Source organism: Lycium barbarum, chromosome 6, assembly GCF_019175385.1.
Source record: "Lycium barbarum isolate Lr01 chromosome 6, ASM1917538v2, whole genome shotgun sequence".
In the NCBI taxonomy this organism is placed as follows: domain Eukaryota; kingdom Viridiplantae; phylum Streptophyta; class Magnoliopsida; order Solanales; family Solanaceae; genus Lycium; species Lycium barbarum.
This window is the reverse complement of record NC_083342.1, coordinates 117,554,597-117,626,685: the sequence shown is the minus strand read 5'-3', so window position 1 is coordinate 117,626,685 and position 72,089 is coordinate 117,554,597. Positions and strand designations below refer to the sequence as shown.

At 35.5% G+C, this 72,089-nt stretch overlaps 6 protein-coding genes and 1 pseudogene across 6 annotated transcripts; 2 read left to right on the top strand and 5 right to left on the bottom strand.

Annotated features, from left to right (window-relative positions):
- Window positions 1-1,663: 1,663 nt before the first annotated feature.
- Window positions 1,664-2,430, bottom strand: LOC132600062 (ethylene-responsive transcription factor 13-like). Its single transcript, XM_060313194.1, has one exon. It carries the CDS (start codon window positions 2,388-2,390, stop codon window positions 1,755-1,757), a length of 636 nt encoding a protein of 211 aa, XP_060169177.1. The 5' UTR covers window positions 2,391-2,430; the 3' UTR covers window positions 1,664-1,754.
- A 12,817-nt stretch (window positions 2,431-15,247) lies between these two features.
- Window positions 15,248-28,735, top strand: LOC132644483 (uncharacterized). Its single transcript, XM_060361076.1, has 4 exons — window positions 15,248-15,338; window positions 25,873-27,847; window positions 27,972-28,146; window positions 28,634-28,735. The coding sequence occupies exons 1-4, from the start codon at window positions 15,248-15,250 to the stop codon at window positions 28,733-28,735; spliced, it is 2,343 nt and encodes a 780-aa protein (XP_060217059.1).
- Window positions 28,736-31,987: 3,252 nt separating this feature from the next.
- LOC132600061 (ethylene-responsive transcription factor 2-like) lies at window positions 31,988-33,245 on the bottom strand. The gene has a single exon (XM_060313193.1). The coding sequence runs from the start codon at window positions 33,022-33,024 to the stop codon at window positions 32,404-32,406; it is 621 nt and encodes a 206-aa protein (XP_060169176.1). The 5' UTR covers window positions 33,025-33,245; the 3' UTR covers window positions 31,988-32,403.
- A 12,904-nt stretch (window positions 33,246-46,149) lies between these two features.
- On the bottom strand, window positions 46,150-47,220 carry LOC132644481 (uncharacterized). Its single transcript, XM_060361074.1, has 3 exons — window positions 46,967-47,220; window positions 46,768-46,858; window positions 46,150-46,689 (listed from the first exon to the last, which is right to left on the bottom strand). Exons 1-3 carry the CDS (start codon window positions 47,218-47,220, stop codon window positions 46,150-46,152), a joined length of 885 nt encoding a protein of 294 aa, XP_060217057.1.
- Window positions 47,221-55,935: 8,715 nt separating this feature from the next.
- On the top strand, window positions 55,936-56,892 carry LOC132645789 (ethylene-responsive transcription factor 2-like; annotated as a pseudogene).
- A 159-nt stretch (window positions 56,893-57,051) lies between these two features.
- Window positions 57,052-58,823, bottom strand: LOC132645790 (non-specific lipid-transfer protein 1-like). Its single transcript, XM_060362988.1, has 3 exons — window positions 58,416-58,823; window positions 57,656-57,943; window positions 57,052-57,293 (listed from the first exon to the last, which is right to left on the bottom strand). Exons 1-3 carry the CDS (start codon window positions 58,754-58,756, stop codon window positions 57,284-57,286), a joined length of 639 nt encoding a protein of 212 aa, XP_060218971.1. The 5' UTR covers window positions 58,757-58,823; the 3' UTR covers window positions 57,052-57,283.
- A 10,333-nt stretch (window positions 58,824-69,156) lies between these two features.
- Window positions 69,157-70,349, bottom strand: LOC132600060 (ethylene-responsive transcription factor 13-like). The gene has a single exon (XM_060313192.1). It carries the CDS (start codon window positions 70,087-70,089, stop codon window positions 69,409-69,411), a length of 681 nt encoding a protein of 226 aa, XP_060169175.1. The 5' UTR covers window positions 70,090-70,349; the 3' UTR covers window positions 69,157-69,408.
- Window positions 70,350-72,089: the final 1,740 nt, after the last annotated feature.

Below are 72,089 nucleotides of genomic sequence, written 5' to 3'. Positions count from 1 at the left end.
AAATAGTTGTTTCAAATTTGTAAATGTTCTCTTAGTTATATAATTTTTTGGCAAAATATTAGTAAAAAATGATACATCAAATTGGGTTTACATATAAAACACATAAGATTGATCGTTATAGAATTACTTTCTCATATTCAAATTTTAACCAGTCATAAGGATCATTTCGTCAAACTGTGGTAATATAAGTTCCGCAGGTGGAAAGGCCGAAACTTCCGAATCCTCGATTATAGGTTTAAAAGAGTAACACATAACTAGAATATTATAACATATTTAAAAATTCAAAACTTTTAATGGTCGCTAGTGCAATTAGGACTTTCTGAATACATTAAAAATGTCCCCTATGAAAGGAAAAATAAAAAGTATTAGCATGTGCGGTTTAAGTACCAGAATAGAATTGGATTGACATCTATGACTTTCAATTTACCCTTCAACACATGCCTTGAAAATATTGAATGTGAACACTTCATTAATTATTAAAATTGTTCCCCATGTCTATGGAGTATAAAATTTCATGCTGACTGTTGCAGGAATAAATTAAAGAAATCATTTACCTTTAACGATTTTCCTCGAAGAGGACAAAAAAGAAGAAGTAAGCACATCTGTGAAAAGAGACGGGGCTGATAAAAACTGATCGAGAATTTGAAATTTATGAGTTTTACAATCAGGGGCGGATGCAAAGTACTAGTATTGGGTTCATCTGAAACGAGTATTTTTGACACGGAATATAAATTTATATAAAAGATCCACAGAAATTGTAGCAAATAGTAAATATGCATAATTTTAAAAATGCAATGCGTTATATGCTAAGAACCTTAAAGATTGAAATCATAAAGCTTAAATCCTGAATCCGCCTGTCTACAACTTCAAATAAATACTACAATAATAATTGAGTTCACAGTTAAATATTTATAGATATATTTAATAAATTTCTTAATATTATAATGGGATTTAGGCAAAAATTACTTAATTTCTGTGAACCCATAACGGGCCTCTGGATCCGCCCTTGAGACTGATTTATGAGGCTTTGGTATGAGTTCTGTGAAATTAAAAAGCAATAGCATGTTACACTGTGTAGAGGTTACTTTCACTACCATACAGTTAAATTTCAATTAAATTTGAAAAATCAAAGTCCCTAATAAAATTATTGTTTTTATTAGAATGAGAGGAATCCCTAATAGAACAAATATTCTACACAGAATTATTAGATTTAGAAATGAGCAAAAAGAAAATATTTGAAGATCTCATAATCTTAATACTAATTTTTTCTGTGTTTGTCGGTGATGCAATAAAGAACCATGTTTGTAAAAAAACGAAGGATATTACTAGGAATGTAATTGAATCTCCTAACAAATACATTCTGATCAGCAATATCCCAGTTATTATAATGCTTAGCCATTTATAATATCATGTCCCTTTTAGTGCAATGGCTTTCTCTGATAGAGGCTAACTTCTTCAAGTTCTGCCGGTTGCTTTGTCATTTTAACAAGAGTGGGTGCTTGTTAATTGACCAAAAAAACAATTCACCTTTTTTTCTAGGAAGTATAAGGGGAAAAAAGCTGCCGCATTGTTAGCAGATCTTTAGCTCTTGGCCGATTCAATTAAAGTATTTGTTCTATTAATTATATACACAACAAATATCTCATTAATAAATTCACTTGAAAAAAGAACATAATGAGAAGACGAAGAGACTATTTACAAGTTCTGTTCTCCGGGTTTTTTTTGGGAACGACCAGTACTCTAGTGTTTGAACACTAAATAATTAATTCTCGTCCTTTGAAATAGCTATGACACAAAGACTTGGCTCTAGCTATGGAGTTTATCACATCTATTTTCCTTTTCCTCATCCCATCTTCCGATGACGTGGATGAAGAAGCCGATGGCTCGGGCGAGCATATACGACGCCTAGCTTTTAATCTAGCCGGCTTAGGCATGTCTGAGCCAATTAAGTGAGGAAAGTTTAGCCGAGCTTTCGAGCCCCGGATTTTAAAAGCGGCTTGGTCATAAGCCAATGCTGCATCCTCAGGAGTCTCATATGTTCCTAACCACAGCCTCGCGCCTCTCCTATTCGGGTCTCTTATCTCCGCTGCGAACGTCCCCCATTGCCTCCGTCTCACTCCTATGTACCGCCTCCATTCTCTCGGCGCATTCCCCTCACGCGCCACCGGCGTTTGCTCTTCGAGTGAAGAAGGATCATGAGTAGTGTTGTCGAAGCTATTTTCTGCTGAAGCTGAGTTGACAAAACTTGAGTTAGGACTATTAGGTAATGCGTTACTTGAACTTGTTGGCGAAATTTTTTCAGACAAATCGGAATCATTTAGAAGATGTTGCTTTACTGATTCAAGAATATCAAAATCAGAGAAATAGAAGGTTACATCAACTGGATTCATTTTTGTTTGCTGTAGATACTTTTGGATAATGGAAGGATTCATAACTATGTCTATTTATACTCTTGCACTAAACATGTAGCGCTAGAGTCGTTTTTTTTTTCTTTTTCCATGAATTTCTTTGAAGATTCCCTTTTTAAGCACATGTATGTTATGCTTTTTAATTTTGTTATTCTAATGTTTGAAGATAAATTAAATTATGCACTGCGGGATGTTTGCGCATCACTACAATGCGACGTTCGTTTCTGAAAATTTCAGAGTCATGATTTGAGATCAGTTCAGAAGATTAATATATTTATTTGATGAACAAGCCTAGTATATGCAGTAGTATACTTTTTTGTTAAAAAATTAATAACTTATAACATGAGCTGTCAAATTTAATAAAGAACTATATCCATAATCCATGTGTTTGGTACATCACAATTCTTTTTCTAGAAATGTCATCTTAGTGAAATCATTTTAGTGTTGGTTAGATACTTGCATGAATATAATTGTATACGGTAAAAACCAAGTATATGCAAGACCGGTGAGACCGGGGGTCGAGAGTAGGACCAAATAAGCGCGAGTATGTTCGGTCTTTTTTTCAGACCGGGGGGTTTGCACCGAAGGCGGCTGACCCAAGATGAGAGAAGTGTATCCGTTGATCCGGCGTCACCGAACCAAACTCAACGTGGTCGTTAGTCTGATTTCTCCAAGTCAAGTTTACGTGGCCGTTAGTCCGGTTTCTCCATGTTCGAACTTATCGTGGCCGTTGGTCCGATTTACCAGTTGCGGTACTGCCACGCGTCAAGACCGTTTTGTCATCTAGTACTGACAACCGTACGGGTGTCAGACCGTACGGTACTACCTTATCCTTTTAGGGTTTCTTTATTTTAAAAGACTTTGTATTGTATTCAAGGCCCATGAGGCAAACCAATAAATAGAGGACATTTCCCTACTTTTAGGGGTTGGCTTTTGAGTTCTAGAACATTGTAATAGAAAAAATATATTGAAGCTCTCTCTCTCTCTCTCTCTCATTTTAGTCCGGATTTGAAGTATACTTTGGCTCGTTCATCCACTCAATACAATATATTGCTATATATATATATATATATACTTAGCTCAATCACCAATATCAATATATTTTTCCTAGACGGAAACTTACATATCTATATATATTATTACTAATAAGTCCATATCAATTTCATATCAACCGAATAGTAGATTAAAATTCATCCACATATCCTATACCTTCACTTACAAATTCAATTGTTACCGAAATTCGGGGTAAACAATTTGGCGCCCACCGTGGGGCTAGGATAATAGTGGTTTTTTAATCTTTGCTTCTACCTCCTTTTACCCGTTTGACTAAGGAATCGTCTGCTAATTTCTACAAAAAAACGGACAAATGACAAGCAGCGAACAGTTTGGTCATGTTAATAACAACGAGATTGTGGCCGAAAACGAGAACAATGGGTTACAAAACCCAGATCCAGTTGACCCAAACTCTGTTGATTCGAGGGAAGGCCTCAACCGGCAGAACACTGTGAACCAAGAGAATGCCACCTTACCGGCCACTGATCCCTTGACTACTCATAACTCAATTACTTTATCCCGGGCCCAAGGTCGGAAAGCACCGGATACTCCGGATGAGATTAACTTATGTTTAATTTTTGAAATGTTGCAGGAACAGGGAACCGCCATAGCCGAACAGGGAGTTGCAATAGCTCAGCTGCAAAGCAAAAATGATAAGGCAAGCCCCGGAAAGGTCAAAGGGCGCCACCGAACCAAGAAGAGATGAAACACAAGTAGTCGAGAGTAATCAGGAGCCGGTTCATCCACCGAAGTTCTGAAGATGCTCGAGACCTTGGCAAAAGCGGGTAGATTCAACAGAGAAGAGGGTGGAAATTGTATAACTCTCGGGTGGATCAGATACGAGGAGCTCCGTCTATTCTAAAAGGGCCGGATTCAAAGAGGTACATTCAAAGACCTTTCCCTTCAAGTGCGGCTCCAAAGCTGATCCCGAAGAGGTTCAAAATGCCGGATATCCAGAAGAGGTTCAAAATGCCGGACCCACAGGAGCACGTGACTTCGTACACCTGTGCCATAAAAGGAAATGACGTCGAAGAGGATGAAATTGAGTCCGTGTTATTGAAAAAGTTTGGGGAAACCCTATCGAAAGGAGCATTGACCTGGTACGACCATCTGCCGGAGCATTCAATTACTTCATTTGAAATGCTCGCGGATGCGTTCATAATAGCCCATGCCGGAGCTAAAAAGGTGCATACCCGGAAGGCGGACATCTTCCGTATATCCTAAAGGGATGATGAGTTGCTATGAGAATTTGTGAACCCCTTCCAAAGAGAACGGATGGAGCTCCCTCCGGTTCTGGAACAATGGGCTGCACAAGCTTTCACCAAAAGGCTCAATCCTCGGAGTTCAATGGCCTCATTCAAACTGAAAGAATTTTTTTTGGAATATGAGGCTGTAACCTGGGCAGATGTTCATAACAGGTACGAACCAAATATTCGGGTAGAAGATGACCAACTTCGAGCTCCCTCGGGACCCAGTAAATATGAGTAAAAGCTCTGAAAGGTCGAGAAAAGCTTACGAGCCTGAGATGCTATCATCGAGGTAAAGATACTGGCCATACTCTCATTCGGAGAAACCAGGCTTAAGGGCGGAGAAATCAAGGGTTGGCCCGAGTCACTTCTCTGGTCATGGTGATAAATGAGCTGAGCGCCCGTCGAACAGTCGAAGGTCTATCTTTTAGAAGCGATGCCAGGAAGTTCGGCTAGCAACAAAGACTTGCCAAGGATATCGGAGTACAACTTCAACATCAATACCTCGGATCTCAGTCTCGACTATTGGCCGTAATCACAGAAGCAAGATGGCCGAGACCACTGAGGTCAGACCCGGGTCAACGGGATCCGAGCGTGGTGTGTGAGTATCATGGAACCCATGGGCACAGAACTGAGGATTGTCGCCAACTAAGGGAGGAGGTGGCTCGCTTATTGAAGAATGGCCAGCTTAGAGAATTCCTGAGTGAACGAGCTTAAAGCCATTACAAGGAAAGGGAATCTCACAAACGGGCTAAACTGGTGGAACCTCAGCATATAATCAATATGATAATCGGGGGAACATATGCTCCTCGAGGACCGGTGATGAAACGAATCGAAGGTTTCCATTGTACGGAAGAAGTGCAGCCGGGATTACGTACTCGAGAGTTCCATCTCCTTCAGCAATGAGGATGCAGAAGGCATCATTCAACCGCACAATGATGCATTGGTAATTTCTATTCTTATTTTTAAATCACAGGTTAAACATATTTTGATTGACCCAGGTAGCTCGGCCAACATCATCCGGTGGAGAGTGGTTGAACAGTTAAGGTTACTCAACCAGATTGTGCCCGTAGCCCGAGTACTCAGTGGGTTCAATATGGCAAGTTAAACCATGAAGGGGGAGATTTCTTTGCCGGTCCAACATTGACGGCACCATTCAACAGACGGTGTTCTATGTCATCGAAGGAGAGATGAAGTATAATGCTTTGCTTGGTAGACCGTGGATTCATAGCATGAGAGCATTGCCATCGACACTACATCAGTTACTGAAGTTCCCGACCCCGGAGGGGGTAAAAACCATCCGAGGTGAACAGCCTGCTGCAAGGGAGATGTTCGCCGTCGAGGAAACACCACTCTTTGCTAAAAAGACGGATCTAAGAGATGATGAATCAGTCGGAGGCAAGGACACCAAACATCAACTAAAGGGTACGAGTTCGATACCGGAGCATAAAAGGTCAGACCCTGTGGATGAAGAGGATGATTTCGGCGTACCCAGATCGTTCGTATTACCAGGATGACTCGGATGCAACCAAATCTACCATGGAGGAGCTGGAACAAGTCATCTTGTTCGAACACTTACCAGAAACAAAGGTATACCTGGGAACGGGGTTAACCTCGGAGCTCAGGAACAAGCTAATTAAATTTCTTCAAGCTAATGTCGATTGTTTTGCATGGTCCCATATAGACATGACAGGTGTGCCACCGGGGGTGACTGACTCATAAGCTCAACCTCGATGGGAGATTCCCCCCGGTGAAACAGAAAAGGAGGCCCATGGCAGAGCTGAAGCATGCCTTCGTAAAAGATGAGGTAACAAAGCTTTTAAAAATAGGCTCTATCCGAGAGGTAAAATACCTGGACTGGCTAGCGAATGTAGTGGTTGTGCCGAAGAAAGGTAATAAATTTAGAATGTGTGTTGATTATAAGGATTTGAGCAAAAGCATGCCCGAAGGATTCATTTCTGATGCCTCACATCGATCGAATGATCGATGCAATGGCCGGGCATGAGATGTTAAGTTTTCTCGATGCTTACTCTAGGTACAACTAAATTAGGATGCACCCGGAGGATCAAGAGAAAACATCCTTCATTACCCGATACAGGGACTTACTGTTACAATGTCATTCCTTTCGGATTAAAAAATGCCGGTGCAACTTAACAACGCCTAGTTAATGGAATGTTCGAAGAACAAATAGGGAAAACAATAGAAGTTTATATTGATGACATGGTGGTCAAGTCCCTGGAAACAGAGGACGATTTAAAACATTTGTAGGAAACCTTTGATGTACTCCGCAAATACAACATGAAGCTTAACCCAGAGAAATGTGCCTTCGGTGTCCGATTTGAATTTTTTTTGGGTTTCATAGTGTCGAACCGGGCGATTGAAATTAACCCGGACAAGATCAAAACCATCTGTCACACCCCAACCTTAGTAAGGCGTGACTGGCACTCGGCACCCTACGGCAACTGAGCGAACCAACTGTAACTCATGTTTTCTGTATCTTGAAAGGAAACATAAGACCAAGGTACTATAAGCCATAGGGGCACAAGCCCAAAAGATAACATACTTACGACTTCAAACTAATCTCGAGTGCATGTGCCGGTAAGGCTATCCATAATAATGATACAACATAGTACAAGTCGAGATAATTTTAAGATATCAAACTGTGCATATCTGTTTACGAGCCTCTACAGGAGTACATGACATAAAGTGGCCGGAACAGGGCCCCGCTATACCCATGCAAATGCATATGCAGCCATGCTGACTCACAGGCAACTCCGAAGTAAGTGGAGCGCCACGACTCTGACTGCTGAGCTGGTATCCTTACTGAAAGATCCGTCGAACTGTATCTCAAGACCTGCAGGCATGAATCGCAGCGCCCCCAGCAAAGGGACATCAGTACGAGCAATGTACTGAGTATGCAAAGCGGAAAGTGAAACAAAATAGCCATATATTAAAGATGAGAAGAATAAGAATCAACCTGGCATTTCTGAACTACCGGTGGAAATCTAGCATATGTATACATACCTCTTTATCTTTTTGCAATCTTTACTAGGTCTGTATACCCTACCATAGTCCTGGTTACCTTATCATCAAACTTTATCTGAATATGTGTTGCGGCGTGCAACCCGATCCATATATGATACACGTCTCTCTCTATACTCTCGCATGCTTAACCATATCTATGTACAGTACTATGCCTTTATCTTACTAATCATCCTATACTAATTGCCCAACTGATCAGTGGTAACTGCCCGACCGGCTGCAGTCCGGTGGTAATCGCATGTCCGACTGATCAACGGTAATTTCCTGACCGGCCGTAGCACGATGGTAACTGCCCGACTGGCTGCAGTCCAGTGGTAAATATATACATCTGCCCAACCGGCCGTAGCACGGTGGTAATAACTGCCCAACCAGCCGTAGCATGGTGGTAAATACATAACTGCCCAACCGACCGTAGCATGGTGGTAAATATATAACTGCCCAACCAGCCGTAGCATGGTGGTAAATACATAACTTCCCAACTGGTCGTAGACCAGTGGTAAATACATAACTGCCCAACTGGTCGTAGACCAGTGATAATTATAACCAACATCATGATCAAACCTCTACGAGTAACCTCTATGCACTTCTCATAGCCGCCATTTATTCGCTAAGGTCCACATAACCACATAAGACTTATAACACATCTCTGGGACACAACATATAGATATATGTGCTACAGAATATGCAGCCCGATCCAGTCTCTCATATAGAATCCCTTTATATAATTCTAGTACTCATTCCTTATCTATTCACTTCTAAGCTCTTCTCGTGACCATCAATTATCCGTCAACGCTTATATTGTCATATAAAACTCATAAGCATTTTTCTAGGCCCTTAAGACTTCTTCCCGCTTAACTAAACATTAGCCAAATCCTGAGATACATCATAAGTCTCTCTTCTTGTATCAAATACCTCATTAGGGATCCTTCGCTAGCACTCTATTCATGTCCCACAAAACATTCCTTAAGACAAATTCCTAAACTCGTTGGATTATTGGAACTATCATCATCGCTATATCTCACCTTGAAGGAACAAGTATCATAAGGTGAGATCAATCACAATGAATAATTTCAAAGGTCATGAATGAGCTCAATAATATCATAAGGATCATGAGATTCATAGGCTTCTAGCATTTGTGGAAGCAACGATATTATGAATATAGTACAAAGGTTTACAACAAGAAATCATGCCTTTAGAAAGAAAGGTTTAGCCTTAACATACCTGGAAGCTCGCTTCTCGACTTTCCAACCTACCTCCTGTCTTGAAATCTACATATAAAATCGTTCATACTATTATTAGGCTCACCATCATACACTTGTCTTAAGCCTTTAATTAAAATCCCTGTAGAATCTGCCGAAATTCGGACAGCATCTCCCCTGTTTATATGCCTAACCCGAAATCTCAATTCAGCAACCAATAACAACAACAACAATACCAATATCAACAACAATATTATCAACACCAAAATATTTCATAAACATCTCACACGATGTTTTATCCAATTTCTCAACCCACAAATCCACTATACGATTATTCTACAACTCTATTTCCGTAAATAAACTTATATCCATATCAATAAGGAGAGATTCATACCTTATTCCCGCTAGTACCGCGATATCTACAATATTTGCCTTGAATTCCAACCAAGATTCACCACAATACGATAGTATAATTGCAACTACGCACTGTCCAAACTTAAATCCGGAGATTATACTTAATTCGCGTTAAAATCTAGTGGATAGAAGTTAGGAGAATTTTCTAGAAGATTCGGGAAATATTTGGAGCATTCTTGGCTGAAAAAAATGAAGTTTTGGATCAGGTTTGGTCCTTAAATAGTGGGTCAAATTCGGGCCGGGTCACTGTAGCAGTTACTGTAGCAGCCCTGTTACTGTAGTAGCGTTTCTGCTCTGCCAGCCTAACTTGTAACGTCCATAATTATCTACTCCGATGTCCTATCGACGAGCGGTTTGTTGCGCTGGAAACTAGACACGACGAACTTTATTTTAGGATTTTACTTTCCTTCAAAACTCCTCATATACTAAAAAATATTCTTTTTCCAAGTTGGGCTAAAATTGCCCCTCATATTTTCTTCCAAGTTCCAACAAATTTAATTTCCTTGACTCACTTGCCCTTCAATCCTTTCATAACTTACTACATGAACTTGAATCCTTATAACCATAAGTTAAACACCTATAAGCCCACACACCTCCTGAAAGGTAGCTCGAATCTCAATATACGAAACTACAGGGTGTAACACCATCGAGGATATTGAGGTGGTGAATAATGTCAAAGGAGTGAAGAGGCTCACCGGAAGGATAGCGACACTGAGCCATTTCATTTCGAGGTCTTCGGATAAAATTCACCACTTCTTCTCATTATTGAGGAAGAAGAATGACTTCGCCTGGACACCGGAATGCCAAAAAGCTTTGCATCAATTAAAAAGATACTTGTCATGTCCGCCTCTGCTGTACACACCGAAGGCAGACGAACAGTTGTTCCTATACCTTGCCGTATCCGCGGTAGCGGTAAGCAGTGTTTTGGTCTGAGAAGAAGCCGGTACGCAATTTTTGCAATATATTATGTGAGTAGAACTCTAGGGGATGCGAAGACTCGTTATCCCTACCTCGAAAAGTTGGCTTTGGCATTGGTAAGTGCTTCAAGAAATATGAAACCTTACTTTCAATGCCATCCGATATGTGTAGTAAGTACTTACCCGCTAAAGAATGTCATGCATAAACCGGAATTATCGGGTAGACTGACCAAATGGGCCGTAGAGATTAGCGGATATGACATCGAATATAGGCTTAGGACAACTATTAAGTCTCAAATCATGGCTGATTTTGTGGCAGATTTTACCCCAGCCATGATTCCCGAGGTCGAAAAAGAATTATTGCTAACCTCGGGAAAGGCTTTGGGTATCTGGTCTCTACACACGGATGGGGCCTCGAACCTAAAGGGTTTCGGGCTGGGCATCGTCCTTAAAATCCCCGCCGGGGATGCCATTAGGCAGTCGATTAGAAATTTTACATTGACTAACAATGAAGCCGAGTATGAGGCTATGATTGCAGGTTTAGAGTTATCTCGGAGTCTGGGGGCCGAGATAATCGAAGCAAAATGCGACTCTCTCTTGGTCGTTAACAAAGTGAATGACGCCTTCGAGGTTAAGGATGAACGAATGCAAAGATATTTGGAGAAAACTCAGGTGATACTGCACCGGTTTAAAGAGTGGACCATGCAGCATGTACCCAGGGAGCAGAATAATGAAGCCGACGCACTGGCCAACTTGAGATCTTCAGTCGAAGGGGAAGAAATCAACCCAGGTACCATAGTGCAGTTGATGAATTCGGCGGTTGAGAACGGGCATGCTGAGATAAACACGATGGGTCTAACTTGGGATTGGCGCAACAAATACATCGACTACTTGCAAGACGGAAAGCTCCCGAGTGACCCAAAAGAATCACGGTCACTGAGTACTAAAGCAACACGGTTCTGTTTAATAGACGGTCAATTATATCGACTATCTTTCTTCGGACTCCTGGTCAAGTGTTTGGGTCCTGGAGAAACCGATTATGTGATAAGAGAAGTCCACGAGGGTACCTGCGGTAATCACTCCGGTGCAGAAGCCTTGGTTCAAAAAATTTTCAGAGCCGGTTATTACTGGAACCGGATGGAGGAGGACTCGAAGAATTTTGTCCGAAAATGCGATGGGTGTCAAAGGCATGCCCCGATGATCCATCAGCCCGGAGAGTTGCTACACCCGGTGATAGCAACTTAGCTTTTCATGAAGTGGGGAATGGACATCGTTGGCCCTCTGTCATGAGCACCAGGTAAGGCCTATTTCATTTTGTTTATGACTGACTATTTCTCAAAATGGGTTGAAGCGCAGGCCTTCGAAAAGATCAGAGAAAAGGAGGTCATTAACTTCATATGGGACCATATTATCTGTCGTTTCGGCATCCCGGCCGAAATAACTTGTGATAATGACCCTCAGTTCGTTGGCAGCAAGGTCAATAATTTCCTCGAAGGGTTAAAGATCAAGAAAATTGTATCAACTCAGTATCACCCAAACGCAAACAGACAAGCAGAATCCACAAACAAAATAATAATTCAAAATCTAAGGAAAAGACTTGAAACATCAAAGCATCATTGGAGGGAAGTGCTACATGAGGTATTGTAGGATTATAGAACTACATCAAAATCAAGCACGGGAGAAACCCCCTTCTCGTTGGTTTACAGGGTTGAAGCTCTCATCCCAGTAGAAGTCGGCGAACCGAGCCTCCGATTCAAATACGCCACCGATGGATCAAACGAGGAGGCCATGGCCATAAAACTTGACCTCGCAGATGAACTACACGAAAATGCGTTGGTCCATATTGCAGCTCAGAAACAGAGAATGGAGAGGTACTACAACCGGAGGGCCTATTTTCGACATTTTCAAGTTGGGGACTTGGTGCTTCGAAAAGTTACTTTGAACACCAAGAACCCCAATGACGGGAAATTGGGTCCGAACTGGGATGGGCAGTACAAGATAACGGGAATAACGGGCAAAGGGTCATACTAGCTGGAATCCATGGACGGACAGCGGTTGCGCAATAACTGGAATATGGCTCATTTGAAGAGATACTATTGCTAAGGTATGGATGCCAACCCTTGTGATCATTTTTTATTGTTAACCCGTCTTTTTTTTTTTTGCAGAAAGTCGAGTGGCGGATGAAGTTAGGTTTGAAAACACGTGTTCACTCTTTTCCTTAGTACGGTTTTGTCTCGAAGTGAGTTTTCTGACAAGGTTTTTAATGAGCCAACAAGTACAACGTGTTACTTGATGAAAACGAGGCAAAGTATCCAGGAACTCGGGGTACACTCCTCGAGTGGGGACTTGATAGTACTTACCCGATCATGCTGCTCGGATAAACACTAGGGGACCATCATACCCACATCGAGGCTTACACCGAGAAGTTAAAATGAGTTCAGCTCCATAAAGCAGATGAAGGAACACTTTTAAGTGCTACCCCGTAGAAGTCCCCGAAATTTTATATTTCCCATCATTGTCTGATCCCGGACCTTCTGTGTTAGGCTTCGATGTAAGGACCAAACGATAAAAAATGAATCGTGTCCACTTAGTATTTGCTACGGCAAGAACAGAAGGAAACGGATGAAGCCTTCATATTATGTACGTGCAAATACTTGCAATATAAAGTTATGAAAATTCCATTTTGGATGTGTCTTCTTATTAAAGACACTACATCGGGGACTACCGTCGAAATTCAACAAAAGCAACAAGGTCGCGTTGAACCAAGCCAATTTTTTTTAACACCCTCGAATGGGGACTGCCATATCAAAATTTGACAAGGCAAGGATTCAGGTGTCCGAACCTAATCTATGACAAGTAAGCAGTCGGAAAACCTCGACCCTAAAATGCCTAACGTGATTCTGAGACGTCTGACTTCACAAAGCATAAATATGTCTCGCGGGCAAATCACTCAATCAAATCCTCAGACCAAAATGTACCGAACGAACAGAAAATCCAACACTTAGGCACAGTCCGAACAATTGACTATTCCTAAACGGGATAAGTGATTAAGGCAAATATCATAACAAGTATGCGGATAAAACAGTGAAAGACAATCAAAAGGGGAATGCTCATTTCATATAAGAAGGGTTTGTACACTTGAACTTTTCACAAGTTAAAATACAAAAACAAAATAAAGGCTAGTACAGACCCTGATCTACTGGTGCGACTGGAGTCGGAGTCCTCAGAGACTGTTCGCTCGGAATCTTCAGACTCAGAATCGGGGGCTTTCTTACACTCCTCCTCGACTGCTTTGGCTTCAAGTATCTGAGCCTGGAAATCCCCTAATCCTTGTTGAGCCTGTTCGAGGGTAACCCTCCGGGATTTCCACCGCTCATACTCAACCACAATCGTAGTACGAGCCTCGGCAGCCGAAACATCCTTAAGAGACTCTTCCAAGTCGGCCTCGGCTTTTGCCAATTTAGCCGCCAGTTCTGATCTCTCTTCTTCGAGAATTCTTTGAATTTGGGTATCCGATTCGAGCTCGGCCTTAAGCACGTCATTAGCCTCGGCTGCCTCCTCGAATTTTCTCTTGAGCTCGTCACTAATATTAGCTCGAGCCTCGGCCTTCTGCTCGACCACCTTTAACTTCTCTTTGTCTTTCGCATTTTTGGATTCAAGCAGCCGATGCCTCTCTACCATCTTTACAGTATCGGCCTTGACCGAATCAAGTTCACTTCGAAGTTGGGAGATAGTGGCCTCGAGTTCCCCGAGCCTCGAAGAAAAACGGGCATTGTCCTGGCTAAGGCCGACCTTATCCGCTTCCAGGAGCCGGTTCTTTTCAACCATTCCGGCCAACTCGGCCTTCAAACGAAGGTTTTCGGCTTTCGCCACTTGGAGCTCTGGTTGAAGGTTGGAAAGGGCAGCGGCCTGGCTCAGTTGATCTTCTTTTTCTTGTAGAAGGTGCTGGAACTTCTCCGTTTCATGACCCTAGGCATCCAGCTGGCCCTTTAAGTCGTCAACCTCGTGCTGTGCACGGATAAAGGCCTCATTGACGAGCACAACACTATGCAGAAGAAACAAATAAAAACTTGGATAGAGTTAGAGCTGAGGATCACATTAAATTATGGAAAGATTGGATGATAAGCTTACCTGGTTTCCTCCGTGCATGCCCTTATTAATGAGGCACTGCCAAGGAATTCCAGCCATCTTTGTCTTATCCGAGTCCGAAATGAGAGGCCTCAGATAGCTTGCTACTCCCACAGGACGGGACAAAAAGTTGCAATCCTCGGGGACATTGACCAAGGCCGACCTTGTCCTTCTCGGTTCCACGCTAGGGGCCGAAAATACACCTATTAAGATATCCCTTGCACCAGTTTTGGTGGCCCGGTTAGCTGCCCTCGTGGCCCGAGGGATAGGGAGATGTCCGAAATCGGCAACTTCCCCGGTTGCAGGTAGGGTATCCGAGAACATGTCATTGAGGCAATCAGACCTCGGCACAGTAGGAGAAGTTAAAGCAGCCCCAACGGTCTCGGTAGAAGCAGGTGCCACGGATGTTACAGCAGGGTCACCACCGAGCAGTGGGCTGGTATCCATTGGAGCCTTGGTATCAGGGGCCGACTCTGCTCTTTGTTTGGATTCAACAGTGGAAGCTAGCCCAAATTTTTAAGCTTTGTAGGGGAGTCTCTTCAGATGAAGCGTCACCTGAAATGTCAACGAATTCAATTGACCTTAGAGGAGTTGGAAAAAGAACTTCTTCCCCACCTGTGTGCAGAGCCGGAGCGGAAGGTCCTTCCTCGGCAGTAGGAAAGGGAGGAATGATGGCTTCCTCCTCCGGAACGGAAGCGACGGAGGGGCCCTCACCGACCCTTCGAATAAGAAAGTTGGGCTCTAATTCATCCCTCAGAGTCCGAACAATTCTACTTGCCCTTTTCTTTGGTTTCTGCCCTTTGTCCGAGGGCTTTCTTCGTGTCTTACCGACAGCAGCAATGAGCCGAGATGACCCTGCCGTATCAAATTCAGGAACCGGTGCAGCAGGCTCGGCTGCTGGTTCCGGTCTTGGCTCTACCAAGCCTTTGGGTAAACCTGAATACTGATGTGCCGTGAAATTACGGGATATTCGATGCTAATTTCTTAAGATTTTGTAACTCTTCAAGCACTTTTGTTGTTACTTTTTGTGTATTTATGTCGTTTTGTAGGATAAGATGCCCGGAGAGAATAACGGAGCAAAACGGAGCAAAAACCAGCTGAAATGAACCAGAACATCACCTGCGAATCGCAGGTGTTGCAGCATCTATTGACAGAGATGTCAAAAGAAAGCAAGACAGTGGTGCAACAAATGCGACACCACATGCGAGTCGCATGTGGTATATGCGAGTCGCATCTTATGCCGCAGATGCTGCACCACAGCTGATTGAAGATGCAGCACTTGCGATTATTTGGTGCAACCTGTGACTCCCAGGTTGCACATGCGACACCAAGTGTGATTCGCACCAGATGCGCAGGGGTATTTTTGTCCTGATTTTGCTCCCGTTTTGGCACTTCTATAAATAGAATGCTAGGGTTTGTAAAACTCATCTTTGGCCATTTCATACAAGTTTTTGAGACTAGGTTTCTACACCACACTTTGGGAATGAAGATTTGAAGATTTGGTTGAGCATTTCTTAAACCTTTAATTCATTTCTTCAATTCCTTGCTTTGTATTGTATATCTAAGTGTGTAGTATTTATTTTCTTCACTTGAATCTTGTTTATGGAAATATTCTATGATTAAAGTGTTGGATGAAACTCTTGTTTTACTTATGTATTGAATGACTTTTATTGCTTTGAAGTGGGTCTTTGTCGATTTAATTAATCTTGTTCTTTAATGTTTCTTAAGGGATTAGCTAACCCTAAGACTCGCCCATTTACTTTGATTGAGCTCGGAAGAGGAAATCTAGGTTGGAAAAGATAAATTAACAAGAATTTGGGTCATTAAACCCATCTAATAACTTGAGCTAGGAATAGGAAAGTTACTTGAGATTAAACTGGTTGTGCTTGATATCACACTCTAAGGCTTGGAAAGCTTAGAGTGAAATTCATTGATTTGGTTGGAAGACTTTCAATGAGATTTTAGAAACCATTATCTATTAACATAAACCTGCTCTTAGTTGTAAAATCATAAACTACATTGGATCGTTACTTGAGAGTTTCTTGTATCCATGCTTGTGGCCATTGATTATTTTATTCGCTTTCTAGATTAGTTTACATTTTTGCATTAGTTATAATTTTCTTAAAATCAAAATATTATCAAGTGTTTGGCTTAGCGTAGAAAGTAATAATTCCTTACTTGTTCAAATCGCCTAGTATATTGTTCCCTGTGGGATCGACCCCGACTCATAGTTGGGTAAATTATATTGCATATGATCGTGTACACTTTCTCTTTGAGGAGTGGATTTGGATGTTATCAATTTTGGCGCCGTTGCCGAGAACAATTTGGCGTATTTGAGTTAGTTTGGGATTTAAGCTTGCTTGCTTTGGTCCAAACTTGTGAATATTTGTGTTGTTGTTTCGTTGCTTTATTTGATTTTTATATATAAAAAAAGGCATCATATAATGAAAATTGGTCAGATGGTAGTTGTTCATACTTTGATGACCCATGTCCATATTGTGGAGGACCCCACTTTTGGAAAGATTGTGAAAATTTTCCCGGGAGAGAGATGTGTGCACCGTCTCAATCCTATGATGGGAATATTTGTAATATATGTGGTGGTGAAGGTGGACATTGGGGTGATTGTCCCAATTATTTTGCTCCCCCTCCCCCAAGTTGTTCTAACGAAAATGCTAGTTGTGCTTTTGAGTTTAATAGGGACAATGACATGACAAGTGAAGGACAAAGTACCGGATATGAAGGCATCATGACAATGCTCCAAACATACTTAGATCAGGAAGCTAAAATGGAGGAAGAGCGAAAACTCGTCCAACAATCCATTTTAGAAAATGGAGAAGCTATGAAAAGAATGAATGATTCATTAGAAGATGCAAAATCCTCAATTGTCATGGAAGTGTCTACTCCTCAAAATGAATTGGTTGAAGCAGAGATTTCAAATTTGAAAGATGAGCCCGAAAATTCTTGTGTCCACAACGAAAGTTGTGAAAGTGAAGAAGTGGTTCAACTTGAAGAAGAAATCTCCAATTATCAAAAAGAAGAAGTTGAAATTTTGAAAAGCATAATGGGAGGAATGAAAACTATGGGCAAGTCTTGACCAAATTATGGGAAGAAGTTCAACATGGAGATGATGAAACTATCCAAAAGGTATATCTCACAATGGATGGATTTTTACAAGAGTTGGACGACTCTCGCAACGAAGAAAAACTTGACAAGATGGAAATTTTGAGCCAAGATTGGCTAATGAATCAAGCTCAACAACTTGAAGCCTATGGGGATCACCGTGAAGACATTTCACGGATGATGGAAGAATTTCTAAAAATGCATTGAGCAAAGTCAAGAAGTGAAGCTACTTGAAATTGCTATCCAAAAATTGAAGGCCGAATTGAATGCAAAGATTGAGGCTTGTGATGCTCAATATCAAAAGGCCATGGATTGTAGTTTTGATTTGGTTTCCAATGAAGAAGAGGTCAAGATTGATTTTCAAGAGCTAATGATGAATTGCCAACCGGCCAATCCAAAAATAACGCAAGATGCCGAGATTGAAGAAATGATACTAGAGTTGCATAAAAAAGTTCATGAAATGGTTTTTGAAGACTCTAGTTCATTTGTGGGCGAGGATGTCAAAAATGGAGCGAATTTGAAAATGGACGCCTTAGACCACATTCCAACCATTTTTCAACATTATGCTTGGTTAGTGAAATGGAAGTTGAACTAACCGAGCCTATGGAGAATCTTGGAGATGAAGAAGAAAGAGTTTTCATTTTGAAGTTTGCTATGCCAAGAAGACAAAATGGCATGCCTCACTTACGGGCCAAGAAGTGCAAAATGCGACACCTGAGATTTGGCCTCTTGCTTTCCTACCACCGCCTCATGAGCATCACCGGAATCTTGATTCAAAGTTGGGGCGCAAATTCATATCTTCCAAATGGAGAGAAAAGTGGTAAAGGTAACCGTCGTGCCGCGATGTTAACTTAAACGCTTGGTGGGAGGCAACCCATCGTTTTAAATTTTTTTTTATCGTCTTTGAAATTTTATTTTTTTAGAATAATTTTTTTTATTGTTTTTGACTAATCTGCAAAGTTTCAGAATTTTTGGAATTATTTTGAGCAGGTCGGGTTTTCAAAGCAGCCCTAAACCAACAGGTGCTGACAGTACAAAAAAACAATCAGGTAACATCACCTGCGAACCGCAAGTCATGCCTGCGAGTCGCAGGTGCTAACCAAAAAAAAAAAAAAATTGCCCTCAAACTATTTTATGTTTTGTTTTGATTATGTGCAGTGTCCTTGTTTGTAGTTGAGGGTGGCATGAGGTAGCATATTATATTTTGGTTATGTTTGATTTGTGCCCCTGCCGGGCTTTTGGTCTTATGTATGGATATTGTGTGCCCTTGTCGGGTTGGTTTTGTGACTGTTGGTGTGGCTGTGGATAAACGATGTTGCAAATGGAACTTGCTCAAATTTTTGAAGATTTTGTTTTGTTGGCGTGTTGTGGATTAGTCACTTTTATTATTTTATTTTCTTTCTTAGCTTCTTTCATTAGGCTTGTAGTTTAGGTGTAGGTACTCCTTTGAGGAAAAATGTGGAAACTCTTGGCTTGTTTGGTACTAATAGAGTTAGTCTCTTGCATGTGAAATTGAAATGCGAATACCCCTCCAAATTGTTTTGTGGAAGTTAAAAATCAAGGTGCATAGGAAAGAATGATCTTTGTGACAACTTTTTGGCTCATTTGGTGACTTTTTACCTACTAGTTGTGTTTACTTTGGATTATGAGATATTGCACTAGTTGTTCTTGCTTAGGAAGTGAAATTGATCCATCATAACTAGTTCATATGCCATGTGTGGTGAGTGTTTGTTGGATAATTCTTGTGTTTACTTTTATCATCTAGAACTTGCCTGGTTAGTCTTTCAATGCTAATTTTGATTATGTTGGTTGGAGAGATGACCTTGGGCTATCTTTGTGATTTTTGAAAAAGTCTCTTTAGCCTTTCTAGCCTACCATTGCATAAATAATATCACTAGTAACCCCATTTGAGCCTATGACCTTTTCTTTGATTGACACATTACAAGCCTTTACCCTTTTTGATGAAAAGTCTCTCTTTTGAACCTTTCCCTCCTTGAACATGAAATTGTGAATTTGAGGCCAAAAGCCTAAGTTGGGGGTGTTAGTGTTTCTTGAAAAGTGGTGAAGGTTGGTGTTGTGGAAAAGTCAAAAGAAAGGAAGAAAATTTGAAAAATACAAAAAGGTTGCAAACTTTTTGTGCCAAAAAAATAATAATTTAGAAATCAAGAAAATGGTTGCCCAAAAAGAAGTTGGAATAATTGGGGAAACTAGTATGCAAAGGAAGGAGTGATGTTTTGAAATGAAGAGGAAAGTGGACGAAAGGTTTTGTGTAGTGTTCAAGGAGGGCGTAGTCACTTGTATCCCAAATACTTATCCTACCCTTGCCTATGCCTACATTACAAGCTTAAAAAGTCCCTATGTGATCTCCAACCGAATGTTCTTGAGTTAGTGATGATTCAAAATAAGGGCAAGCTTATGGTGTGATATTTGTTAGCACTAGAATTTCTTTGTTGAGTGTGAGTGATTTTGTGTATTTGTCCCTTGCGTTGTTATTGTGAATATAGTGATTTTGGGACTTTCTTTCTTGTGAAGGCATATGGATTACGATAGATTGGTGATGTTGAAAAATTCCAAGTTGAGTCAAATGAGCATATCTAGTAAGCTAGTGGTTTTGAGTGTTGTCGCTTGATTGTTTTGAAACTCCATTGCATTCTTGAAATTGTATTTTGAAATGAGGCAGTTATTTGGTTGAAGTTTCACATGCTTGTAGCCTAATTATTTGTACCAATCAAAGTCATGTTTTTGTGCTTAAAGTGGATCCTCATTGAGATTTTTGTTTTGTTTTGCTTGAGGACAAGCAAAGACATTAAGTTGGGGGTGTTGATGTGCCGTGAAATTACGGGATATTCGATGCTAATTTCTTAAGATTTTGTAACTCTTCAAGCACTTTTATTGTTACTTTTTGTGTATTTATGTCATTTTATAGGATAAGATGCCCGAAGAGCATAGCGGAGCAAAAACCAGCTGAAATGAACCAGAATATCACCTGCGAATCTCATGTACTGCATGCGAGTTGCAGGTGTTGCAGCATCTATTGACAGAGATGGCAAAAGAAAGCAAGACAGTGGTGCAACACATGCGACACCACATGCGAGTCGCATCTTATGCCGCAGATGCTGCACCACAGCTGATTGAAGATGCAGCACCTGCGATGATTTGGTGCAACCTGCGACTCGCAGGTTGCACATGCGACACCAAGTGCGATTCGCACCAGATGCGCAGGGGTATATTTGTCCAGATTTTGCTCCCGTTTTGGCCCTTCTATAAATAGAATGCTTGGGTTTGTAAAACTCATCTTTGGCCATTTCATACAAGTTTTGGAGACTAGGTTCCTACACCACACTTTGGGAATGAAGATTCGAAGATTTGGTTGAGCATTTCTTAAACCTTTAATTCATTTCTTCAATTCCTTGCTTTGTATTGTATATCTAAGTGTGTAGTATTTATTTTCTTCACTTGAATCTTGTTTATGGAAATATTCTATGATTAAAGTGTTGGATGAAACTCTTGTTTTGCTTACGTATTGAATGACTTTTATTGCTTTGAAGTGGGTCTTTGTTGATTTAATTAATCTTGTTCTTTAATGTTTCTTAAGGGATTAGCTAACCCTAAGACTCGCCCATTTACTTTGATTGAGCTCGGAAGAGGAAATCTAGGTTGGAAAAGATTAATTAACAAGAATTTGGGTCATTAAACCCATCTAATAACTTGAGCTTGGAATAGGAAAGTTACTTGAGATTCAATTGGTTGTGCTTGATATCACACTCTAAGGCTTGGAAAAGCTTAGAGTGAAATTCATTGATTTGGTTGGAAGACTTTCAATGAGATTTTAGAAACCATTATCTATTAACATAAACCCGCTCTTAGTTGTAAAATCATAAACTACATTGGATCGTTACTTGAGAGTTCCTTGTATCCATGCTTGTGGCCATTGATTATTTTATTCGCTTTCTAGATTATTTTACATTTTTGCATTAGTTATAATTTTCTTAAAATCAAAATATTATCAAGTGTTTGGCTTAAGGTAGAAAGTGATAATTCCTTACTTGTTTAAACCGCCTAGTATATTGTTCCCTGTGGGATCGACCCCGACTCATAGTTGGGTAAATTATATTGCATACGACCGTGTACACTTTCTCTTTGACGAGTGAATTTGGACGTTATCAAATACCGAAGGGGTTATAAAAAGAAAAGGAAAAAAGAGAGGATGCAATATATATCAAGGAGAGGAGAGGATTACTTTGATTTTGGGCAACCCATCGGCCAAGCGATAGGTCCTCCCATGTCTGTTGTTCATGAGTATGTTGACCGATAATTGCTCCAACCCATTCGGTCATGTTTCAGACGGTCGGAGGTATCCATGCTTCGGCTGATAAACAGAAAAAAGGGGAGAAATCACATGTATTCAAGGGAGCAAGTGTTGACAAAGTGTGGAGGAAGAATGATTATAGAAGGGAGAACTGAGAAACTTATGCCTGTCGTTCCACCTCTTCAAAAAGGGCATGTACTCGACCAGAATAATGTCCGCGGTTCTTACCCAGACATAGTGTTCCAACCACCCTCGATCTCTGTCCTCGTTGAGTTTGGAAAAGATCGGGTTCCGACCTCACTTTGCGAGCTTTATCACGCCCCCTCGGAAGAGTCGCGGGGAATATAACCGGATGAAGTGCGCCATTGTGAACTCCCTTTTTACGTTATTGGCTAGTCACCGGAGGCAGGCCACGGTCCTCCAGATAATCGGCCCAATTTGGGCCAAAGTCACATTGTACGTCCGGCACATCTCCAAAATAACCGGGTCGATTGGAGGGTTGAGTTTGAGCGTAAATGGATAGGTGTAAACGTATAGAAAACCTTCTCTATGATCGGTAATAGACTCGTCGGGCCCAGGGGTGAACACTTGCACTGGATGGTTATCCTATCCGCAGTCGGCCCGGATCTGGTCAAGTTTATCCTCATTAATAGACGAAGGGTATCGCCTTACGTCGAAACCCCTATCAGCAACCGGGGATGGTTTCTCGACGTCAAATTCTTTGTTGTAGTTGGGTTTGGACGGCACTATGTCCAAGGAAGTTGGTTAGACGAAGGTTTTTCCCTAGGGTTGTGAGGTTGGCCCGGCTCCCTGAGAAGAAACCGAGGGAACGTCCTGGGAGGTAGTTTCGGTGTTGGTAGACATTTGGAAGATGTGAAAAAGAGGATTTGAGAATTTGAAGTAGGAAACGAAACAGTTGGAGGAAATATAAGAAAGATTGAAAAAGCAGTTGAAGAATGCAAAATGACGAGAGAAAAAGGTAACAAATGAGCACTTTCGAAAAAAAAATAGCAAATGAAGAAGTTGACAAGTTGGTTGCTGATGATCAAATGAGCAAGAAATGAAGTGGAGAAACGATCAGATGAGTAGAAAAATGAAGTGAAGAAGTGAAAATGGTGAAGGAATGAAAATGGAAAGTGAAGTGGTTAAGGGCCTTATATAGGCATGAGAACTGCAGCGATTACAGAGAACAGCCAATCGGGGGGGGGGGGGGGGGGGGGCGACAAGTGTCCCACAATTAATGAGACATGATATGAAGCGACGTGCGTTACGGCGGTTCCCGAGATCGGCCATTCGGGACGAGACACGTGGCCGATGTCAGAGGGACATGACATAATTGTTCCCACCAAAATTAAAAGATAAGAACGAGCTTATGAAACCACCGATTTTGTGACTTATCCACTTCCCGTTACTCCGGTAAAACTACTGTCCGGAAAGTGTGGGGACTATCTGTATACGGAAAAAACTGGGTATATGCAAGACCGGTGAGACCGGGGGCCGAGGGTAGGACCAAATGAGCGCGAGTATGTTCTGTCTTTTCTTCAGACAGGGGGGATTTGCACCGAAGGCGGCTGACCCGAGATGAGAGAAGTGTATCCGTTGATCCGGCGTCACCGAACCAAACTCAACGTGGCCGTTAGTTTGATTTCTCCAAGTCAAGTTTACGTGGACGTTAGTCCGGTTTCTACATGTCCGAACTTATCGTGGCCGTTGGTCTGGTTTACCAGTTGCGGTACTGCCACGCGTCAAGACCGTTCTATCATCTAGTACTGACAACCGTACGGGTGTCAGACCGTCCGGTACTACCTTATCCTTTTAGGGTTTCTTTATTTTAAAAGGCTTTGTATTGTATTCAAGGCCCATGAGGCAAACCTATAAATCGAGGACATTTCCTTACTTTTAGGGGTTGCTTTTGAGTTCTAGAACATTGTAATAGAAAAAATATTTTGAAGCGCTCTCTCTCTCTCTCTCTCTCTCATTTTAGTCCAGATTTGAAGTATACTTTGGCTCGTTCATCCACTCAATACAATATATATATATATATATACACACACACTTAGCTCAATCACCAATATCAATATATTTCTCCTAGACGGAAACTTACATATCTATATATATTATTACTAATAAGTCCATATCAATTTCATATCAACCGAATAGTAGATTAAAATTCATCCACATATCCTATACCTTCACTTACAAATTCAATTGTTACCGAAATTCGGGGTAAACAATAATTGCAAACAATGTTTTTCTTGAGGAAAGAAATTTTTCATCAAAAGTGGTCATCATGAAAGAGCTTTTTGCATGAGTAGAAACATTCATTTTACAAATATTCCAACTTTTATTCCAAATGATTTGCACTAATCATATCTACATGTTCTAATCGGTCTTTAATACTAAAAAATATAGCATAAAACACAAACGTTATATCACATATGCTTCTCCTCGCACATTAATTACCATATATATGTTACATGCGTATTTTTATAAACAACCAAACACAAGCAAATGATCAAGAAAACACGCCTTTTTGATGTAAAGCACATTCCACAAAGTACATTCTTTCAGGAAAATTAATGTTTTTCTCCGTACAAAGTGCAGAGGAAAAACAATGTTTTGGACGTGCCACAACTACAAAAACTATCTTAGTCTTGACAAAAATTATATAAGGAGATCCCAAATACCCATTTTACAATCAACAGGGGCGGACCCACATGGTCTCAAGTGGATTCATATGAACCCACTTGTCAAAAAATTACAGTGTATATATATGTATATTTATTCAGTTTGTGAAAAAATAGAATGATATATTTAATATTTGACTCCACTTCAGCCAACTGCAGTGCTCAGCGCAGTGGCAAGTGGGTTCAAAAATTTCTCAATGGTCCCGAGTTCGAAACCCAACTACAACAAATCAGAGACCTTTTTATCTTTTAGTCATTTAAAATTAAAATTCCACCAGTCAAAACCTACTGTGCTAATTTAACCACACAAGTAATAATATTATGTCATCCACTGAGCACAGCAATCGTCCCTTACGGCTTACTCCTTTTCCTTTTATTTTTTTATTTTTTGTCAATTTCTAATATAATATAATAGAATTAAAATACAAAAAGGACCCAAATCTCAATCTAAAAGGATACTGCAAATTGAAACCCCCAAATCTCAAGTTCATCATCTCTCAAGTCTCAGCCGAAGCAAATTTGATCGTCAAGTTCGGCTCTTGCATGAACACAACACCAAGCATCAGATCAAGTTTGCCTCTTTGTCCTTTACTCTGTACTTCCATATAAATAAAATTATTGTGGCTGTTTTTTATTTCTTCCCTTGAGAAAAACCCTACCACTTAAAATTGAAGAAAATTGATTTTGTGATTTTGGGATTTTGGATGCTAAATATAAGCATGTAATGGAAGGAATAGGTAGAATGAAAACAAGGTTTTCATAATAAAATAGTTCTCAAGCATGATGCCATTTTTTCTACAGTTATAATAAAACTCTATAATAGAATAGAAGAGTTAATGATAATGAACATTTTTCCTATGTCTTAGCTTTTTGTTGCTGCCCTCTCTATTCTGTTATATTATTGTTCTAACTTCGAATTAGAATTTTAATTTTGTAATCCAGTTTCAAAGTCCAATGAAGAGATATTTCTCTACGGTATCGTCCAAGTTTCCACAACCAAGTTCATCCGCTCAAAATGTTCCTCGTGTGGAAGAAAACTTGAACCAGTTAGAAGAAAATCATCATTCTACTAAAAAACAAAAGCAAGGAGTAGATTAGGATTCTCTACCAGCAGATCCAAATAAAAGAATACCCATTTTGGACTATCATCCAGATGAACGTGATGAGATTAGACGAGCATATATCCAAAGGGGTCCTCATCAACCTCGACTTCCTAGGTTTCCTCAAACAGATTTTTACGGATATAAACGTCGTTTTAATCGTAAATGGTATAAAAAATATCATGATTGGTTGGAGTATAGTGTGATAGAAGATGCTGCTTATTGTTTGTGTTGTTATTTATTTAAAGATGAAAGCATTCATCAAGGTGGAGGCGAAGCATTTTCAAGTATAGGGTTCAAGAGTTGGCACAAAAAGAAAAGATTAGACACGCACGTTGGTGAGTTGAACAGTGATCACAACCAAGCAAAGAAGAAGTGTGAAGATCTAATGCGACAAGAACAGTCAATTCAAGTTGCGTTTGTAAAGCCGGATAATAAAGCTAAGCTTGAGCACAAAATTCGTTTAAAGGCTTCAATTGAGGTGGTGAGACTCCTCTTGAATCAAGGATTGGCATTTCGTGGACATCGTGAAGATGAATCATCATTAAACAAGGGTAACTTTCTTGAAATTCTTTCATGGTATGCGAAGCGATGTGATAAAATTAGTGATCTTGTGTTGAAGAAGGCTCCAAAAAACAATCAGTTGACTTCTCATAAAATTCAAAAAGATATTATCACCGCATGTAAGTTGGAAACAATTAAAGCTATTATGGAGGACCTAAATGGTGACTATTTCTCATTGCTAGTTGACGAATCTTGTGATGTGTCACGTAAGGAGCAAATGGCAATTGTTTTGCGATATGTTGATAGATGGGGATCTGTGGTGGAACGCTTTATTGGGATTGTTCATGTTCGTAATACTAGTGCTCTATGTTTAAAAGAAGCAATTGTTAACTACCTTGCTCAACATTCTTTGAGTTTATCTAATATACGTGGACAATGCTATGATGGAGCAAGCAATATGCAAAGGCGTCTAAGTGGCCTTAAAATTTTGATTCAACAGGAAAGTAGATCAGCTCATGCGATTCATTGTTTTGCTCATCAACTTCAATTGACTCTTGTCGGGGTATCTAAAAAATGTCTTCCAGTTGGAGAACTTGTATTGTTGGTTTCTAATGTCTTAAATGTAGTAGGAGGTTCTTTTAAACGCATGGATGAACTTCGAGAATCTCAAGCAGAAAAATTTCAAGAGGCACTAGATATGGGCGAGGTTGAAACTGGTAAGGGCTTGAATCAAGAGCTTGGTCTTGCTAGAGCTGCTGATACTCGTTGGGGTTCACACTACAAATCATTTAAGAACTTCATTAGTATGTCTGGCTCTATTACTGATGTTCTTGATACTATTGTTGTTGATTCCGAATGTGTTGAAGATAGTTGTAAGGCAACAGGATATCTTAGAGTTTGTCAAACATTTGAAATTGCATTCATATTGCACTTAATGAGAGATATTTTGGCGATTACAAATGAGCTTAATGAATCCTTACAAAAGAAGGAACAAGATATTGCAAATGCCATGTTACTTGTTAAAGTGGCGAAGAAACAATTGCAAGATCTGAGAGAGGAAGGATGGGATCCACTTATCGAGAATGTGTCCGCATTTTGTGTCAAGTATGATATCTTGATACCTAATTTTGATGAGTTCTATATTAATTTTGGAAGATCTCAACGCAAAGTTGCAGAGCATACTTTCTCACATCACTATCATGTCGATATATTTTTTAAGATTATTGATTGGCAACTTCAAGAACTCAATGATCGTTTTAATGAGGAGAGAACAGATTTGCTTATTGGAGTTGCTTGCTTGAATCCAGTTGACTCAGTTTCTAGTTTTGACATCAATAAAATATTGAGAATGGCTGAATTATATCCTGATGATTTTGGTGAAGATATAATGGTTACTCTGAAAAATCAGCTTGAGACTTATATCGTTGATGTCCGTGATGTTGATGAAAGGTTCTCCAACTTGAAAGGTCTTGGTGGTCTTTCTAAAGAGCTAGTTAAGGCAAAGAAACATTTAAATTATCCCTTTGTGTTTCGCCTTGTAAAATTTGCATTGCTCCTACCGGTCGCCACCGCTACAGTTGAAAGAGCTTTTTCGGCGATGAAGTTGATAAAGAGTGAATTGCGAAATCGAATGGATGACGACTTCATGAGCGGTTGTATGGTGCCTTATGTAGAAAAAAATATATTTAAGACTGTTTCTGATGAGAGTATTATGAATAGGTTTCAAAAAATGAAAACTCGTAGAGTACAATTATAATAATATATTTTAATTAATCAAACTTTATTTTGGTACTACTATCAATCTTATGGTCAAGAATTTGGAATTCTCTGTAACTTTCTATAGCTATCTGTTTGGAAGTGGAGAGCCTGCTAATAATTCTCAGGCTACTTGCAACCAGGAAAAGGCTTCAACTAATGATCGTGCCCCAAAGCCAGCTGCTTCAACTACAATGGAGGCATCCTATTTGATGGACAAACAAGGAAGGAAGAATCTGCTGCTCATAAGCTTTACTAGAATGGTATGTCATTTTTACTTTTTTAGTCCTTGATGGAGTTTGTTACGTGAAAATACAATACAACTTGGTGAACTGCACACATCTTTTTAGATTGATCTATCATGACTTATTCGCTTCCGTTGTTTTTTTTTTTTTTTTTTTGCATTGATTTGAATTGCTTGTCCTTGTGCCGAGGGTCTACCGCAAAATAATATCTCTACCTCCCATTTGAATGTTTTTGTCCACTCTATTTTTTTCATATATTGAACCCGCTTAGTAAAAATCCCGGGTCCGCCACTGACAACCAATGTAGGACAAACTCAACACCTTCCCCCGCACTCAGGTAACATAATATGGGGCCGCAACATTTGGTAAACCGGTATTAAGATTAATATGATTCTAATACTATGAAAAAAATGGATGTTGGACTTAACTCACCTCTTGGGTCAAAGTGTAACATGGTTGATAAATCACTGAATCTCTGTTAATTAAAGCTGACCTTTGATTATAGGAAAACGTTTTGACTTTTTCGGGAACTATAAAACTTGTTCAGCAACTTGCTTTAAAAATTAGTAGCTCTATGATTGTTAGAGAACACACATCTGATAATTAAAAAAGAGTATACCAAAAAACCTTGATGATTATATAGTTTTCAATTTGTTCTTTTATATGGCGATGACTCAGCCTTGGAATTTAAAAGTTCATTTAATAATTGGAATCTGTCAAAACATAACATGTGCAATGAATAGTACAGATTCCATAAGATTATGATTTTCTATTGTTTCCTCAATATCGCAAGAGCTACCGGGGTAACTGGGCTGAGAGGCTTCAGGGGTCCAACTAGCGGGCTAACTGGGCTGGACCAAAAAGTTTCAGTTCTAATAATGATTAAAAAATTTGTCAAAAAACAAAAAATGTTTAAAAATAGGACAAATAATCTTTATTCCACCATCTCTCTTTTTCCCCTATTTTATTTCTATTTTCTTATTCAATTATATTTTTTTTAAAAAATTATATTCAACCAACGGGTTGAGTTGGGTTGATCTAGCAGGTCAACCCTATTTTAACTACTTCTGATCATTAAAATAACATTTTTTTAACGTAAGGAAGCGCTGTATAAATAGGTGGAGGAGAGGGATGATACCATTTTGCAATAGAAATCTTTTCGTGTGCAATAAAAAAGTATTATGGTTGAATTTAAGATTGTTGAACTTGCCTCTTATTCTTTTTCGAGAGACATTTTGGTGAAGACAAAGTGGATTTAAGAGGATAATTTAAACTTATAACGTTTTATATTGTAAGATTCAAAATTAAGTCGATCAAATTTGCTTGGATTAATGCGTAGTTATTATTATTTTTTCAACAATTTCAGAATTTCAGTGTCTTCACACTAGCTGGGGGGAATCATAGTAGTAATATAATTGCCCTGTTGAACTACTTTTTGCCGTAAAACAGCCGTTGACAATGACTTGCTTGAGCCTTGAGTTTGACATCTTCAATCTCTTTCATCACAATCAATCAATTATATTATCCTTATTGTGTCACATGTGAGAATTCATAAACTAATTAATGAAGTGTTTTTGTTTACAAAACACTGAAATTGACATGTCACTAAGGTTTAAGATGGTAGTGAACATGATTATGTGCCCGGGGATTCCTTTTGTCTTAAGGATTAGATAAAGAACATTTTCAGTTTTCTTCTTTCCATATTATACAAAAGTAACTTCTCTAATATCCTTTCCTTTTCGTTTTTCGTCTTTTGATGACGATGGATCGAAGATTCGAAGTTAGGAGTACCGTCCCTTTCTAAATTAATTCAACAGTTCTATTGGGTGTCAAGCACATTGTCTTGGGTGGTTACATAAAAGAGAATATATTTTCTAACCTAGTATCGTTCAGCGATTAATAAATTGATTGAGTGATTAGCCAATCATTTAAAAAGAAGCAGCGTAGCATATGCAAAATAATTAAATAAATTATGTAACATATATATAGAAATTCTAAGATAGGAATAGGAGGATGACTTTTGGATTTTGTATTTTGTAAATAAACTTATTCACTTAGGCTTTCACCTCTTGTAATAGTGGAGATAATATTGACCCCTACCTTGATATTATAATTGAATCAAGGTGATATAATAAAGAAGAAATAAAGATATTATTAGTCTCCGGGATGATGCCCCAAGTTGGATTATGGATCCAGAAGAAATTAGGATATTATTATCAGATTTTGAAATAATCTGTACAACCACCCATTCAAATTACTCCAATACATGCATTGAGCTCGAGTGAGACACAATAGAAAAGACAGACCACGAAGTTAAGGAAGTTGTAGCCTTGCAGGCTCTTTTAAACCTCTTGAAGTAGCTAGCGGATCCATGTGAGAGAATTTGAATATTCAACCCAATATTTTAAGATATTGGATAAAGAAACCCAGGACCATTTAAACTTTTTCGTATAAACTATACCTTACAAAAATCGATGGACAGGTATATATATTCTTTAACACCCTCCCACGCAAACTTAGATATCAACGCATACTGTATCAGTTGAAAATGCATGAAAGAGTTGTATCAACGCATATTGTATCAGCGTTGATAGCTACATTTTGTATATACAGTAGCTACGTTTCGTAATTTTTTTGAAATTATAGCTACGTTTCAATTGTAAATACAATCTTACTGTTTGCCACGTCACGTAATTTTTACTTTAATTTAAGCGGATTAGACTGGTGAAACGGGCAGAACTAATGGAGCGGGACACTTTAATGCTTAATTAAAATGGATAATTTTCTATTTTTTAAAAGTTCGACTTTAAAAAATTTCAACGTCAGCAATATTTACCAGAAATATCACCTGATTCGATCGGTTGAGTGCTTTTGAAGGTGAAATGACAATAGTTGAATGACTTTTCTATTACAAAACAAAGAAAAATGACTTTTTGAAATAATTACCATTAGTTGAGTGGCTTCTATTTCAAAACAAAGAAAAGTGACTTTCTGAGATAATTATCATTAGCTGAGTGACCTCTTGAGAAATCAACTCTTGTAAAGCGAGCTGGAACTGAGAGGAGAGTCAACTTTGATCATCAGGTTAAGGAGTGGCATCGAGCAAAGTTTGTGGTCAATGAGGTGAATTGAGAGAGAGAAAGAGAGCGCAAACCAATAGACAGTGCCGGCTCAAGGCTAAGGCAGCCAAAGCAATGGCTTTTTTGGGGGCCCCATTTTCGTTAATAATAGGTTTATGAATAATTTTCTTTATTTACTCATATGTCTTAATGTATGTGATACTTTTTGTTTTTCAAGATTCAAACTGCATTAACTTTGACCAAAATTTGAAGATGTATTTTTTCACCAAATTGATATGAGAAAAGTTGTAACTTATACTACTTTTCATGTAGTTTTCAAATATACAAATATTAATCTTGAAGTATTACTTCAAAATTTAGTCAAATTGACTCTCGATAAGCAAAAAGTATCACATAAATTGGGACCGAGGTAGTAGTATTTAAAAGTAAAACGGTACTTCTATTTTTAACTAAAAAAAGGAAGAAAAACTTACACTATTTGTTATTAATAAACTTCATAAATAAAATATTTATAAAGAAAAAATTTAAAGAAAAGTTAGGGCCTCTCATCATGATTTGGCTTTAGGCCACCGAGGTTGTTGAGCCGGCCCTGCCAATAGAACATGAAGAGAGAATGAGGTTTCACGAGCGCACCGAAGTTTAATTCTATGGAGTAGCCCAAAACTATTTAAACTCGTTTAGAAACTATTGCCCAACAAATGAGACACAAGGGTATTCTCAAACAAATGTCTTGACTGGAATACAATATGGACAACTGAAATTTTTACGTGAGTGGACTTATGACTGATCTAATATATTAAAAGAACAGACTACCAACTACAATTTGAGCCAAGCAAATATCTCCATCACACGCTACAAAAAAAAAGATAATTTGCGGAGTTTGAAAATTGTAATTCTCGGAGGTTTTAGCCTCTTCTAGTAACTAGTGGAAGCTAAAACCTCCGCAAATTACAACTTTCAACCTTCACAAATTACCCATTTTTTTGTAGTGACACTTTGTTCCAGAGAAGCTAAGCTAATCAAGTAATAGATGGTTTTAGGTTTAATTAGCTAAACTGGCCACTACACTTGATGAATTTAACCGCTTTTAAGTACCAAAAAAAAATAAAAAAAAATAGTTACCTAGAAATGTAAAAGTATCCTTTTATTTAACTAGATAAATGACAGCTGCGTATGATCACAGACACTCTTCCTTTCATAGTAACATTTGTACGTTCCAGCTACTACCAAAAGACCTGGCTTTGGCTATATTATTTATTACATCTACATTTCTTTTCCTTGTCCCATTTTCTGATGAGGTCGATGAAGAAGAAGAAGGCGCGGGCTCCACTGAGTGCGAACTGCGCTTCGCGGTTACCCTAGCTGGCTCAGGCATGTTCGGGCCAATCAAATGAGGAAAATTGAGCCGGGCTTTCGAGCCGCGAATTTTAAAAGCGGCTTGGTCGTAAGCCAATGCTGCATCCTCCGAAGTCTCGTAAGTTCCTAACCACAATCTTTTGTGCCTTCTATTCGGGTCTCTTATCTCCGCTGCAAATGTTCCCCACGGCCTCCTTCTCACTCCTATATACCGCCTCCAATCTTGCTGTGTGTTCTCCTGATCACGGGCTTCCGTTGGCCCGTTCGCTTGCTCATCGGGCTCGGGCTTTTCATCAGATTCGAGCGACATTGTTTGTTCAATGTTTTCATCCCAACTGAAGTTGTCAAAACTTGAGCTAGGACTATTAGGCATTGTGTTGCTACAACTCATCGGTGAAAAACATTTTGAATAATCGGAATCAAGGTCAGACAAAGAGAAGGTTTCATCAGTTGGATTCATTTTCTTTGCCCTAAGTTTTATTTGGATGAATAGTTGCTTGCACTTTTTGTTCACTAGGGCTTGCTGTGTTTGAATTGAAGAATTGATAAACAATGTCTATTTATACCCTTGGCCTATGTAGCTCGCTAGACCCTATAGCTTTACTTTTTTATTTGTTTGAATTTCTATGTAGGTTCCCTTTTAAGCACATGGATGTTATGCTCTATATTTTGATTATCTAATGTTTGAAGTTAATGTACTGATTTTCAATTCAAGAAATGATATATTCCTTCTTGAGATCTAAACTATGTTTCCGCATCACGACAAAGTCAAGTTCACTTCTCAAAATTTCAGAGTCATTTATATATCAGTTCGTAATGGAAATATCTTATTTAATTTGAAGAACAAGCCTAGCATGTATAGTTTATCTATCTCAATTTTATGAGATACATTTTCTTTTTCAGTCCATCTCAAAGAAAATGTTGTCTTTTTATATATAAAAATAAGGCATAATACATAAATAGGCTCTTAAATTTGGTCTCAGCTGATAAGTATGCTCTCTAACTTTGGGTGTACACAAGTAAGCACCTCAACTTGTATAAAGTTGAATAAGTAAACACAAATGATGACATGGCATTGATGTGGCACATAAATATTGGAGGGCCACGTCAGTGCCACATCAATGTCACGTCAGCATTTGTGTTTACTTATTCAACTTTATACAAGTTGAGGTGCCTACTTGTGCACACCCAAAGTTGAAGGACATACATGTCAGTTGAAGCCAAGTTTAAGGGCCTATTTAGGTATTATGTATAGTTTTAATTTTTTTTAACTTATTTATGATTACACAAATGTCTTTAATATATTTTAGACTATAAATTTAATAATCTATTTTTTTTTTAATAATTCGTGTAAACAGCAATAACATAAATTGGGATCCAGGAAGTACATCTTTATTCGGTTTAGTGAATACACGGTCAATATAAGAAAATATGTTACGTTCTAATTTAGGAATGAAATGTCCAGTACAATTTCAGAAACGTGAAGATAGTATTGAAATAGCACCCAATATTAGAAAGGAAATTAATTAAAGAAGCGTGGCTCTCTCTGTCTTTTTCTGCTCTTTTTTAGTTGAGGAGATAATTAATGCTTAAATACCAAAATATTTTATTTTGTGCCCTCATACACTAATGATTGAGTGGCCTCAAAGTTTGTAGGCCCAAAAATATTACAATTGAGTCCACTAAATTGTGAGATAAAAAGAAGTTTCACATATACATAACAAAGTATATGTACATATTTGCTTTGGATTCGCCTCAATGTGGAGAACATGTTATTTATGGTGCCGAGCATGTGGTAAGCACAATTTTATACTAGCAGTATTAACATTTGAAAAAGTAAGTACATGTTTAAATTATATTATTACTTTCTTTATCCCAAAGTTTCTTTTTTCGATAGTCAATTTGATTGATCTTTGGAGCTACGTTAGATTATTATAAGTTTCAATTCTTTTCATATCAATCTGATGAAGCTATGCAGTTTAAAACGTTGGTCATGATTAATGTAGTTTGACTCTCGAAAAACGAATTATGACAAGTATTTTGGGACGGAAAGAGTATAATGACAAATGATGTCAATTTTATACACATATGTAATAAAAAAATTCAACTAGGTGGTGTCTCGCTTGCCGCTTGGGATAAGATATATCCACCTTGAAACTCTTGATTAATAAAAAGAGGAAGGAAGAAAATATTATCAGCAGAAAAATAATGAACTACAGCGTCAAAAATTAGTAACAGGAACAAGAATCATGTACCTGTTAACAACAGCGGAAAATTCACAGAACCTTTGTTGAAGAATTGCTCCAAGCCAATTCTACTTTACTAGGAAATAGAACACTGGTATCACAAACTAGAAGTCTTGTGTGTTGTTGGAGAATAATTAAAGGAAAGAAGAAATTCTTTTTCTGTTTTTTCTTGAAGAAGAAAACAACGTCTGTTTCCTTTTCTTAAAGAGGGGAAAGAGGAGAAGAAGTTAATTAACTTCCCCACACACTTCACGTTAATAACCTGTGAGTTATCCTAAGAGGAGTGGTAACTTCCCACTTAAACTCTTCTTATCTTTTCCTCCTAACCGGATTGGGTCTGTCCACATGGGCGACCCACGACCCAAGCCCAATATCCAACATACAGTATATCTTACGTGTGTTTGGTATATACATACAACAGAACATATTAATAGAGAAATATTTTCGTTGATGGAATCGTTTAACCAAAAGGGATCATCATTGATGGGTATAAGTTTTCCAATTCTTATTTCATATCACTTAATTCAGTCAACCTCTATAGTACAATATTCTTCTCAATCTTTAGTAGGAGTATAAAAAAACAGAAGTTAAACACGAATATATATCCTTATTATACAATGTACTATTATCATATGTTGCGCATGTTTTTATACCAACTAAACTTTTCTATGATAGAGAGAAGGTGTAGAGTTCAATTTCAATTTATCTAGAGAAGATATGGCTATATACTAAAGTCACTGCCTTACGCAAAAAACAAGAAAAGAAAATAAATAAATAAAATTTACACTTAATATTGTCCTGTAATCTTTTTTGTGGTATCAAAGCTTTGTAGTTATTCGGAATCCTAAATCTTGTTCCACGTTCTCTCCCTTTCACCAGTATCTATTCCTTTAATTCATAGCTATATGTCCCATAAAATTGAAATTCTCAAACTATCTTGTTTGGAGAACCCAAATAAGCCATTGATGCATGCAGACATTGAAGATGGGTGATATTATTGTAAAGGAACCAACATCGATCTAAGGTTGTGGTAAATGAAAAGAATGCCAACCCTTAGCTGATAGAATGGGAAGAAAAAAACGTTTTGGTGAGAAGCTGATTAACTATTATAATGACTGAAGAGTCAATGTTTCTTATTATTGGGTGCACTTCGACTAAACAAATTTGGGGGAGTCTTGAGGACATTACTTACAAGTTAGCAAGGAGTTTTTTTGTTTGTTTGTTTGTTTTTTTCAATTGAAGCAACAAGTTAAATCAGAATGTCAAGATGGGACCAAGATCTATAGATGAATACATAAAAGAATTCAAGAAAATTTGTGACAGTCTTATCGCTATATACGAACTTCATTTTGGAGTTAGATTCACTCATTATTAAAGAGATGATTGTGAAGCAACAGAGGAACAACCAAAACTCAAGAGCATCCTTGAAGACATTTCTCAAATCCGTGGCCAAGCTAATGCTAAAGTTACTCACTGTTATAGGGAAGCTAACCAAGTAGCAGATTACTTAGCCAAAAATGCATATGTCAAAGGTGAATCTTTCATGTTTTGTAATTTTCAGAATCTACCTACAGAAGCAAAGGGACCATTTCATCTAGACCAGAGCCAATTTTAAGATAAAATATAATAAGGCTAATTTTTTTTTGTTAGTTAAGTGTTAATAGAAGGGGATGAATTGGTGTAAGGCATTAGCAGTCAATCCCCTATATGCTCAAGGGTGTTTTTCATCCTTCTTTTTTAATGGAGGTCAGGCCCTAGTCCCCCTCTTTATGTTTGCCTTGATGGAATAAAAGTACACCCAAGCTTCAATGGGTAATATATTTTTTTCTAAAAAGACAAAGATAAAAAGGTTATAAAACTTGATAAGGATATGAAAATAAATACAAAATCTTGAGGATTGTTATACTGGCCAAGACTCCACATCAATTCCAACATTCACTCAGTTTGTTAATGCACTGAGAGATACGATATGAAAGAAGAAGATACAAGCCATGACTTTCCAAGCCCAGGGAGGACAGGCGCGAGGAAAAGGTCAAGTCGGACCCAAGTTCACACATACACCACTTGTGGACAATCTGGGACTATCTGATTTTCAAAATAATCAAAAAAGCTCTCAAACACATGCAAATCTATGCCAATTTTTTGGAAGAAACAACCACACTAATATCTCTTGCCTTTATAGGTGGGATTACTCCTACCAATATCAACATGAAACTCTCTGCATAATTAACAATTAATAACAATCAGACAACAATCTTTACATTGACTCTAAAGCAAGCTTGGAGTTGTATTATTCCTAACGTCCAACTTGAGGGGATGATAGAGAGAAAATGTAGAGTCCAACTCCAATCTAAATAGAGAAGGTATATATAGCTATATAATGAAGTCATTGTCTCACGTAGAAAAGCAAAAAAGAGAAAACATAAAGAGTTATAATATTTTTGGATTCAATATATAATATTGTTCTATAATCTTCTTCAATATCCTGATGTAAAACATATTTCACAAAGGTACATTTTCCCCAAAAATATTTTACTACCAAATGCACACTTACGAATTAAAGATAATGGTTTTGCATTAGTTGACAATAGACCTTTGACAGAAGCATTTTTTGCTAAGCAGTCTGCTACTTGATTAGCTTCCCTATAACAGTGAGTTGCTTTAGCATTAGCTTGGCCAAGGATTTGAGACATTTCTTCAATAATGCTCTTGCGTTTCTGGTTGTTCTGCTGTTGCTTCACAATTATCTCTTTGATAATTAGAGAATCTATTGTAATTATCAGAATTTACCTAGAGAGGCAAACAGTCCGTATCATCTAGACAAAAGCCAATTGCCAAGTATTACGATAAGATGTGATAAGGCAATTTTTTTAATTAGTTAAGGGTTAACAGAAGGGCTGGGATCAGTTGTTGTAGTCAAGCTGTCAAGATCAGTTACTCCCGTACATGTTCAAGGATTGTTATCATACTGCTTTTGTAATAGAGGTTAGGCCCTATGTCCACCTCTTTATACATTGGCTTGATGGAATAAAGCACACCCAAGCTTCATGGGTGACTATATTTAAAAAAAGTTGACAATAGACTTGAGTCTATTTGCCTATGGAGTACCTTGTTGCAAGAGCTTTGAGGACAACGACAAAATTTGTGATGAACAAATTTTGATTAAGTTTTTTCTTTTCTATTTTGCAACTTGAAGCCCAAATTCATCTATAAAAGGAGAGCCATTCTCTCAATTATATACACACCAACGAGAAGTGAAAAACAAAGTTTCTCCCTTTTATCCTAAAGTTTTTCTATATTTTCTTTGCAATTATATAGTTTTATGACATAACATATATAATGGGATATGTATGTATGTATGTATGTATATATATATATATATATATATATATATATATATATATATTCGATTGTGAACAAAATTATTAGTGTATTGTATTCTAACTTGAGATTGTTATAAAAAACGATCATAAGCTTAAAATCCTGAATTGGCTTCTGCTCTAGAACATAATAACTGCTTAATAAAGATTTAAAACAACACATGAGTTTAAGAACGACGACATGGCGTCAACTAACATTAAAAAGAAAAATGTCACGAGATTAAGAGAAAGTACATAACTACATATACGAAGAACCCTGATGAGACTACTGTAATTGTTAAACACGAAGAAATTAAACCTGCTCTTAAATTTCTCACAATTGTACTAACATTTGTATGTTCCAACCACAAATCAATTTGGCCTTAGCTATAGAGTTTATTACATCTATTTTCCTTGTCCTATCTTCCCCCGACGAGGATGAAGAAGATGACTGCGTTACTAAACAGTCGTCCGACTTCTTGGTGATCGAATTAAGCGAGGTTTTACTGCTTTCTTCTCTCCATCACTCTTCGATTGATCATCTAGTTGCAACAAAGCAAGCTTAGGAATGAATCTGAAGGAACTTTAGATTTCCGTCTTATCTATTGATTAATATGAATCTCGAGAGTGGATAGTTGATCGTCACCTCCTTATCCTGGAGGCTCTGATCTGGCCGGGAAGAATCTCGATCATTTGGTCTCTTTCTTCTATTAAATAAAAGGCGAAGCAAATCGCAAGGAAAATAAGTAGTTAGGTGACTGCCCCTTTGCACTCGACCGTTCTACGTTGCGTGAATAAGGTTTTAGTATGTATTGTCATTCTGGGGAGGCCACAACAAGTCGAGAGTCGAAGCTTTAGCATCAACCTGTTATAACAATAAAATTACAAAATTATTTTTCACATTAAGTAATTGAAATGTATCTTGTATAACAATAAAGACACAAAATTATAACAGTGCTGTCCAGCTTGTCCCAACTTTTTCATATTTTATAGTAGCAGCATGGGATACAATCTCTTACTTTTAATTGCCGTCAGAAGGTGGAGAAGATAAAACCATCCCCACTAATAACCTCATACGAAGTATGATATATATCGAAAAGGAAGAGACAAAGGAGGGCAGAGAAGATTAGCTAACCTAAGAAAAGAAACAGGACGCCTGTCAAGACCTCTATAAGTGGTAATTACAATATCATATCTTAATTACCTAAATTAATAGGGCACCTGAATTTGTGTTTTTCTTTTTCCGAAAGGACACCTGCGTTTATTTAGTTTAATCAGAGAAAAGTGAATGGTTTTTAGTTGGTTGTTTTATATGGCGCATGATTCGCGGATGGCTATTAAAAAGGTTCAATAATTGAAAGTTTGTCTAAGCACAACCCTTGCAATAATCTAGATATGATTCCATGACTATTGATTAGGTACACTAAATGTCTAAAAGATACCGGTAGAGGCAGAAATAAATTTTGATATCTTGCTTTAATTATTATTTAGTTCATAATTAAATATTTATACATATTGAATCGATTCTCTAATATAAATATCGAATCTAAATAAAAGTTACTAAATTCGTCCGAAATACTTAATATTATAGTTCCACCTCGAGTACAGTCGTCGAGGATTTCAGTGATTATATGGCCCGTTACATCCCTAAGACCCTAACAAGCAGCTCTGCCTAAAAAGAAAAAAAGAACTTGCAAAAATATGCATAAAATTTGGCTAGTGTACATTGGCTCGAAAAGGATTAACACTATACCCAAAACAAAAAAAGAACTAATGGTGTCAATGCTATTTGTCAGTTTATAAGAAACTCTCTCACGAATTAATATTCATTTTGTGGTGTTTGTTTCAACCTCCTGCAAAATAAACCTTTTTGCGATTCATGATTTTTAGCTGTTTGGTTATGTTGTTTCTCTGAGCTGGTACGTATACTACGTTCAACAAATAGGGCTTTAGGTGTTTGATTGAGTATAAAGGACTAGCTCATATAAGTAGTTCTTTTTTTTTCTCCCAACTAAGAGCCTGTTTGGATGGGCTTATGTCTATAAGCTGTTTGCAGCTTATAAGCTAAAAAAAATAAGTTGGGGTAGTCTAACTTATTTTTTTTTGCTTATAAGTTGTTTTCAGCTTATAAGCTGTTTTAGATAAGTTAAGTCAAATGGGCCTAATTATTTTTTTGAGCTTATTTTAAGCACAAAATGACTTTAAGCTGGCCAGCCAAACACTCAAAAAAGCTTAAAACAGCTTATAAGCTAACTTATAAGCCAATCCAAACGGGCTCTAAGTGTGGCTGAGTTTAATTATTTAAGAATAAAACATTAAAAAAATTATTTAATTAAATTACTCTTATTTATACTTTAATCTCAATTTTAATACGGCTTATTTTCATCACATTAATCTTACTCAACATTCTATTATAGTAAGCTACAGTTTTTTTTTTTTAAAAGTCTCTCTTATATTCTTTTAAAATGACAAGTATTTTGAAATAACTAGTACTCCACTTTTAGTAAACTTGACAAGTAAAACAGAAGAGATATAGCCTGTTTGGTTAAGCTTCTAAAATCAGCTTATTTTGAAAAGTATTTTTTGCAAAAGTTTTTTTTTTTTTTAAAAAGGTACTTTTGGCGAAAATCAGTTTGTGTTTGGCCAATTAATTTAAAAAACACTTTTGAGTAGTAATTAGTGTTTGGCTAAGCTTTTAAAAAGTGCTTCTAAGTGTATTTTTCTCAAAAATGCTTTTGGGCAATAGCTATTTTTTTTAGTTTTTGGAAAACCGTTTCTGTTACTCTCCAGAAGCACTTATTTTCTCCCAAAAGCTTGGTCAAACACCTCACTTTTTTTTAAAATAAACACCTATTGAAAAAAAAAATAAGTACGTTTGGAGAAAAATAAACTTAGTCAAATAGGCTAGTAGTATTATTTTTCTTTAAATAGTTAAAGTATATTATCCAAAACAAAAAATGGGCCCTAGCCTTCACGATATATTAGAATGAATAATCCATCTGATATTTGACAGTTCATTTTACACCAGAAAGGACAAACAAAAGTAATTCAATATTATAGATAAAACAAGTGACGTTCATTTCTGAAATATTCGGATTCATGTTAGATCAAGAGAATCTTTGCACGTTCATAACCGCAGAATTTTATTTTGCTTGAAACATGATTTTTCTTGAAACATGTAACCTTATCACGAGCTGTCAAATGCCAGAAGAATTCTATATTAAAATGTCTTTTACCTATTTTAGTTCTTGGAATATAGTCGAGTAATTTTGGTTTCCCTTTTAGTTTCGGTTGGTTGAGGCATCGAATTATCTATCTATCTATATTACATATTAAAAGCACGAAGGGCCTTAAAAATGTTGATGAAACTTTTTGTCCTTCATTAAAAAACTTCACAATAGACAAAATTGTCATTTACTATTTTTCTCAAATTATTATTTGATTATTTTAGCTTATAAGTTAATAAATTAATGACAATTAATAGGTAGGTTACTAGGAACCAAAATGTCGTACATTGAGGTAAAAAACGAAACAGAAAGAACAAGTATGTTAATAGAATCAAATTGTCGTAGGTTAAGGGAAACAAAAAGGAACTAATTGGAGAACAAGTGAAATTAAGTGTGTGGATAGAAAAATTATATCCACCATCGTCGCATTGGTTTTAAATCCCGACGGGATCAATAATGAGACGAAAGGCAATTATTATTAAATATTTTATAATAGAAAAATTTAAATATTTAGAACTTTACCTTGTATAGGACGTTGATCGTATAATAATTTCTTTAAATTTGGGTTTTCTTTAATTAGAGTTTGTTGCAAAACCAAGCTCAAAGTAACAATATAAAATATTAGAACAAGAGAAACAATATAGAATAAAACAATGTAAAGATGACTTTCTTCTTTTCTTTCAAGTGTGTAGACATCACATATCATACCTCTATTTATACTACTCCATAGAGAGGGGGTTGCAAGATTGTCTTGAATATGACATTAACCCCTCGAGAAGGTGGGAAGAATATGTGGTTGTGGGAGATGAATGAGGGAGTAATGGAGGTGTGGTATAACTACACATAATGGTGCACATAATGGTGAATTAACTCCTAAAAGTTATGGACATCCACATTATCATATTTACAACATTCCCCCTTAGATGTCCGATAATGTGTCTCGTTACGCATTATTTGCTGCCTCATTAAAAACCTTGTAAGGAAAAACCCAATGGGACAAAACCTCGACCAAGGAGAAAAGAGTGCAACGCGTATTTTCTCCCCCTGATGAAAAGATCACTTTAGTTCTCGGAGTCGACACATTCCAATCTTGTATATCAGCTTCTCAAATGTCGAGGTTGGTAATGTTTTAGTGAACAGATCCGCAAATTATCGATCGAGCGAATTTGTTGAACATCTATCTCACCTTTCTTTTCAAGATCATGAGTAAAAAAGAACTTTGGTGAAATGTGTTTTGTTCTGTCTCCTTTAATGTATCCTTCCTTCAGTTGAGCAATACATGCAGCATTATCTTCATATAATATAGTTGGAATATCCCTTTTCAAAAGAAAACCACACATTTCCTGAATATGTTGAGTCATTGATCTCAACCAAACACATTCCCGACTAGCTTCATGAATGACTATTATCTCCGCATGATTTGAAGAAGTGGCAGCTATTGTTTGCTTCATTGAACGCCATGATATAGTTGTACCTCCATATGTAAATAAATAGCCTGTCTGAGTTCGGGCTTTATGTGGGTTAGACAAATATCCTGCATCTGCATAACCGATCATATCTGACTTGGATTCATAAAATAAAATAATCTCATGTCAATTGTTCCTTGAAGATATCTGAATATATGCTTAACACCATTCCAATGTCTTCTTGTTGGGGAGGAGCTGAATCTTTCCAATAAACTCACTGCAAAACATATATCTGATCGGGTATTATTAGCTAGATACATCAGTGCCCCAATTGCACTGAAATATGGAGTTTCATCACCAATGAGCTCTTCATCATTTTCTTGAGGTCGAAATGGATCTTTATTTATGTCAAGAGATCTCACAACCATCGGGGTACTCAACGGATGTGATTTATCCATGTAAAAACGCTTTAAAACGTTTTCAGTGTATGTTGATTGATGGACAAATATTCCATTTGTCAAATGCTCAATTTGTAGGCCAAGACAAAATTTTGTCTTACCTAGATCTTTCATTTCAAATTCTTTCTTCAAACACTTTATAGCTTTTGAAAGCTCTTTAGGAGTGCCAATGATATTCAAGTCATCAACACACACAGCTATTATGATAAATTCAGACCCATACCTTCTTATAAAAACACAAGGACAAATAGGATCATTTTTATATCCTTCCTTTAGAAAATAATCACTGAGACGATTGTACCACATCCGCCCTGATTGTTTCAATCCATATAAAGATTTCAGAAGCTTTATTGAACAATTTTCCTGCGAACTTTTGTATTCTTCAAGCACTTTGAATCCTTCAGGGATTTTCATAAAAATATTGTGGTCCAATGAGACATATAAATAGGTTGTGACAACATCCATTAGTCACATATCAAGCTTTTCACGAACTGCCAGATTTATTAGATACTTGTAATTGCATTCACCACAGGAGAATATGTCTCCACATAATCAATGCCAGGCCTTTGGGAAAATCCTTGTGCCGCATGTCGTGCTTTATATCTTACGACTTCACCTTTCTCATTTCGTTTTCGCACAAACACCCATTTGTACCCCACTGGCTTGACATCTTTAGGTGTTCGGACTATTGGTCCGAAAACTTCACGTTTTTCAAGTGAAGGCAATTCTGCTTGAATTGCGCCCTTCCATTTTGGCCAATCATTTCTCTGTCTTCATTCATCGAAAGATTTGGCTCACGATCTCCATTTTGTTGCATTATTTCAACAACAACATTATATGCAAAAATATTGTCGACCACAATATCATTTCGGTTCCACATTTTCCCCGTCGAGACATACCTTATCGAGATCTCTTCACTCTCATTGTTTTGAAGTATCTGGACCTCCTCTGTGGTCTTATCATTTATTATGTGTCGGGGCTCTTCTTGAGCACTTTCCCTCACATGATGATCATCTTGATCATTTATTTCCTTTCTTTTTCGAGGATTTTTATCCTTGGAACCGATTGGTCTACCACGTTTCAGACGTGGCCTGGACTCATTTGCATTAACTGTTTGTCCAACTGGGAGATCAACTCGAACTAGAGTATTTGCAACTGGAATATGAGATTTAGTAACTCTTGGAAGGTTAGTAAATGCATCTGGCAGTCGATTTGCGACATTTTGCAAATAGATCATCTTTTGGACCTCTTGCTCACAATGATTTGTTCGAGGATCTAAATGAGATAGTGATAATGCATTCCAATCTATCTCCTTTTCCAACGGCTTATGTTCTCCCCCTAATGTTGGGTATACTGATTCATCAAAATGACAATCAGCAAATTTTGCTGTAAATAAATCTCCAGTCATCGGTTCTAAATATTTTAAAATTGAAGGAGATTCATACCCAACATATATGCCCAACCTTCTTTGGGGACCCATCTTTGTGCGTTGTGGTGGAGCAATTGCAACATATACCACACATCCAAAAATTCGAAGATGGGAAATATTTGGCTCCTGACCCAAAGCCAATTGTAATGGGGAGAATTCATGATAACTGGTTGGCCTTATGCGCACAAGTGCCGCTGCATGCAAAATAGCATGTCCCCGTACTGAAACAGGAAGTTTCGTCCTCATTAGCAATGGTCTAGCTATCAATTGTAGACGTTTAATCATTGATTCTACTAGACCATTTTGAGTATGAACATGAGCAACCGGATGTTCAACTGCTATTCCAGTTGCCATACAATAATCATTAAAGGCCTGAGATGTAAACTCACCAGCATTATCAAGACGAATTTTCTTTATCGCACTATCTGGAAATTGTGCTCTTAATCTTATTATTTGAGCCAACAATCTCGCAAAAGCCATATTGCGAGTTGATAATAAGCACACATGTGACCATCTTGTAGATGCATCAATCAAGACCATATAATATTTAAATAGTCCACATAGAGGGTGAATTGGCCCACATATATCACCCTGTATACGTTCCAGAAATATCGGGGATTCAATCGCAACCTTAGTTGCTGATGGTTTAATAATCAATTTTCCTTGAGAACAAGCAGCACAAGAGAATTCCTTAAATTGAAGAATCTTTTGTTTTTTCAAAGTATGCCCATGTGAATTCTTAATTATTTTGTGCATCATATTAGAACCGGGATGGCCCAACCGGTCATGCCAAATAATAAAATCATTAGAACCATTAAACCTTTTGTTTACTACAATATGTGTTTCAACCGCACCAATACTTGTATGGTACAACCCGGAAGAAAGTGCGGGTAATTTTTCATGCACAAACTTTTCCCCAGCTTTCATTGTAGTAATATAAAGGTACTCAACCTTTCCTTCATTGGCAGTCTCAACATGATAGCCATTTTGGCGAATAACCTTGAAACTTAATAAGTTTCTTTGAGATTTGCTGCAATCCAGTGCATTATTAATGACCAATATTGTTCCTCCAGGTAGTAATAAGGTTGCTTTTCCAGAGCCCTTAACTAATTTTGTATTACCAGATATTGTATTAACACAAGCCTTTTTCATAACCAAATGAGAGAAATATTTCTTTTCTCTTAATATAGTGTGAGTTGTAGCACTATCCAAAAGGCACATATCTCCATTACTCATCTTGGATCCAATTGAAGACTGGGGAATTTTATATATCTTCATAAAATAAAAATACATCGTAAGAAATACGGAAACTAACAACAGAAAACTTAAGTGCTAATCCTTGAAAATAAAACAACATAGAGAACTTAAGTACTTCTCGAAAATAAAACAACATAAGGACAACTTAAAACACATAAATAAAAATAATAACATAACACATTCCCCAGTGAAACGATTAAATCTCAATTTTGATCTCCAAAGAAGTCTTCAACTTCCAAATGAGTAATATAATCAAGCCCATCAAAATCTTCATCTTTCAAAGCCAAATTAGCTTCAACATTATCATCATATTTTCGTGAAGGCCCTGCCTCATCGTCATTTTTTAAAGTCATGTGTGACTCCACCCGGGCATTAGAAGAAGAGGCACCACCTTTATTTGCACCACCTCTATTTGCCTTTCTTTTGAAGGAATTTTGATAAAGCCTGGCAAAATGTTCAGGCGCCCGACATTCATTTTTCCAGTGACCTTTCAAACCACAACGATGACAGTTGTTCCTTGAAGGATTGCCCTGATAACCCATATTGTTCTCCCTTTTATGGTGACCACCATCACGACGATTATTATATCGTCCCTTTCCCCTGCCACGCCCACACTCATTATTATGGCCCCGATTATTTTGTCTTCTTTCAGATGGGCCACGTGTTGCTGCCACATTCGCTTCCGGGAATGGAGCAGTTCCAATGGGACGGGCTTCATGATTTTTCAATAAAAGGGTATTATGCTACTCAGCCACAAGAAGACATGATATCAAATCAGCATGTTTTTTAAAACCCCTCTCACGGTACTGCTGTTGGAATACCAAATTAGAGGCATGAAAAGTCGTAAGAGTATTTTCCAACATATCCTCGTCAGTTATATTATCCCCACATAATTTTAATTGGGAAGTAATTCTATAAACAACAGAGTTATAATCACATAAAACTTTAAAATCCTGTAACCGTAAGCAAATCCACTCATAACGAGCCTTGGGTAATACCGTTACCTTAATGTGGTCATACCTTTCCTTTAAACCAGTCCACAATTCAAGTGGATCTTTCACTGTCAGGTATTCAACCTTCAATCCTTCATCTAGATGATGACGAAAGAAAATCATTGTCTTCGCTTTGTCCTGACTCGATGTTGTATTATCCTGAGTAATAGTGGCACCAAGGCCTTTGGAGTCTAGGTGAATTTCAGCATTGAGTACCCATGATAAGTAATTCTTTCCAGAGATATCAAGTGCCACAAACTCAAGCTTCGATAAATTCGACATGATGATCAAAACTATCATAAAAATATTAGAGTTAGAAATAATAAAATAACGTAATTTCAAAACAGGATCTTTATTTCCACAAACAAACAAAAATAGTACATTTGTTTTCACAAAAGGATTACTTTTTTTTTTCACAGAAGAATACCTTTTTTTTTCTCTCACAAAAGAGTAAGTATTTTTCCACAAAACAACAATAGTAATTTTTTTTCCACAAAACAGAAGTATAATAATTATGTGTATTCTAACATATATACTAACTGCTAGAATTAAACATATAATAGTTAATTGTATACGTCATATTTGATCATCCAAAGATTAACTAGTATTAGGCATAGAAACAGAAAACATTTGCATAATGGCTAATCTGATAAAATTTAAAGCAAACTGACTTCATTTGAACAATGATATATTTATTATATTCTCAAAATATGGTTGACCAACTCATTTAATCAGATAAATTGTTGAACAAATAATAACAGAGTTTCAACACTCAAGGAGATAAACCACATGTGCTCATTAGGAAATTAACTTTATTTATGACATGGTTATTAAAACTGTGAAGATAATTTTCTAACTGTTCACAGACTTTAGTGCCTTAAAAATCAAGGCTACTGTCTTGTACTTATCAAATCATTATATAACACACAAGAATTAGTCATAATTACATGGCAGAGACATCACTATAATATTTCCCACTAGAATATGCTATCCTAACATACTGTTTGATATGAAGCACGTAATAGTAATTCATAGATCATTTTTGCCTAAGATTAATTAAAATAGTGAATCATATACAAATTAGTAGAAAATATATCCATCTGTGATCGAAACTTAACAAACTGACATAAAATAAAATTAAAACTTTTCAATCTACCAGACGAATATATCTTATATCAATATTTAGAGATGGTCAGATTATATACCAGAAGAGGTGATAGGATCGTTAGGCAGACTTGAACAAACTCATGTTGATAACGTGTTGCAAAATCAAGCTCAAAGTAACAATATAAAATATTAGAACAAGAGAAACAATATAGAATAAAACAATGTAAAGATGTCTTTCTTCTTTTCTTTCAAGTGTGTAGTATATCACATATCATACCTCTATTTATACTACTCCATAGAGAGGGGGTTACAAGATTGTCTTGAATATGACATTAACCCCTTGAGAAGGTGGGAAGAATATGTGGTTGTGGGAGATGAATGAGGGAGTAATGGAGGTGTGGTATAACTACACATAATGGTGAATTAACTCCTAGAAGTTATGGACATCCACATTATTATATTTACAACAGAGTTCTAATTATACTATATTTGTGATGCTGACTATTCAAACCTATATATACTCATGCTCTTTTTCTTTCCTTCAATTTTCGCTTCTTCTTTACTTGCTTATGATATTACATGTGATTTTATTGAGTTTTTAGAATTTAATCTCGCATTAAATTTTATTATTTGAAGTCATTAGAAACTATGTCATCATCAATTGATTCTTCAATTTGTTTGTGCAGCCGAACGAAGATTCAAGTATGTAATTGAGACTTCATGCCGATTAAGCTCGGCTTTAAAGACATGTTTCTATTCTGAATTTTATTTCTCATTAATTCATATTATTTCTATTTATGTTGTTAAGTTTTTTATCACCTATTTGAATATGCAATATGTTCAAGTAGTACTTTTTTTGTCAAAACATACTTATAAAGAAAATAGAGAATTGCTTGCAAAAAGAAAATTGTACGTATAGATTTCAATTTACACACACACACATATATATACATATATACATACATACATACATACATACATATATATATATATATATATATATATATATATATATATATATATATATATATATATCATACTTTTGATGTATATTGAATGATAGAGTCTATTACAATTAGACATGATTACAAAACTGGAAAGAACAGGCTTTATAGTTTAAACTTGTGGAAGAAAATTATTTATTGTGATGAAGATATTTAATTATTTTTCTAATATTTAAGACTTTAAAATCAGCTAGATTTGTATTGTTTTTTTTGTCTTATTAGACCTATTTAATATAATTTATTTGTTAAAGAAAAATAACAACACATGAAATTACAGTATTTAGTAAATTTATCGTTTGCATTATTCATTTACAGGTGATTACATGAGTCTATTTTTAAGATATAGGATTCTTCCTCAACTAATTTATGTATTCATAAATCCTTCCTTATGTGATAAAGTAACACCAAAATAGAAAAATCAAAGTAGGAACCTTTCGTGCCCCTAAAGTTATATGTAAGTTTAGGAGTTTGTGTTATTTATTATATAATTATATCAACAAAATGTGACACCAAAATTGAAGGAAATAAAGTAGGAAACGTCTGTGCACTAGAGCTCCATTAGGTTTCAGAGTTTTTATTTTGTGTTAATAAAGTATAGTCGGTTTAATTTTGTATAATTTGATTCATAAGTAAAAAAGGAAAACTCATTTAAAAAGAGCACGTACGAAGTTAGAAATAAAGTTGGATTTGCGTATTTTGTAAGATTTCATTTTTATTCAGAGTTAAATAATTTTTTCAAGTTATGCATTATATTAAAAGATTATTACTTTTTTATATGAATTTCATAATAAGTGCTAGGCTACACATGCAAAGCATGCCCTTCATTAAAAGATTCTACGTACAATAGACAAAATTGTTGTCATTTATTATTTTCCTACGATTAATATACACAAACACTAATATATTTCCTCTAAAAAAAACTGCAATAAAAACTAGCCCATATTTTTTGGCATAATTTTTTCTATTTTATGTTGGATAGAATTCTAATTATAAAACACTAATAATATATTATAATTTTTTTGAAAAGGCAAAACACTGCCGTTAATTATCAATTTTTTGTTGAATACGCCTTTTAATTAGGGTTACGATTCACTTTATTTAGGCATAGGATTCAGTTTATATTTAGAATTCTATTACACCAACGACTTGCTTTGATCTCATCTTTTGTTACTTACATTTAAAATTCACTTTAGGCTTAAAGACCTTTTTAACAAAATTGTCGTCGGCTACGAAAGAGAAAAATAGATTTAAGATTCTGCAATAATATCACTTTAGGGTTAGGACTCTTTAATCAATTAGTTACATACTTAATACTCTATAATTTAAATTGAAAACACTTTTATAAAAGAAGCCAGTATTCACATTCTTTAACATGAAATTTTGATCAGTGTTTTAAAAGGCGGGGGCGTAAGGCGGGGCGTTTTACATACGCCTCCACGAGGCGTAAGCCTCGAGGCACATGGCGTAAGCCCCATGGGTATTAAATTTTTAGTATTTCTTAAAATAATATAATTACAATAAATATTTTTAAATAGGTAAAATTACATTAAAAAAAAACTGTAAATAAATGAAATATATATATATATATGTATATGTGTGTGTGTGTGTGTGTGTGTGTGTGAGCACGCGCGCGCTTGGTCCTCACAAAAAAATTATCAAAGCAATCCATTATACACCGCTTATAACTTGTAATTATATATAACATAATTTTACAAGTATAAACAATACAATGAAATAAAAGCAATTATGAAATGCAAAACAATTCTAACATTTTAACTTTCAAACACGGAAAAAAACACAGTTTCTTAAAACACTATTACTATCATACTATTCATTTTATCTCCCTATAAGCAAATAATCAATAAAATTTATCAATATTACAATTAAAACATAACTTCTTCATGAACAAAAAATAAAATTATATGATAATTCTGATACATAGGACTTATGACCAAAGACAAGTGAAAATGTACAATTCTCCTATGTGTTTTTTTTTTTTAAATTAAGTGATATTCACCCTCACGACGTTCTCAAATAGTAAATATCCAATACTACGACTTGTTATATGAGTTACACCCAATCTTCTATTTCTATAGATGAAAAACTATTAAGTATCATTATTTTGTTAAACAATTATGAGGGTGAATGATTTTAATTAAGGAATTTAAAATATAATTTGTGTAAGAACTGTTAGGCAAGTCCTGGGCGTTGGGCGTGTTTAGGGCGTACGGTTGGGCGCTTAGGGCGTAAGCCTCATAGGAATTAAGCCCCGCACGTTAGCCCCAGAGCGTTTTGCCACTGCCCTGCCCCGAGGCGATCCCCGGGGCGAGTCCTGACACTGCCTTTTAAAACAATGATTTTGATAGTATTGATGACTGCAGAGGTAAACTTTCATGTGATTTGAGGTAAACTTTTTATACTATTGTTTCTAGAAATTGTTTGTTAATATACTACCTCGAGAATGCATTGAATGATATGTTGAGGGAAGAATTATTTTTCCTGTGGAATAAACATAAAATTAGAGTTTAGTTTTGTCAAGATTCCAAGTTTTTTATGTAGAAAAAAAGGTTATGCTAATTTTTACTAGCTAATTATATTTTCAGGAAGAAATTGATGGGCCAATATTCCTCTAAGCATGTTTATGCCCAAACTCTGAATTTTATCTCCAAAGATAAATGAATTCCTTGGGAATAAGTTTTAATATGTTTGTGATTTGCAATGATAACAAATAAAAGCATATTCAATGTTGCATTATATGTTTTACAACATATTTTTTTACATGGACAATTATGTTTACACTTTCAGTATATCAATTATGATAACAAAAAGTTTCAATCATGACTGAGCAACTAAAACAATATAAGGTACGTAACATACGCTAAGAACGTCGTTATAAAGAGATATTATGTGAGATACAACAAACATAATAGATTTATCTCTTTTATACAAAAAATTTTATAGTTACAAATAATATAAAATTAATTTAATTAAATTCACATTGTTCGAATGTTCAGTACATATTGAATTTAACTAGTATGTCCGCATTTCATTTTCATCATTTAGACAGTTGTTTTAATTTTAATGAAAATGTATTCTTCTTATATAAATTATTTATTAATTCACGCGATACATACATGCAATACATGTACATTTAAGACAAAGGGCCTTAAAAATGTTGATTGAACCTTTTGTTTTTCATTAAAAGACTCCAGAATAGACAAAATCGTCATTTACCATTTTATTGGATGAAATTATAAATACAAATAAAGTTTTATATTGAGAAAAACAAATTGTCTTATGACAAAAAAGGAAAAGGAAGAAGAGAAAGAGAAGAAACAAAGGAAAAGGAAGAAGAGAATAAGTAGGAAATTCCTTCTTCAATTAATCTCCCTTACAAAGTGTGATTGTCGTAGGTTAAAAAAAAAGGAATGGAGAATAAGTAGAAACTTACTAATTAATATATTCCTATTAAAGAGAAGTAGTCAAATGGCCGTAGGTTTAAAAGGAAAAATGAAGAAGAGCAACAACAATAACATACCCAGTGAAATCCCACAATGTGAGGTCTGGGAAGAATAAAGTATACGCAGACCTTACTCTTACCTCGAAAGGTAAGGAGGTTATTTCCAAAAGACCTTCGGAAAAAAAACAAAGAAGGAAGAAGAGAATAAGTAGGAAAATTAATATTTAATACCTCTATTAAAGAGCATTAAAATCATGGTTAATATCCCAATTTGTTATTCTCTATGGATGCTACAGTTTAATTTACGGGAGGTTAAGTATTTATTAACCTAATCAACTTCATTCAACATGTTCAAAAACTGCAAATTTAAAGGGTAGTAAGCTGCAAAATTTCTTCTCTGCCTTTGTTTTTTAATACCTTTTTTTGTTTAATATAAAGTTTCAACTTTCTTGTAATTTGGTAGGCATCAATGTACAGATATGGCTATATGCAATTCAAGAATTGTCTGATCTTTGTTTTTTTTCTAGGTAGCTAAAGCATCAAAGGACATGGAGGATGTCAACTGAAAATCTTAATGTTTGAACTTAAAGGGTATGAATCTTCGAATAGGTTAAATTCATCTTAATTCAGAATATTCAAGAATTATTGTTCTTTTAAAGGGTATGAATCTTTCCCTGTACTTTCACTTGCCTCTGTTCCAAATACCTCTTTCAATAAAGTTTTAATTAGCATGTTCTTTTGCATTCTTTCTATTCGGAGTCCAGACAAGATGATATGCCGCAAGTAGGTTCCAAGATATACCTCTCTTTTTTTGTTTGAAATAGTAGGTTCCATGAAAAACATATGACTAGCTCTTTTTTGCTATCTCTTTGGCCTGATAGCCATGATTTTGACGGGCGTCACTCAAGGATTAGTAAAAGGTTTGGTCGCTAGCATAGAGTATACACATGCTACACAACTCAATAGTTTTCTCTTTTTAGATTTTATTCTTTGTAAATTATACAATTATTTTATAATTTACATAGATTAATTAAGGACGTGGTAGCTAATTGTGCAATTAAAGATTTGGTTGTTTTTTATTTTGCTAAAAATCTGGTTGATTAATGGCATAATTTTTCTTGCCTTGACTATTAGTCTATCATAGAGTTGAAGGTAAAGAAAGGTTAGTGTTTTTGGTTTTCATAATCGTTAGAGATATTTCTAAGGTTTTTTACTACTTTGTTATCATAATTTTATTTTCAAATCAATTATATAACTTTTTCGGCAACTTTGTTATTTTTTTTTTCCAGTGGCAACTTTGTTGTTTATCAAACAAAATTTAGGAACGTTTTAACCTTATTTTATTTATGTTTGAATTTTTAAATTGTTATCAGCTTTTCGCTATAAACATAATTTAATTATAGCTATAAAGAGATATTAGGTTAGATGCATCAAACAAAATATTTGGGTCAATGTAATAACATTGTTTTGTCATTTAAATGAATGTTGCATCTAATTTGACGTTCAGTGCTCTTTTACAATATATTTTTCTTTTTTATAAAATTTATAATTTATTAACACGTGCAACGCACGTACGCTAAACTAGTATATCAAAGTGTATAGCAGCTTCATAATTCACCTGCAAATTTGTTAAAGGACAAGCTGCATTATACTTAATTAATTATATATAAGGGATCTTTAGATTTCCTAAATAGATTTATATATATATATTTTAAAAATTGATAGTGTCATGTATTTTTGCACCACGTCAAACTTATATATTATACCATGTTACTTATTATTTAGTGCTATTAAATAGAGTTATTTGCAATTACTTTTAAATTATACATATAAATATTAAAATAAAAAAGCTAGCCATATTTTAGTCCTTTATATCTCATCTTTTAGAAAATAACAAAAATAGTCCCTTATGTTTGAGGGTAGGCTCAAGTTAGTCCCTTAAGTATGCATTGAACAGTTTTGACCTTTTAAATTTGTCAAATGTCAACACTTTTAGTTTCTATGTCAACATTGAAAGCAATACTTTTCACTAGCGAGACATTAGCTAGACAAAACTCAGAGTGTAGTTATTTACAGTAACATTTTAAACTTTCATTTAAGTTGTTAACCATTGAGGTTTACCTGTTAAATTTTAAAATAAAATAATAGCTGAACGTTACTGACACATGCATACGTTTGTTCTACTTCGATTTTTTTTTTTCAAAGAGTAGTTACTTTAATCGGAAAAGGGCCTAAAATACCCTTCATTCAACTTTCAGCTCAAAAATATCCTTCACGTTAATGTTTGGGCTCTAAAATACCCTTACTCTTCATAGACCTATTTCATTAACCACATGGCAGCCTCTCATTGGTCAACAATATAATTAACTTAAATTAATTAATTCTCCACTCCACCACCATTTAGCCCGCTCCAACAAAAAAATACCCGACCCCCCAATTTATTCCCCACTCCACCGTGTAAAAAATTCTCTTTGAACCACTTCTGTGTCAATTCATTTCCAAAGCAAACAGGATCCTTGCAACAGTGAATTTGAGCTTTTTCCTTGGTGTTTCTAGCATGTCCTGCAAAACAGAAGACATGGTTAGAAAAAAATACCATTCTTGGTGTTCTAATTAACTTGATTTTTTTACTGGTTTCTGTTACCTATTTTTGCTACTGCTACTGGTTTTTGCTACTGCTTATGAAATGGGTTGGTCTGTATACGGTGGAGTGGGGAATAAATTGGGGTTGGGTCGGGTATTTTTTTGTTGGAGATGGCTAAATGGGTGGTGGAGTTGGGAATTAATTAATTTAAGTTAATTATATTGTTGACCAATGAGAGGCTGCCACGTGTTTAATGAAATGGGTCTGTGAAGAGTAAGGGTATTTTAGAGCCCAAACATTAATGTGGAGGGTATTTTTGAGCTGAAAGGTGGATGAAGGGTATTTTAGGACCTTTACCGATAGTTGAAGGGTATTTTAGGTCATTTTCCGTACTTTAATTGATTGGTTTAAATAATAGATTATTTAGGTTAAAATTCTTCAAAAAAATAAAACGTTTCTGCTCCGGAAATCAAAAGATTATGTGAACGTGCAAGGATCCTCCTCGAGGTCTAAATGGATCTGAATTCAGAAATGAACGTTACTTTAGTCGTCCCTCATGCATATATATTCACATCAGAGTAGTTTTTAACTCGGTTTTCTATACGCAATCACTCATGTCTTGAAATGGAATCACTCATGATTTCCGTAAATGGTTCTCTTCTTCCCATTTTTAAATACAATTAAAGCCAAAACGCTTAACATGCAAGTGCTTAAAAAGGAATCTTCACAGAAACTGTTCCTATACAAAAATAATGAGAAAATAGAAGACGTGAATTAGTGCAATGGTCCAAGCATTATATAAGTAGAAGTTGGTGTCTACCTTTCCATTCATTCACAAGGTTAGTAATTAAGTCAAAAGTGTACGAAACAGTTAGTACTTCAAAACTTTACGAAAAGAAAATGAATCCAGCTGATGATGTAACATTATCTTTCCCTGATTTTGATATCCTCGAATCTATAAAGCAACATCTTCTAAATGATTCCGATTTTTCTGAAATTTTTTTAAACAACTTCGAATTGCCTAATTGTCCTACCTCAAGTTTTGGCAGCTCCTCGTCGGCAGAAAATAGCGTCCACAGGGAGAAAAACTTTGAGGAAACAACACCAACTCAGGATCCTTCACATGAAAAGTTCGAGGGTGAGGAGGAAACAAAGCTGACTAGTGCAGTGGCGCGTGAGGATTGGAGGCGATACATAGGAGTGAGACGGAGGCAATGGGGGACGTTTGCAGCAGAGATAAGAGACCCGAAAAAGAGAGGCGCGAGGCTGTGGTTAGGAACATATGAGACTCCTGAGGATGCAGCATTGGCTTACGATGAAGCCGCTTTCAAAATGCGGGGATCGAAAGCTCGGCTTAATTTTCCTCACTTAATTGGCTCAAATATACCTAAGCCGGCTAGAGTTAAAGGGAGTCGTCATTCACACTCTTCCGAATCATCATCTTCTTCTTCTTCTTCATCCACGTCATTGGAAAATGGGACAAGGAAAAGAAAGATAGATATCATAAATTCCATAGCCAAAGCCAAATTGGTTTGTCACAGCTTGAATTTTCAAATGTTGGTATGAATGTGGATGTTTTCTTCGTGTTAACATTAGAATAGTCTCCAAAAAAAAAAAAAGAAGAAGAAGCTGGACAACTGAACTTATTGTAATTTCTCCATTCTCTTTTGTTGCCATTCTTCTAATGAAATTACTTAGACAGATAAATCGTCTTTCTGTTCTAGCACAATTTTGTCCGTTATCTCAATTGGTAAATAAGATCAAACGTTTGTCAGTTTTATAACGGAGAAAAAAGTAGACAATTTGCAATTCACAGTAACAATTTGAACTTTTTCCCTTTATTTAAACCAATCTCCTATTTTCATTTTATTCTAAAAACTACTTGGTTAAATCCAATCAAAAGTTGATTAATTGATCACCCCTTTTGTTTTTAGAAGCGTCTTGGATTAATACAATAGTACATAAATCACCCCATTTGTTTTATCCTGTAACGGCTCAGTGATGAAAAAGGAGCATAACTAGCTCAAAACGAAACAGTAAAATACTCAAATTACTGCATAGTAATTGAGTATACTATACATACAACATTGAAGGGATTAACAACCCTTGGTTTATTTAATACATATATAATATAACTAAACTAACACCATTGAAACTCCCTAGCATTATTCCCGGAACCACGCAGCTGATTTAACTGATTCTGCAGGAGAGGATAAAAAGGAGCAATATTAGAGATTATTTTCTGCTCTTTTGAAATTGAAAGCTTTCCTCAAATACAAGTATAAAACATTTAGACATGTAGTGAGGAGTAACTAATTTCAAGATTATTTTGGGACCTCTTTTTCTCTCTTTAGAGTTTTCACTAACTCAGTTTCCATGGGATGGCCTGTTCTTATTAATATCAATGTATTTTGATCAATTATAACAGGTTAATTGCCCTAATTTCTAGGTTAATTACTTATCTAACTTAACATGGATGATTACTTGTTGCTATCTTTTAAAATGACTTGACACTACGAAAATTATTTTTAAGCTGTCAGTATACATAAGATAAACACTTACGCGTCACAATTGGTGGTCCTGGAGATAGGGATATCCAGGGCTACACCACACTTGCTAGGGAGAGCCTGGGCAGCGTCATCTTTAAGGTTGGCGTATCGGTTCGCTGCAGCCTTAACACAGTTGCAAGCAGTCCTCCTCTCATCAGTGGACTGAGCCATACCTTTCAAGGTCTTCACCCCGCTGCAGCAGGCTGCACCGGGATCGCCACCCTGAGTCAGGAAGGGCACGCAGGGTGCCAACGTAGCATCAACTTGACCACAAGTGAAGGTGCTTGCTTGACTGGCCACGCTGTCATGGAGTTTAAGAAGAAGAAAAAAGACATTATAAGCTTCTTGTCTAAAACTACTTTTATAATGTCAGTGTATTTTAATCAATTGTAGTAGGTTAACTGCCTGAATTTAATTTCTAGATCAATAGTACTCCCTCCGTTTCATTTTACTAACACTCCCTGTAAGAAAGTTGTATTTATTAAGGTTTTATTTTACTAAATTAACCTTATCAATTATGCTTTGAAAATTTAAGTTTGACAACTACTAATACTCCATGTAGTTGTTTAATGAGAAGGATAGTATTGTACGAAAATGATAAAATGAACAACTAAGAAAAATCTATTTTTAGTATAAGGGTCAAGTAAAATGAAATGGAGGGAGTAATAATATAACTTAAAAAGGACAGTTTACTTGTTGTTATCTCTTAATTAGGTGACCTGACATTATACAAATCTTTTTACGCTATCAGTATATATAAGTTGAACTCTTACGCGTCACAATTGGTGGTCCTGGAGATAGGGATGTCGAGGGCTACACCGCACTTTCCAGGGAGAGCCTGAGCAGCATCATCTTTAAGGTTGGTGTATCGATTCGCTGCAGCCTTAACACAGTTACAAGCAGTTCTTCTCTCATCAATGGACTGAGCCATTCCTTTCAAAGTTTTCACCCCACTGCAACAGGCTGCACCAGGCTCACCACCCTGAGTCAGGAATGGCACGCATGGTGCCAACGTTGCATCGACTTGACCACAAGTGACCCCGCCTGATCGCCTAGCCATTGTTAGCTGAACCATGGCTAGCGCAACTAGAACTATTACTGCAACAACCTTCATGATGATTTAAATTAATTTAATATCCTTAGTTTGTATATATGTTGTTTTATGGAATGGTTGATTGTAGTGGTTTTCACTTGTATTTATACTAATTCGGAGATGGCAAACGGTGGATAACGATCGTAGGACTTACAGAAATTTGTTATGTTAATTTGGTTTTTTCTTTGCTTTAGTATTATGGGATGATATATGTCCCTTATGTAGCTACAAATATGACGGATCGTTATTACGAGTGATTCTGCACCATTCTCGTTGCTATCTCTAGATCAGCATTTCTTGATAACTCCACTTTGGAGTGGATAGACACATTACTAATTGCAATAATAATACTCCCTCTGTCCCAATTTCTGTGCTATAATTTGACTAGGAACGAGTTTAAGAAAGAAGAAAAACTTTTGAAATTTGTCTAAAATAAGTCAATAAATATGTGTGTGGTTGTATATTATTTCATTAAGAGTAAACGGAAAAGTTTCAAATTGGTTTTTTTCTAAATATATGAATGTATCATTCTTCTCAGGACAGACTAAAACGGAAAGTATATCATATAAATTGAGACAGATGGAGTATAGGCTACTCAATTTGTGTCTACTGTCTGTTTTTTAATTTACATGTAAATCAATGGAAGTTTTGTTTAAAGAAAAGTACTCCCTCAATACCAATTTATGTGAAGGGGTCGAGTACTACCAGAGTGAAAGCATTCAGTATTTGGTATAAACAAGATATAAATTCTTCAAGTGTTTCAAAATAAATTTAAATATTTTAAAAGTATTGAAAAGTTAGTCTGAATAAGTCAACATAGGTAAAAATGACAATTCGGTGAACAAAGCATTCCGTGCTATATATCTTGATCCGAGAAAGGGCCGCACCACTAATTTTATAGTTTATTAATCCAAAATATTTAAAAAGAGTATGATAAAATCCTAGTAATTAATGAAAAAATAATATTTGGCTCTACAATAATAACACCTAAATATAAATTGTGCTGGAAGTGCACATTTTTGTGATTGAAAACAATATGAAAAATGCATCAAATTTAATTAATTGAGATGGACAGTATATTAGATAATTCCGGGGCAATTCGCACGATTATCCCTATATTGGGGTGGCCTTTAATTTTTGCCCCTCAAATCTCTGGTCTTTAATTGTTGTCCTTCGGAACTTTAAGTAATAAAAAAGTGGCAGAAAATATCCTGACATTCGGGGTTCGAACACCAGCAGAGTGAAAAAAACAAATCGCAGGGCTACGTTTTCATAGAAATTATGCCTATTTCGGGCAAAGTTATGCCTTAAGAAATACTTTTGTAGTATAACTTAATTTCTACGAAACTATGTCGGACAAGGCATAGAAACTATGTCTTGTCCGGCATAGTTCTGTAGAAATTAAGTTACATAGAAACTATGTCTTGTCCGACATAGTTCTGTAGAAATTGAGTTATCCTAGGCATAGTTCTGTAGTATCATAACTTTGCCCCGAATAGGCGTAGTTCCTATGAAAACCTTGCATTGCGAAATTGTTTTATTTTTACTCTTCTAGGGTTCGAACCAGAATCTCTGATTTCATATACCAGCTAATAAGGATACTTTGGCGCAGAAATTTTCGTTAAATGAGAAATAGGAGCAAAAATTAAAGACCAGCAATTTGAGGGACAAAAATTAAAGACCAGTCCATATGAAGGACAATCCGCGCAATTTTTTTTAGGGACAACTACGTATATATACATATTAAGGAGAAATATTTACGAAACATGACGATAATTTTATATTTACAAAACATAGCATTACAAACTCTATACAAAACTTTAATTTTTTTTTTTAAAAAAATTATTATCTTTTAAAAAAATAAATTGTTTTTACATTTTTTTTTGTTGTTTAATTTTTTTAAAATATTGTTTATTAATTATTTAAAAAAAATATTTTTTTTAAAACATTTTTTTCGCTCAAAAATTTCTGTATCAAAGTTGTATGAAATGTGTATGTCTCGCTTAAGGCTTAAAAAGTTCGCTCAAAATTTAGTGTATGAAAACGGTATGAAAAATGAATGAAATGTGTATATCTCGTTCAAGGCTTAAAAAATCGGCTCAAAATTGTTTGTATGAAAACAATATGAAATTTTTATCTCGCTCAAGTCTTAAAATTTCGTTCACACATACACATTTCATACATTTTTCAAGGCTTAAAGTTTTCACTCACAATTTTGTGTATGAAAATTATATTAAAAATTTAGCTCACACATACACATTTCATCCAAGACATATAGCTATTGTCGGATATATCTAAGACTACAAATTCACGTTTAGTAAGATTTGTCATTAGTTAAGGGAAAAAGAAAGTCAACACCTTCGAGGTTTTTAAAGTATTTGCGTGAGATAACAGAGTCTCGTGCTGATAACGTGGTATGAAATAAAGACTAACTTAACTTATAAAGAACAAAAGATACAAAATGATCAAATAGGTAAAACAGTACGTCATACTGTTACTATTGCTTTTGTATTAATATTGCTTCTTGTTGTTTCAACATTACATATGAGCCTCCTATTTATAGGAGCAAAAAACAATGGATAAGTAACCAAGTAGACTTGGTGACTAATCCATAAAACTTACACGTATGGATGTCCAAGATAAGCACAAGATAATATCTTGGTGCATAAGATAATTAATGCACATCCACTGCTTAGGATATTTACAACACATATATAATAGTAGTAACATGTGTAGTTAATTAAATAGATCTCCAGAAAAGGGATATTAAGGATTCAATTATCTTTTTCAAATATCAATTTGTCATGGTTGCTTAATATGCTTACTTTAATCCCTATGTGAAGATAGGGATTAAAGTAAACTTGCAAACATTAGCTAAATTATTAAAAATCACACTTTCGAAATTTAAATTTCTAATCTAAATAAAGGCTAATTTATATTAGTTCACTAAAAAATTAAATAATTTATATTATGAATACAATGTTCACTAAAAAATTAACCATCAATTTCAATGTTTTTACTTTATTTGGGCTTGTGCATAGCACGGGGTTTCGTGACTAGTATATATATATATATATATATAACTTCCCTTCTCCCTCTCTTCTTCTTTTTTTTTTTTTTTTTTTTTGAATTTTCACCCGGTATTCGATATTCACATTGGAGCTCAACTATATCCGGATTCGCGTCGCGTAGGGCCTCATTTGGGGGGAAGCGCTCCCTACCAAAGATTTTTTCATACTCAGGGCTCGAACCCGAGACTTTTGATTAAGGAAGGAATAATCTCATCCGCTGCACCACCTCTCTCTCTCCTTTTGTTACTACTATATCCATATTTATTCTACAAAATATGAATAGATCGTTCTTATTTGGTACTTATTTCGGTTTATTTTATATATGATACTTTTAGTTCTACATTTAGTTCAAAAAAATAGTTTTTATATAATCAAGAAGGTATTTAATTTTTTAAAAAGTTTACCCTTATTTAGATAAGTGAGTTTTTAAATAATCAAGAAATTACATTAAATATGTACTATTTAATTAAGAGAAATTTAGTAAAAACATATCTTACTTTCTAGGGGTGAATGAATTTCCTAAGTGTGCTCAATCTATAAACACCATATACTATGAGCCGGAGGGAGTATCGATTAATTCTGAGATTCATAACAGAAAATATGTTGAAAATATATTAAGTAAATAATAAAATAAATTAATTTCCTCTCAAACATGTCATCCCCTCCTCTTTGTAACATCTTTTGCGGCGACGGAATAAACTCAGGGTCCCAGCTGGGATCTTGAAATGGTTACGGAAAAAAAAAGTAAATAATAAATTAATTGGTTACAGAGTTCAACATTGCCAACTTACATTTAATGCTTTAAATATTTGAAATAGCTGAATGAATGTCAGGTTGCATGTGCTATGGATTGACTACAATTTCTTGTCTTCCGCTTTTAACTTTCTGAATTATTTTTTTATAAAATAAAAGACTTATAATATGTATTATCTTCTAAATATTTATATTCCTTCTTTTTTATTTTCTTATCATCTGCACATGTGTTTACAAGTGGTTATAAAGAGAAAAGCATTAATTGTTAAACAGGCAAAATATTTTATTCTGTGAATATCTCTTGAGATGATTCGGGCAGATATATAAGGAAATAATTGCCCAAGCGGCAGGTACTCCATGTTTTTTTGCATTCCTATTTTGTAAATTGAAACTTATTTTATTGAGTTAATTAAAATTGAAGTATTATGTCATCTTTGTTGTCTTATAAGGCGCATAGTGATGAAGAATCTTTATCTTTTTAATTAAAACTGGACAATTTAAATGATTTCACGTCTCTTGCGTCGCATACTAAATACTAAATTATTAGTGAAACAATTCAATAATACATGAAAGAGAAAAAGTCTATATTCATACATTAAAGTTATCTAAACTTTAGTGATAATATTTTATTTACAAAGGAATGAGGAAGAAAAGCAGCACGAGGTTTGAAAGATTGACAAAGGAAAGTTCACCAAGTGACTCACCCTTTGAAATTTCTTAGCTCACTCACAGGTGAAAAATAAAATATATTACAACTAACTTTAGCCCCATTCTAATTTTAAGTGTCCTGCCTCTTTGAAGACAAGTATTATACTATAATAAAAGCTGACATTTTTATTTTATACTCCCTCTGTTTCAATTTGTTTGAATTTTTTTTTTTAGTCCGTGCCAAAATAAATGACCTCTTTCCTAATTTGGAAACAAATTCACTTTATGAATGATTCACAGCCACACAAATTTTCAAGGCTTATTTTGAACCACAAGTTTCAAAAGTCTTCCCTCTTTCTTAAATGTCGTACCCAGTCAAATGGGTTCATATAAATTGAAACAGAGGGAGTAGTAATTAAGTTTTGTTTATTTATTTCATTAGAGTCGTGCGTAATTTTTGTCCTATTTTGAAATATGTATATAGTATCCTAATTTCTTAGAACAAAATACTGTGTTTTAAATGGATGAAAATGCATGCAAGGCATTTACATGTATGTGTATGTTCTTTAAACGCCCAAATGTATGCCTCTTACTACTTCATAGTTTTGTGAGAGTACAAAACCCGTCAATGGTGCCCAAAAAAATGTTGCTTTTTTATTATATTTTAAAAAAAGTTAAGACGAGAGGACTTGTATATAAATTTGATAATGAATGATTTTTCAGTTGAAAATATTAATAGTTAAAAAAAAAAGGTTTTCCGGAGAAAAGTGATAAGTATGCGCAAAATTAGATGAGATGGCCAATTTTAGAGTCGGTTATGAGTTTTTAGGTACGGTTTGAAAAGTAATAGGACAATAACCACACTATAATGAGAAAATAAATTTGACAAAAGTACTTAAAACGTGTAAGAACTTACAAAGATTTGGACCCCATGAATTGTTTCTTGATTTTTGAATTTATAAAGGTTTGATCAGCCCCATAAATCAATCGTTCATGGGTTAGAAATTTCAGGAAATCTTTGAACCACATGAATCATTCATTGGTTCAACTTGTCAATCCTTTAAATTCCAGCGTCGTTTTCTGGATTTGTTCCGTATTTTAGCTAAGGGTGTTTTGTCCAAAACTCTTTCCGTTTTAAAAGAATGATTAAATATTAATATCTTTTTAAATAGCCGTTAATATTTAATAGCGGGTGTTAAAAGTGGTTATTCACCATTTTTCCCAATAAGTATGAAACGGGGAGCCCGTCAATTGACCCCTAGATTTGCCTAGACTGCGGAGCAAATGTGGATTTTTATTGTATAGTTATCCATCAAAATAATAGTCGATAGGTGTAAATATCTTGTATATTAATGTATATATACATATAATATACATATTTTATACATGATTAGTGTCTTTTTTTTTTGATATATTATATGACTAGACTACGTATATATACATTTTAAGGAGAAATATTTACGAAACGTGATGATAGTTTTATATTTACAAAACATAACATTACAGACCCTATACAAAACATGCTTTTAAAAAAAAATTGAAAAATATTTTTTTTAAAAAAAATATTTTTTTAAAATATTTTTTTATATTTTTTTTCGCTCAAAATTTTATGTATGAAATATGTATATCTCGCTCAAGGCTTAAAAAGTTCGCTCAAAATTTAGTGTATGAAAACGGTATGAAAAATATATGAAATGTGTATATCTCATTCAAGGCTTTAAAAATCCGCTCAAAATTGTGTGTATGAAAACAATATGAAATTTATATTTCGCTCAAGTCTTAAAATTTCGCTCACATTTTTGTGTATAAAGTTCATGTTAGATTTCTGTAAAATTAATATAACTACAACAACATTGTATACAACTTTGATACAACATTCAAGACTTAAAATAATCGCTCAAATTTTTGTGTATGAAATGTGTATATTTTACTTAAGGCTTAAAAAGCTCGCTCAAATTTTATATATGAAGAATGTATGAAGTGTGTATATCTCGATGTTGTGATCTCGCTCAAGACTTAGAATTTCATTCACATTTTTCGTATTTAATGCTCATATTAGGTTTCTGGAAATTAATACAACTATAATAACATTGTAACAACTTTCATACAATATTCAAGGCTTAAAGTTTTCGCTCACAATTTTGTGTATGAAAATTATATTAAAAATTTCTCTCATGTATACACATTTCATACATTTTTCATATAGCTTTCATATAAAAAAATTTGAGGTAATTTTTTAAGCCTTTGAGCCAAAAAAAAAAAATATATATATATATATTTTCTGGAAAAAAAATAAAAAAACAAAAAATGTATGAAAATCTGTCATGTTTCGTTATATATCGTTATATTTTGTAAATAGGAAAAACTATCGTTACGTTTTGTAAATATTTCTCCTTAATATGTATGTATATAGTTTTCCCTTCTTTTTTTTTCCTCGCAAGCGGTCACATGTGTGTAGCAAATATGGATATAGATGTAGCCCAATGGATCCGGATTAGCCCAAAGGGTGGAGCCAGCCCAGCCCAGAAGCAGAAGTAGGGACTTAGGCCGTCATTTTTGACTTTGTCGTTTGCTTTGTCATTTAGAAATGGTTGTACTCTGTGCTTGTGTTGCTATAGTTTTTGTATACCCTTCTAATTTTCTTCTCTTTATTCGGGAGAATTTTAAACACATAACTGCGGAAGTATAATATCTCAAGTAAAGATAAGATATAATATTAGGAGAGGGTAAACTTCTTGTCCATCAAACCTGGAGTGCTGGTCGAATTTTACGGCGCACTTGAACGGTCTAAATGATAGCTGTTAATCCCAAATTAAAATACTATGGTAAGATATATATATATAAACAAATAAAGAAATTAGAAGCTGAACACTTGTTGCAAATCTTTGATTGAGTTAGTTCCTCAAATATGTTTCGATTCCATGAATTCAAAGTTGCCCTTGAGAAGACTACAGTACAACACTTATTCAAGCTTTGATTTCATGAGCTGTTATTCGTATTTGAGCATGACCCAAATGTGTGAGTCCAAGTCTAAGTGTCATAATAATTACTTAATGTATTTCTTTAAGTGCAAATAGGGGTTTAAATCTTAGAGTAGTATCTATCTTATTATTACTTCAGTTTAAATTTATTTGTCCAAGTTTTCTTTTTAATTTTTTTTTAAAAAAAAGCTTAAGTCATCGACAGCCATCTAAACTTGTCCACAGAATCCACTTAGACACCTCAACTTAGGTTTGTACCTATTGAACACTTGTACCACTTCGAATCTGAACTATTTAGACACTTTTTTGACAATCAGCAAAAAATATAAAATGTTTGTAATACACTACAGGTGATGTGGCAAACTGACCAATTAAATGACGACATGTGGCAGATGAGTCCAAAAAATTATTAAAAAAGAATTGAGTTAAAAAAAAATTAAACTTAAACCCTAAACCTAACCTAACCAGCCGCCGCCAACCAGCCAAACCCTTCCCTTACTATCCCATCGAAAAACAGTCACCGGCCCCCACCATATTCTCTTCTTTGTTTCTTCTTCTTTTATACCACAAATCATCAAATGGCTGAATCAGATTCAAAAAAATAAAAATAAAGAAAACTCTAATGGTGACAGCATTTCAGATCTGGAGAAAAAATCGACAAGGCGGCGACATTAATGGCAGAGTTGGTGGTCGACCTTCCAAATAAATCAAACAAGAAAAAGTACTTAGTATTGACTTTTTATATACTCAACATCATACATGACATATTTAAGACCACAAGATTCAAAGATTATTTTGATACATTACATACATTTTTAATTTTCTACTTGCTTATTCAAATTAAGACAAATAAATTAAAATAGAGGGAGTATTTTTTATTTCTTTCTTCTTCAGGAATTGGGCCCACCCATAGGATGGACATGTTTGTTACGTTGTAGCTTCTTGCAACTCAATTAAGTACTTTTTCTTGTTTGATTTATTTTACACATTTTCTAAGTGTGACACATCGAAATCCCTATTATCTTTTTATCATTTTAAAATTTTATATAATACCAAATATGCATATTAAAATTAGTAGAATTGGAGGAGATAAAGCATATAGTCAATATCAGTTTAACTGATCCCAATATTCTTTACGCGAAATATAGACTTATATATGTAAAAAATTAATGAGTTCATTTGTAGAACCCATAGGTTGAACTTATCATAATTACATCCTGAATCCACTTTTTCGTAGTGTGCCCCCGCCTAAAGGTTGAACCTGCAAATATAAATTCTAGATTTACCTTTTCATAATACTGTACTCATCCTATTAAAATTTTAGATATGCCCCTAACTCTACATTTAGTACTTCTTAATTAACCACTTCATGTTTTAATTTACCACGTCAGGGTTAACCAAAGGGAACTTTGGAAACATGAAGGGTCCAACTGCATTGAGTAGAAGATCAACTTGATAGCGGTAGGTGCACCACTCATCAGCAACAGATAGAAGACTAATTAAGACTAGATCAGAAAAGTAATTCAGGTCTTCTAATTATATTCATGCATAGTTACTTTGTGAGTAGATAAGCCTATTACGTTCACAGCTATTGAAGGCGGGTTAATTCACCATTGGAGGCTAAGAAAAGGGAAAGGTACCACCACTAACGAGATTCTTCAAGTTTTGATCAGGCAAATGTCTAAGCTACTAATTAAACTACTAATTAACTACTACAGTAAGATATAAAGTATGCATCAGATGCTCCGAGAACATATGCGGCGAAGAGTCTATGATATTATTATCCTTTCCAAACTAGCTGTGGCTCTATGTAACTTTTCAAAAGGTAAAGTTGGGGTTACTTTTGAAGTATGATCATCTCAAAACTTATGTTGTTAGTGCTTATTCTTTTTTGCGGGCTAAGCATATGATTTTTTTTTTTTTTTTTTTTTGATAAAAAGTGGGTATAGTGAGGTTCGAACTTAGGACTTCTATCTGCTTAATTTGATACCATATTGATGTGTGTGATAAGTTCATATAAAAATCTCAACTATCTGAGAGAGTATACTTATATTTACACAGTCATATTCTCAATAATCACAATTGCTAAACGCGTGGCTAGAACGATAATGGAAGCAAAAGTATCAGAGAATATTTAGTTGTTGTTTAGATATGAACTGAGTAATATTTGAAAAAAGTAGTACTTGAAGTTAAGTTGAAAAAGGGACATGCATCATTTCACTTTAAAAAATGAAAGTTTATGTTTTTAACTTGAAAAACTGATTGAACATTTTTTCAAGTTTGGACAAAAAAATTGACACAATATATAACCAAATAAATTTTGAAGAAAAAGAACTTGAAAAAAAATCTTATTTATGTCCAAACGGGCCCTTAATGTGTCGACAAATCTAGCATTCTTCCAATCGTAACCATGTTCATTCCACTATTCCAGTACTGTACAAAAAGATTAAAGGCAAAGATATATTGTGAGGGACAAACATTTTATGACTAATTACTTAAGGTTTATATCACTAGACGTGAATTATACTCTTCGAAAATTGGCTCGTCAAAAACATTTATCCATAGACATTGCATAGGAATTCTCACCACCATATATCTTTGCTTTGCCTTACGAAATATTATTTGCTAGCTTCATGTTGTTGCATCCACACTAAATTGGAAGATGAGCTTAACTTCTATGTATACTCACTACCTTTATGCCATTAAATCATCAAAATCAGTGGCGGAGCCACAGTGTCGAATACTGATTCGGCCGAACCCACAAGCTTTTGTTCAAATCTTATATTTGCCTTAAGAAATTTATGTAATATGTATAAATTAGTAATTTAAACTCAGTAACTTAAAGGGTTTGAATTCGGAACTCACAAGCCTCAAATTCTAGCTCCGCCTCTGATATAAATGATAACCATACAAGTAAGGAGTACATAATAAAAAGTGTTACCTACTTATTTAGAAAATAAAGAAAATAATCTGTTATATATGAATTACATCAGTAGTATAAATAAATACAAATTAATATCCTTGGAGCACAAATGCATTTAAAGACACGAGAAAGAAAAAAATAAAAGAATTCTAAAACTTGAATTTATGATCAGCTACTTGAGTGTCGAGTACTAAGGACTTTTCATGATGACGCTCAGCCTTGTTCTGAACGACGATTTCTACCTTTTGTTTCTTTTACAGTAATAATAGCCGCATGTAATTAAGTGTTACTTCTTATTCATTCAGGCAAAAAAAAATTGGACGTCAAAAATCTCTCCACGATACTTTGACCATCCAAATTATTGGCTGTAGCTAAGCTATTAATCAGGTCAACATTTCTTCTCTTCGAACTCGGCCCTGAATCAGTATTATTACAATTCTGATCTCCCAACGAAAAATAAGAAGACTCCGAATTAGACGAACAAATATCAGGCGAACGCGGACGTCTCTTTGGCCTCACTCTATTAATCTCCGTTACATTAGATTCAATCAAGTGCGGAAAATTCAGTACGGCTCTAGAACCGCGCAGCCTAAATGCGGTTCTATCATAAGCTAATGCTGCATCCTCAGGTGTCTCATAAGTCCCTAGCCAAAGCCTAGCACCTTTTCTTTCGGGGTCCCTCATTTCTGCAGCATATTTTCCCCATGGCCTTCTCCTCACCCCTTTGTATTTTTTCCTCTCCAATGGTATTGGCTCCTTATTTTCTGTCTTCTCTTGCAATATTGGGATATCTGGATTTTCTTGAACAAAGTTTTGTGGAAATGAGGTGTTTCGATCAGAAATTGAGTGTCTAGGGGTTGGGAAGGTGTTATTGAATGTGTTTAATTCTGAATATATTTGGGAAAAGTCAGGATCATTGAAGAAATGCTGCATGGTATCAAGAAAATTTAGCTCAAAATCTAATGATATTCCCGGCATGATCTCTTTAACTGATTATTACAAGGGAAAATGTGGGGTTCTTTGTTTTTTCGTTTTCTTGATTGGGGAACTTTGAGAGTGGCAAGGGAGTAAGAGAATGATGGTGCACATATATAACTTTAGGCATTCGTGAGTGGTTGTTCTTGGACATTATAGTTTCGTGAGTAAGTAGTAAAGTGCATGAATGTGGGCTATGTCGGCTTCATTCCAGGGAGATTAAATTGCATTTTTCAATAATGAAGGTCAAAATCTTATAAAATTCGGAGTTACTGTATATGAGGAATAAGGAATATAGGTCTTCGACGCAACATATACTTGAAAGCGATGTCTCGAGTATGATATTGCTAATAGCATTGTAGTCAAGTTGAAAAAACTTATACGTATTCAGTATTTATATTAATTCAATAAATATATGATACATGTTTTTATATACACTCTTATTACTATTAATCGCAGCTAAATACACAATTTTACTTTATTTGTATGATTTGGAGTAAACGTCGGTTGAAGTTAAATTTTACCTTTAAGTTGCAGACTTTGTTATACATACATAATTATCAAATAATACATATAATTTTAATTGTTAATGAATAAAGTAATGTTAAGTGTACCAACAAAGTCCCGTATTGATAGTTCCAAGGATTAGGAGCTACATGTGTATGAATACTACTCTTAATGATGTGAGGTCTTTGAAAAAACCATATTCCCTTGTCTCAGTGGAGATAATATCACACCATGTGAAAGATATATTTAGACTGATTTTGCCCAACAATTAAATATATATATATATATATTAAAGTAATAAGTTTATATACACGAAACATGTCTGCGTTATTGATTTAGTGTAACATGTGGTGCGACAAATTTAATTTGTTACCGTGCGTTGTAAATGTAATAATGAACCTTAGTTACTTTTGTGAACCCGTTGATCATTCAAACAACCATGACAATGCAAGGCGGAAAATTCATAATATTAATTAACTACTCATTCGACAATGAACTCTTAAACCCCTTGTCATATCAATCTGTGTATTAATTCTGTACAGATGTATGAGGTTACTTCTTCATCCTTCTAATCTTCTTCTTTTTGTTCTAGAGAATTTTTAAACAGATGGAGAAAACAATTGTGGAAGTATAATAATTAATAAATTCAAGTAAAGATAAGACAAAAAATTAGGAATGGGTAAACTTGCTGTCCATCAAACCTGGAGTGCTAGTTGGTACGGCGCGCTTGAACAGTTGAACGGTCCAAATGATAGCTGGTAAATCCCAAATTGATTAAAAGAATATGTTATGAGATAATATATTATACTAACAAATAAGGAAAAATTAGAAGCTGAACACTTTATGCAAGTCTTTGATTGACTTAGTTTATGGTGTCCTCAAATATGTTTGGGTTCCATGAACTCAAATCTGACACTGAGAAGACTAGAATTAGGGTGTCTTTGGTGGGAGGAAATTAAATGTTTTCAATTTTCTCGGTTGGTTAAAATAATTTAAAAATATTTTTTTAAAAAATATTGTCCATAAAAATCATTTTCCTTCATACCAAACATACCTTATTCAAGCTTTGAATTCATGAGCTATATATTATCGACGTATTCGGCTCGTTTTGAGGCTAGTATCTAATCATGACCCAAATGTGTGAGGCCACGTTCGAATTATTGTATCATATAATGTACTAATAGTTATTGAGCGCCCATCTTTAAGTGTGATTGCACTTTAATGTAGTACTTTTTTCCTTTGTTTGGCTTATTTGTTCAAACTTTCTCCTTAATGTATTACAGGTTTTTTTGTTTGTTTGGCTTATTCTTTCAAACTTTCAAGTGTGACGTATTGAAATTACTATTCCCTTTTATCACTGTGGAATTTCATATAATCAAACCAAATATGCATATTAATTAAAACTGTACCCGTGGAAGATGTAATATATAATCGATGCACATTCAATTGATCCCAATATTTTCTACCAAAGTGTGTGTATTTATATGAATAGTTTA

Excerpts from the sequence above, each read along its gene's own strand:
- LOC132600062 (XM_060313194.1), bottom strand. The coding sequence starts at position 2,390 with ATGAATCCAGTTGATGTAACCTTCTATTTCTCTGATTTTGATATTCTT.
- LOC132644483 (XM_060361076.1), top strand. The coding sequence starts at position 15,248 with ATGAGCCGAGATGACCCTGCCGTATCAAATTCAGGAACCGGTGCAGCA. Across the intron at positions 15,339-25,872 it reads TGGCTCTACCAAGCCTTTGG|ATGAAAGCATTCATCAAGGT; the intron begins GTAAACCTGAAT and ends ATTTATTTAAAG. Across the intron at positions 28,147-28,633 it reads TCATAAGCTTTACTAGAATG|GAAAACGTTTTGACTTTTTC; the intron begins GTATGTCATTTT and ends CTTTGATTATAG.
- LOC132600061 (XM_060313193.1), bottom strand. The coding sequence starts at position 33,024 with ATGAATCCAACTGATGAAACCTTCTCTTTGTCTGACCTTGATTCCGAT.
- LOC132644481 (XM_060361074.1), bottom strand. The coding sequence starts at position 47,220 with ATGTCGAATTTATCGAAGCTTGAGTTTGTGGCACTTGATATCTCTGGA. Across the intron at positions 46,859-46,966 it reads TGGACTGGTTTAAAGGAAAG|AATTACTTCCCAATTAAAAT; the intron begins GTATGACCACAT and ends TGTTGTTTATAG. Across the intron at positions 46,690-46,767 it reads CTTTTCATGCCTCTAATTTG|CATAATACCCTTTTATTGAA; the intron begins GTATTCCAACAG and ends GTGGCTGAGTAG.
- LOC132645790 (XM_060362988.1), bottom strand. The coding sequence starts at position 58,756 with ATGAAGGTTGTTGCAGTAATAGTTCTAGTTGCGCTAGCCATGGTTCAG. Across the intron at positions 57,944-58,415 it reads AGGACCACCAATTGTGACGC|CGTGGCCAGTCAAGCAAGCA; the intron begins GTAAGAGTTCAA and ends ACTCCATGACAG.
- LOC132600060 (XM_060313192.1), bottom strand. The coding sequence starts at position 70,089 with ATGCCGGGAATATCATTAGATTTTGAGCTAAATTTTCTTGATACCATG.